Source organism: Gossypium raimondii, chromosome 13 (genome assembly GCF_025698545.1).
Source record: "Gossypium raimondii isolate GPD5lz chromosome 13, ASM2569854v1, whole genome shotgun sequence".
Lineage (NCBI taxonomy): Eukaryota > Viridiplantae > Streptophyta > Magnoliopsida > Malvales > Malvaceae > Gossypium > Gossypium raimondii.
The window spans coordinates 35,400,227-35,472,315 of NC_068577.1; the positions used below are offsets into that span (position 1 = coordinate 35,400,227).

Genomic DNA, 72,089 nt, shown 5'->3' on the forward strand with positions numbered 1-72,089 from the left:
ATTAAATGTAAATGAAAGTCTAAAAAATCAACTAAAACAGAATAAAAATTCTTGTATATAGGCTCCTCAAATGTGAAAACTAATATAATCTGCTACACCAAATTACGATAGATTATTTGCACTTCGGTGTCTCTTCTTACACTTCGGTGCCTCTTCTTACACTTCGGTGTCTCTGTTAAAACTTTGATGCCTTTATTTGCACTTCAGTGCATTTGCTTACACTTTGGTGTCTTTGATTTCACTTTGGTGCCTTTATTTACACTTCGGTGCATCTGCTTACACTTTGGTGTCTCTGATTTCACTTCGGTGCCTCTATTTGCACTAAGGTGCCTCCGTATAGCATTTTGATGCTCTCTAGTATGGTATAGTTACTCGAGTATCCGATTTATGTTACTATAGTTCATCAGTCTAGTAGAACTTGTGAATGATCTTCAAAGAATTTGTTAAAATATGTGATTTATTAGCAAAAAGATTTATCAACCCAAAAGAATTTACATGAGCTATGTTGATTGAAGATTCATAAATGTTTTTCGATGGAATATATGTATGAATGATATTGATTTAGTTGTTGATGAATATGAAATATTTGATGATTTAATTTTGTGCAAATCTTACCTATTCTTGCAAATGGATTGTTAGGTTAATATAAACTAAGTTGTTTTAATTTCAATTGCTAGAATGAGGTAAGTTGGTTTAGATTTAACTACGAACTTACTAAGCTATATAAGCTTACTCCATTTATTTTCCTATTTTCTGTAGTAAACATTTTGCGGAATTAGATAGACGGATCAACCTCAAGGCTCACATTATCAAGCTTTTATCTTGGTAGATTTTGACTCACTTAATTCAATTTTGTGGCATGTTTTTTAAAGTTTAAGTTGTAATGTATTGTAAATAGTTCGATTGTAATGATTATTATGGTATACATAAATGGTATATGATGAGAGCATGTTGGAAATAACATGTTTGATCTTAGATTATGAAATGGTTGTGAATGGTTAAACTTGGATGTAATGTTTGGTTTATGTGTTAGTTGATAAGTCTAGTTCATGCATTGTGATGTAAAGATATACATGGATATGGTAAGTTTTGTTAGGTACCAAAAAATGGTATAAATGAGATGTGTGTAAGTTTTACTTTAGTAAAAGCTAAGCATGCTTTAGTTGATAAAAGATATGGTTTGGTTAGCATTTGAGTTAGATGTGATGGTGCAGTATGGCATATTAGTTAGAACTAGGCGAATGACATATTTTAGCATACCTTTAATGTGTTTTGAGTTGATTTAATGAATGATTATTGGTATAATTTGGACTTAAGTAGAGCATTGATATATATATATATTGTATTTCAAGGTACCATATGGAACACACGACCTATCATATGGTTTGAGACATGACTGTGTGCTTGATTCGATTTTGGTGACTTTAGGTACACACAGCTACAGTCTGTTACACGGCCTAGCGACACAGTCGTGTAACCCTTTTATACACGACATTAGTTTGTTACATAGTTTAGGGACACAACTATGTGTTGTTGCACCACACGGCCTCAACCCTATCATACGACCTGGTCACATGGCCGTGTGTTCCCTATTTTCTATTTTTACCCTACTTTTATGTTATGTTTTGAATTAGTCCCTGCTTATTACTGAATTGATTTTAGAGCTTCGTAGACTCAATTTAAGTCTCATTTTTGTGTGAATAATATGTTTATTGAATGAAAATCTATTAATGATTGTTTCAAAGAAAACTTTGGATTGAAATAGCCTATCCTTGTTATGTTAATTGTTGTAGCATCCTGTAACCCTAATTCGGTGATAGAGACGGGTGAGGGGTGTTACATTTTGCATAAAAATTAGCTGGTTTTAAATTACGTATGCTTAAACCCTAGGAGTAACGACCCTAGGAGTAACGACCCTAGGAAGTAATTTGGGTTAAACAAGGTCAGAAGATAAGCGAGTATCTATCAATTAGTTAATTAGTAGAGGCTGAGAGGTAATACTAGTTAATTCCATCTAAACCTGAATTCCAAAGTTAATTACAACCACTGAAATGAGTTAATCTTCTTCTTGTTATTTCGATTTAGTTGTTTGTTCACTTTCTGCTATTTAGTTTAGTTTAATTTAATTTATGATTTTTTATATCTATTATTATTTGTCGTAATATAGTTTTAACTGTTACTATTTATACTTGTTATTGTAGAAGTAGATTTCTAATTTAATTCATCCTCTTTTGGGTACGATACTCAAAATACTTCCTTGTGTTCTGTTGTACATATCTATATTACAATTTGACTCGTATACTTACAGACACCGCTGATTTAAGTTAATATATTTTGGTGTGGTATTTTTTAGTCAAACATTCGCATGTTTGGAGGCGGTCAGTTACCTTCATAGGATATCTTTAATCTCTTTGGGATAAATTCGTTCTCTCAAAATGATCCTATTTTATCTCATGGTAACCATTACATATTTCTCCATAAAAAGTCAATTACTATCAAATAGTAATCATGTCATTCATCACAAAGACGAACGACTCGTAACCATGTTTACTTTTCACCAAGCATGTAATTCCAATGAGAGGATATTATTTACCCATATCTCGGGCTATGAATTTCACTATTGTGAATGATGCTACATACCGCAGAAGTCATATACCTAACACACTAGCTTTTGGTTCCTTTTCTATTTGAACTTAAGCTTTTACTTCTATCAAAGTATATGAGTTACGCATACATAGTCTGTCATCCACTAAGGATTAATGTATGCCACACTTTGAACGTCACAAGTGAATAAATCCATAAACGGATTCATGTTCTATTCTTCTTGGTTCCAATCCGATGTACTGTCAATCCAATCAGTCACATGTATGTCTCTATCTTCTGGAAGTAATTTGCTCCAATGCCCAAGATAAGGCATCTCCTCAATTGGACTTGATAGATGACATATTAGTCTTTCAATCGGTTTGTTCATTTCTGATTTGACTAAGGACATGTTTAGGGTCGTCTTGTAATATCCTTAAAACCACATTGGTAGTAAATAATATGAGATAAAATCTTAGCGAAATAAGGTATAACATCAAAGAAAATGAAACCTGCAAGATATCAAAAGAAAGTTAAATCAAGAAGCAATACATAATGTATTAAATTAAGGAAGGGACTAAATTGTAAATATGTGAAAAGTTTTGTGGCAAAGTATAAATATGGAAAAGATGAAGTGAAAGGCCAATAGTGAAAATATCTTAAAGGTAGGAGGATCTAGAAATTAAGGAAAATGGATGAATAAGGACCAAATTAAATAAGCGGAAAAAAGTATAAGGGACTAAATTATAATTTTACAAATTTAAGTGATGATTCAATGATAGAATTTTGAAAGATCATAAAGGACAAAATGGTCAATTAGAAAGAGAGAGAACTCTAGAAAGCAATGATGATGTTAGAGATATTTTGATGATATTTTATAATTATTTAATTAAATAAATATTACTTTATTAATATTTTAATGAGATATTTTATTAATATTTTATTATAAATAGCTAGTATAAAAGGAGAGAAAGATGAAGAAAGAAAAGAAGAAGAAAGATGATTCTCCCATCTTTCCAAGTGAGTGAAGGGGAGAGAAGAAGAAAACTTTACTTTCTTTACAATTTGGTCATTCCATAAAAAATCTACCATTTTCACTTAGAATTTCAAGGAATCAAGAAAATACAAGTTGGAGGAGAGAGAAAATCAAGTTAAAGTTTGAAATCAATAGGACAAGGTAAGAACATCAAGATTTCAATATATTTTTAAGTTTGATATTATTGAAAAGCATGAAAATGATGTTAAAGTAGAGTTTTCTTATATAAAGTTTTATGTTCTTAATATGTTAGTGAAGGAAATAAGAGGAAGTGATGAGAAATATTGTAGATAAAGGAAATGAGGGTGTTATAAACTTGGTTACCAACATTTTGCACTAAAACAATTTTGGTCAAGAGTAGTAGTCGACTTTGAAAATTCACCAAAATTGTATAAATCTAATTAGAGGTTAATTAAAGTATGAAATTAAATCTATTGAGTCTAGTTCTACATAGAAGAAACAATGTAAGCAAAAGAATTTTATACTATGAGATATATGATTTTTGTGGGACAAGGTTAGATTGATTTGGGTTCCCTATTTTGACTTTGAAAAATCATTATAGATTTTAAAAATATGTTTAAGTGATGAATTATATATTCCTAAAATTATAAAGATTATTTTCAAGGAAACAAACGGTAACATAATACAAAATTTGTACTAAAAGAAATTTAATTTTTAATGAAGAAGGGTCAGAGTTGCTTAGCAGCAAAATAGGGAAGAATTCAAAGAATTTACTGTATTAATTGGACTAAGTAAAAATTATGAAATTTTTATGGTAAAAATCTCACTAGTTTCAAGAATAAAAAGCAGATCCTAATTTTGAATCCTGTAGGCCGAGATATAAATAATTTAGTAACTGACAGTCAAATGGACAGCCTTGATAATAGTATTGTATAATTAGAAAAAAAAACCCTTAATTAATGTCACACATAGGCATGATATGTTAAGATACAAAGATTTATGTATATATAAAAATATATGAAGGATGTGGAATAGAGAGGTGGATGAGGCAAAATAATAGAAGAGTGATAATACTAAAGAATTGTTGCAAATAATGGACTTAAAAATACATAAAATAAATTCAAATGCTTTGTTGAGGTACTAGGTAAGTGATTCTCATAAAATGATTTGATGAAGTCATATTTAATAAATTAATAAATATATATATCGACATTAATCATGGTATGTAGAAAAAATAAATTGTATTTGTAAGTTTGAATCCTCTAATGGACTTATTTGTAAAACTTTGATAATTGTGTCAATTTTATAAGCCTTGCTATTTCGATTGAATATCATGTTATATTATGTGGACTTGAAACTATAAATACTTAAATGTGAATGATTTGCTATGTGAGATGAGTTGAATTGATTGAATTTTAAACTTTGAAAAGGGACTTGGATGTTAAAAACTTAAAATATGGTGATGTTAAAAACTTAATGCATTCATATGTGAATGAATATGTGATAGCTCAATGAGCATAGTTGTGACACTTGAAGTGCAATTAAACGTAAATCTGATAAGTATGCTTTGTGTACGAATTGTGATGTGAATTGATGTTCTTGAACAGATATTAAGTACATAAGAACAGTAATTAAATGTGTGTATTTGTGGATACTTTGGCCTTGTGATCTCATGAAACCGTTGGATATAGTTAGCATGCTATAAGATTATGAGTACTCACCTTTGTGTTTTAGGCAATGAGGCCCTAAGATAGATCGGAGAGATAAGGGAATGTCAAGCTAAGCTCTATTTATTGGGATATGTTGGTGTGTTGGAGAGTGTTTAACTTTATGCTACAGTTTTGGGATATGTTAGACTCTTTGAGTAATTGATGTGATGGAGATTCGCGTATCCAATGTATGGTGATAGAGCCCACTTTTACGTTTCATAGTCTCAAGTTGCCAAATTATCATAAAGTGATTAACATATAAAAATGTTGTGTGTAAAAATATGTGAACATATAAGCTAGACTTGTGAGTTATTAAAGCATGAATATGTTGTTTTGTCTTGATTAATTATCATAAAATGAATTATTTATATGAGTTGAGTGTAATTGCATGTGAGAGTATATGCTAGTTTTATGATTTAATGAAGTGTGAAAATGTTAATTTGACTTGATTAGAATATAGTTGTAAATGTGTTGTAGTATGCTCTTATTTAACCTTTGATGTTGTGTATACTTTGTGGTTATTCCGACATTCACTGAGCTTGTTTAAGCTCACACACTCCCCACTAGACCTTTATAGACAAGTAGTGTTTTTGGTGTGAGCGATGCGGCCAAGAAAGTGATCCTGGCAAGGCAATAAGTTTAAGTAGGTGGTGTTATAAACTTTGGGTATTTTGAATAAAGCCAATATGGGTTTAAAATTTCATTTGATTATTATTATTTTCTTATTATGATTTTGGAGTTTAGAGTTTTAGTATTTTTTGGAACTATATTTATGAATGTTTGATGATTGGTAATGTGTCTAATGATGCGTGTTGAAAGGAATAATTGTTGAGCATGATTGTGTCCTCTGTTTTACTGTGTTCTTGTTGACTTGTATAGAGGTATCGATGCTCGAGGCTTAATTATTTGATACCTCGATGTTAAAATGTATGTGCAAGAAAATAGTAGCTTAATTTAGTATTGATACCTTTCACGAGTATTGGTACTCGGGGTAAAAATATCGATTCTTTTGTTTATGTATCGATAAAACATTTTTGGTTTGAAAGTTGGTAAAACAAAATGTTGGAATGGTATCAATTTTCTTATTAGTATTAATACCTGTTTTACTAAATATCGATACATTCTGTTGTGTTTAGTACCTACGTTATTTTTCTTTGAAATTTTGCTAAATGATCTCTAAGCATGTATTTAAATTGTTTTGAATGTCGTATAATGTTTGTCTAGTAGTGACCACTTCTGAAAATGCTTAAACTGATAAAAATTGTTATTACTTGAAGTTATGTGTGCATGTGTAATTGTTACGATGTTGTAGCGTCTTGTAACTCGGGTCCAGCAACCGGGCCAGATGTGGGGTGTTATATTACCTATCCAAAATATAATTTGCTTATTATATATAGTAACTTCCATACAATATAAATTAGAATTTAACAAAGATAATTATGAATTGCAACATATACAAAAAAAAATTATAATATTTTATTGATGTCATTTATATTTACATTACAAAAAGTAAGAGAAAATACGTTATCGGCATCCTTGGGCCGAATGTGTGCCACAGGGTGGTAGTTGATGGTTGCGTGTAGGATTTCTACGTACAAGCGGTAGTGCTAGCTCCACCTTTTCATCGTGATCATCGTCCTAATCTTCTTCTTCTTCACCTTGACCCTTGCACTCATCTTCATCTCCATTGCCATCTTCATCTTCATCTCCACCATTGGCTTTATCTTCGCCTCTATCACCTTCCTCCGTGCTAGAGTGTGAAGTTGTCCTAGCCTCCTATTGTATGTCCTCCACTCCACGAGAATGTGGTTGCACCAATGACCCACCTCGATAAAACAACGACGTAGTGGGTGTTTGTGAAACAATCAACGAATAATTGTACGATGTAGCAAAATCCAGATACGTTGGGATTGACTCGAGTATCGATACTGGCATTGATGGCGGCATCGATGTCGCCATCAGTGTCGGTACATGTGTTAACATTTGTGTCAAAATTTGCATCGGCATAGGGCATAGAATGATAGGGATGGAGGTGCCCCGAAAAACATACTTGCTAGAGGTGTAGATGTAGGGTGCTGTGGAGGTGTATAGTGTGGTGCTTGTGAAAAAACACAGGGTTAGTAAAATGAACAGGAATAAGTGGAATGAATTAACTGCAATGTGGCATAGATATCGATGGCGCTTGTTGGGTCGGAGCCGGGGATAAACCTGTTGGGCACTTCCTCCGAGCCTACGCTACTGAAGCGATTGTCGTGGCCTCTTTTGATGAAGTTGTCTACTCCTTGCCTCCACCAATAGTAGATATGGCTTACCCGTGACTCTGAACTAGGGCATGTACTCCAAACAGGTTGCTATGTCCGACGAGAAAAAGGGTTCGCGGATGGGTAAGAATTCCATCCTACGATCCCAAAAGTCGATGTATTCCTTGTGGTAATCTTGCCAATTCTCGTCAGTCTTCCTCCATAGATCCAGCTTGTGCAATACTTCCATACCTCGTAGTGATGGCGAAATATTTTACCTCCACCCAAACTTTCATATCACTCAATCTGATTCATGCATCTCCACTGTCGTGTACACTATGAATGGCACTTGGCATCCGACATACCCCAAATGGCCAAAAATTCCAACAAAATGCATTCTATGATATCCAAATCGACGTATGACTTCCATTCAAACTGCAATGCACAATTGTAAATTATGTTATATACGGAATTTTAAATTACAAATTATTGCGTAATTGTTATAGGTTTGAAAAAATCAGTAACTAACCTCGGCTTTCAAGCGTTGGTCTAACAGCAACCGGATATCTTCGACGTGCTCTGGTAGTCCTACGTAACTTGGCCCATGGTTCCACCTATTCAAGCGAATTATTAATTAAAACATAGAATAAATAAACAACATTTATTATACTAACTATATATTATTATCAAATGATTTTTACCTTGTCACCAACGGGAATATATATGAGTCGTTCACCCGAAGATGTAGAAATGGTAGCCGTCACCACGCCGGTGACTGCAACAACAGCAAACAACCACCGATTGACATCTTATTCGGTTATTTCGCCCAACACAACTCCCAATACAACCTGGCCAACACGATCGATCCCCAACTCAGTCGTCCGCATTCTTTGAAGTCAACTAGGTGTAGTAATACCTTATGTGTATCAAATTTTGAGATTTATCAAGCATTAGAATGCCCCCGATTAACCCCGAGATGAATGCTCTGACATATTGTTCTTTGACAATATCAGACGCATTCGGAGGAAGTTCTTTGAAATTAGTTTCCAACCACTTCATATCTATCCGGCCACCTTGAAACTTGTTCGACACCTTTTCCAAAATTGTCTCGCAAAGGTCCTTTTTACCGAGGACAATCCCTCGCCCCGTAACGACTGACCCATCCATCGGCAAACCGAGTTGTAAAGCTACGTCCTTAAGAGTGATGTACGTTTGCCGCATGGAAGGGGGAACATGTGTGTCTCGGGTCTCCATCTTTCCACCAATGCGTTGATGAGTGTAGGACCAAATTGCAGCCCCTGAGCATACGAGACACACATGGAAGAATATCGCATCTTGTAGATAACCACGAATTTTGGTGGCTGGGCCCTTTGACAAATTATGTATAAACTCCTCCAAAAAAATGATCATCCGTCTATTTATATCAACAAAATAAAATATTTTAAAAATTAAAGAACTTTAAATTTAACTTAATTGAAAATAACGATATTTAAAATTTCTTCCTACTATTATCGCTTGAGCGACAAAAATGTGTTTTCCGTTGAAACGAATCAAAGAGCTTGTCATTCGTAAAAATTTAATCGAATTTAATATACAAAATAATTAAATAAAACTATAGTATTTTTAAACAAAGTGTATAGGAAAATTTCTAACAAAAATTGAGAGAAATAAAAGTTTAGAGAGAATAGAGAGTTGAATTTGAGCGAAAAAATAAAAAAAAAATAGACTGGTATTTATAAAAAATATTTACCGTTGCCTTTTAAAATTTTTTACCGTTCGACAACTTTTAAAGAGCTGTTAGGAAAATGACCGTTAGAGAAAAGCATGTCTAGTTGGACGAGCTTTCTGTATAAGTGGTAAAAAAGCGTATCCAACTAACCCTCTTTTACACACTAGCAAAAAAAAAACTATTTCTCTAAATTAAAAAAAATGACCTAAAACGCGAATTAAAATTTTCAGCATACTTAGACAATTTAGCGCCAGTGGGCCTGAAAGGCATATAAATTGACTTGACAAAATGGATTTCAGCTGCGTCAGTATGCAGTAATTTGCCTATGGCCTGGAAATAGCTTTGTGTAGCCCGATTTTGGCCTGCAAAAGTCGGCCCGAAATGACCTCCTTGTAGACTGATTTTGACTCGCCTGAGTTGATGTGACTGGTCTCCGGTCACCAGTTTTTGAGTCAATAATCAGGTTATTATTAAAAATAATTTTTCCCTCCTTTTCAACTCGGCTGACACAATTTTGTTTTTTTCAGGTGTAAATCGGGTTGGGGAATAAAAATTTGTTTTATTTTGGCAAATATGCCCTGAGTTGTTTTTACTTCGATATATATATTTTAAATATTATAGGGGTCTTTCGACTTCAATAACATATAAAAATAAAAGAAACGTACAGTTGCCAAGCATCTGCTGTACGCTTTCTCTCTGTTCTCCCTTTTGAAGAGATTGAATTTTCAAGTGGTTTCCCCATGTATGTCTTTTTGTTGCAGTTTCTCCCTACATCCTTGCAGTCCTCTTTTGCCTGTTACACTTGCCTTACCCTCTCAACGTCTGTCATTTCCCTTCTGCCAGTCCGTGATTCCAAGTGACAGCCCTCGATTGGTTGAGAGTATGACCGGCAAGGGAACCGAGCTTCGGGAGGCGTTTGAAGCTTGACCTCTTATCCGAGGCATACATGATGAGCCTCTACTTTTGTCTTTTAGGCCCCCTTATTATGTTTGTGTTCTTTTTGTTTTCGCATGGCTTTCGGTTGTTGATATACTTAAGGGAAGCCTGACTTGCTCTAGTTTGAGTTCCGAATCCCTATGGTTCAAGGAGCTTGGTTGGCTCAACTTTCAGGGATTCCTGAGCCTCCCTTTTTGTTTGGCATCCTCAACTGCTGTAATCTCGAGTTCTCACTGAACAGATATGTATATAGTAACAGAGAAACAATGCATTTTAGAGGTATTTTATTAAGGTAGATACTTTTTCCTTCTATCCCCTACTTCATATCATATGTCATGGCAGCAACACAAAATTGATAAAAGTTGCGTCATCATGATGGTGCGCAGTACAGCTAATAATCCATAATGGAAAAGGAAGAAAAAATTGTCATGCATGTTGCTATAACACTCAGTCACCTCCTCAATCTCGCTCAGAATGAGGATAGACAAGCATTTCGACTGATACTACGAAAAAATCTCCTGTACTACATCTACAAGCCTTTCTTTCTACAAAGGGAATGGTTCTATAGCTTTCCTAAACTCCTCAGGTATTTTATTATACACAATAACTACATAACTAAATGAAATCACCGCTTTGAAAACACCACCAAGATCAGCATTGACATGGAGACTACAATCTTGAAACCCGATGTTTCCCAGAAATTCTGTTTCTCAGCACCAACGCCTCCGCTTTGTTGTTTTGCTGCCAGCTGATCTCTAAGTTCTTTCAGAGCTTTGTCCCTTCGCTCTCCCATCTGCCAAAATTAGTAGCATGAGCTCACTGAATGATATCCAACTCACACTGAAAGTAAAACAGTGTGTTCAAAGGGAAAAATATGGCCCTCAACCATTATTTATACAATAAAAAGTGTTTCAGGAGACTGGATCAGCACAATGAAAAGTTCAAACAAGGATCTAAACAGATTAGCAATCCAAGCATTTTCAGTTCTGATGCAACCAAACTTCTAAGAAACAGCACATTAGCAGCATACGATCACTAAAATCATTCTTTAAGAATGTAGCATTATACTAATATTACCCTTTGGAGTTTTCGTGTCTGAGAACGAGCTTCCTGGAGACAAAATTCCAACTTCAACACCCTCTTTTTCAGTTCTTGATCAGCTCGCCGCTGTTTCTCTAACTGCCCCATAAAATAGATAAATAATCGTTAAAAAATATATTATAAATATATCTATATAAAAGGGTGAAACGATAATAAAATTCAAAGGCAGCTTATGCATACACATAAAAATACCTGTGATTCCAGTTCTTTGGTTTTAAGCTTCCAGTGCGCTGACATAATCCTGATTTCATCTTTCAGTTTGGTTATTTCTTCATCCTTGACGGTTAAAAGCTTATTAATCTTTTCAAAATTCTTGGGAGAAACCTCATCCAAAAGTTTCCTGAGCTCACAGTCCTTATTTGCTCCAGCCTTAGCAACAGCTTGCATGATATCATGCTCAATTCTCAAGACCTCATCTTTCAGCAGCTTTTGCGAACATTCCCTAGCCTGGAGATCCTTCTGCAAATTATCTAGTTGCTCTCCTAACCTAGTTACACGATCCTCATGCTCCTTCAATGAACTATTCTTCTCATCCAACTCCTTTAACAACGTTACACACTGCAGTTGCGCTGACTGAGCTGATGCTGCACTAGCATCAGCAGTTGCTTGTGTCACAGAAAGCTGTGATCTAAGATCATCCAATTCCCTAAGGTACTGAGAGGCAAATTACAAAGTCATATCAGAATCATGCAACTGGATTTGGCAAACGGAAAAGGAAAATCATTGAAGCAGCAACACCAAAGGACATACTTTACATGAAAGGTAAAATAGATGATGAACTGGAAGCAAGATTATAAATAGAGGCCTAAGGTAGCTTCATAACCATCCACACTATTGCATTTCACATAAGATCATATACTTTTCAATGCGGAAAGACATATTTGAGCTTCTTTAAGAATGATTAAGTCAAAAAACAATTATGATCTAACAGCCACTGGTATCCAAAGTTGGAAATTTTGAAGCCGTATTTCCTATCTAACCGGTGCCTTCTATAAAGCAACAATAAACATGTCAGCAATTAGTACAGGGAATACCAGCAAAGGTCGAAATTGGTGCAATATTTAGTAAGACTCAAAACATGAGGTTTAAAGATTTAACATATTTATTGAAATATATAAAATTTAACAATTATGTAAGAACATTACCATAACCTAATGCTTCATGATTAAATCATAAACATTCCTCCTAGTACACTTAAAAAAGGTGAAAGCTGTTTCCATGTGGCTTCGAATTACTTAGACAGAGAAGAAATTAGAAGTAAATTTATAACTTAGCAAAATATGGAGGGTGTTGCATGGCTGCATAAAGTCTAATTTAGTGACCACCCTAATCTTATGTGTAAAGACAACAATTTCCCGAATTATACAAATTTCAATAAAGAGGAAATATTAAAATAAGATCAAAAACACTTGGTCACCTTTCCTTTGATGGGCTCCCCAAACACATAACTAAAGAGGAAAAGCCAAAAAGGCTTGATAAAAGATGCGTGGATCATCATCAAAAACTTCAAAAGATCAAGATAAAATAAAAGCTCCATTTAAGGACAGATCAACCACCATAGCAGATAATACAATCATTAGGACATGATGGGTCCTTTCCAAATCATGAATAAATGAAATATAACCACGGCATTATTAGGCTAATTAATCAGCAAAAGAAATGAAAAAAGTTTCAAGAACCAGAATTTATGTGGGGGACCTTCTCAGCAGCAGAGGCTGAAGCTTGAAGCTGCCCATTTCTTTCCTCTAACCTCGTCTGCAATTTAAATATTTCCTCTTCCATGTGCCTTGCCTTTGTCTCCGCTTCCTGATTTAAAAAATAATAATAAAAAAAGAAGCGAAATCAGGTTTACCAGTAAACAAGTTCTTGACCCCACAAAGAAAGACCCAAAAAGAGATATTCAAATGAGAACTGAAAGTTTAACACAAAAAGACACGGAAAAGGAGGCACCATCAGCAATCACATGCCTGTCTTGTTAGGGTTTCTTGAGCAAATGACTGCTCCTGCGACGCCAAACGGCTTCTTACCTCCTTCAACTCCGCCGCCAGCGACACCACGTTACGCCGGAAACTCTGCTTCTTCTCATTCAAATCCTTCAATAAAGGATCAAAATCCATAGAAGATGATGAAGACGACAGGGATGATTGATTAGACACTGACATCAGGGATAGCACGTTCTTGATCCAAGGGTGAGTTGAAGATCTGATCGTGAATGCATGCACAGACACTTGAAGGGGGCAAAAAAAAAAAACCAAAAAAGAACAAATGACTTAGGGAAAGAGTCCTAGTCTTTGGTTGTAGCAATCTGTGCTGCCATATCTGCATGTGAACACGGTGGTTGTGCATTTAATTCAAGTGGGACAGCAAGCAACAAGTTTGAAAAATATAAAGATATAATGCAATAATAATACTCACAAGATTTAAGAGAAGAACAAATATTTGGAAGCAATGAAATGGATGGAATAAACCTGGTCCAAGCGAAGAGAAAAAAAAAGAAAAAAGAGAGAAAGCTAAATAGATACGTAATGGAAGGAGAGCGATAGAGGTGTTATAAACCACAACCATAACCATCTGTATAATAAAGTCTTGTAATTATTTATCAAGACATAGAGAGAGAATAAGAAAGAGACTGGCAGAGAGAGAGAGAGAACAGCTTTTTGAATTTGAAATATGGGGAAAAAATAAAATAAAATAAAATTCAAATTTGAAATAGTTTGAAAATGGAAAAAAAGAAAAAATTTTCTTGGGAAAGCGGAAAGAAAGATGAAACAGAAACAACGCTGTACTCGGAACGAGAGAAAAGGCAGAGAAAAAAAATCCAGAAAATAATTTTGGCTTTTACAGAAAAACAAACAAAATAAAAAAGAGCGAGGAAAAGAATCACCGACCTATGGTAGCAGCTTCACTTTTCTTCTCTTCACTGTATCTGCCTCAAAGCAAAGCAGAAATGAAGTTTTGAACATGGGATTTGCGAATAAGCTTGTGTTTTGGGTTGTGCTCTGCTCTGTGAATTTTTCCCCCTAAGATGAGATCGGATCCGAGGATGTTTTAATTTTGTAATGGAATCAGAGGAAGGATTAGATTAGAGGGGATACTAATTGATTGATTAGTCCTTTTAATTAATTCATGGTCTTGAGTTATTTAGGTAATTAATATTTAATTATGTTTGGTTCCGATTCCGAACCTGGGGTAATGTGATAATGCCAAAATCCTAAGCTGTGTTTTGTGCTGTGGTGGGTTCTGTTTGGCAGATTTGACATTTCACAATCCTTTTTTCTTTTTTTTGGTTTCCCACTGACTCCAGCCATGAGGCGAGAGTAGCGCGGCAAATCCAAATTTTTGGTTTGCTGCTCGCTAACCCTAAGGGGATTCTTGCCGCGTGGACTTCTTTCGCTCTCATCCGTTCGATCTGTTTCTGTTACCTACCTACTAGTCTCGCTGTCACCTGCTCGGGCTTGGGCTCGGCCTCGGCCTCGGCCTCGGGCTCCAATCCCTTTTTTGCTTAAATAATTATTTAGGCTGTTCCATTTCACTTCTTCATTCCTCTTTCATTTCTTGAAATATATGGTAATTTAGGCTGTTTCACATATTTTTTTACATCATAAATATTAAAATTTTGATTTTAATTCAATTTTATATATTTAAAAAATAAATATATTAATTTATTTTTATATTGAATAAATATAATTATTTATATATCTAATATGTAAACGTAAAATAATGTTATATTAATAATTATATTAGTTTATAAAAATCAAATCAAAATATAATGAATAAAATTATATAGAATTAAAGTTCATATAAAACATTACACATTAAACTATATTAAATTACTTGTGCAACACGATTTACACTATCATTAAGGCATAGTTGTCAATTTTGGGCTTTTTTAATAATCTGATCCTATAAATTTTAAAAAAATGACCCAATTTCAAGATTAATAATGTGAATTACCTGATTTCTACAGTAGAGTTGGGTGTCGTCACTTTTCAAAGCAGCATCACCCTAAAAATAAAATAAATAAAAAATAATTTTTTGGTGCTGCCTAACAAATTAGCGGATCGGACTAAAGCGTGCAAGGTTAAAATGTTCAGGGGCTTGATGAAATAATTATCCTTTTTAGATTGGTTGGAAAAAATGTATAATGTATTTCGGCACCTAATTAAACTTTTGATCTATTTGCATGTTAAGTCTGTCTTCTTTTAAAATTAAATTTAAATAGCCTTAAAAGATATAAGAATAACAAAATAAATCCTTCTCAATTTTTTTATTTTTTTAAAAACAATAAAATTTTAAAATATATAATTATTATTTAAATTACCGAATATGCCCTCAAAAATTTCCTCAAGTTTATCTAAATTCAAATATGCTAGGGATTGAATTGAAATTTTTAAATTCTAATAAATTTTGAAGTACATATTAGGTAATTTAAATAAGAATTTTATATAGTTTTAAGTTTATTGTTTTAAAAAATAAAAATAATAGAAGGTTTTATTTTATTATTCTTATATTTTTTAAGCGATATTTAAATTTAATTTTAAAAGGGGATAGAACTAACATGCAAATAGAAGGTTTAATTAGATGCCATATACTCGCACTCTTTTTTTAGCCAATCTAAAAAAGGTAATTACTACATCAGGTCCCCTGAATGTTTTGTCCTTGCACGCTTTAGTTCGGTGCTATCAATTTGTTACGCGGTATCAAAAATTTATTTTTATTTTTTTAGATTTTTAAGGTGGTACTGCTTGGAAATAGAGGCACCCAACTCCAATACAAAAATCAAATCATTCTCATGTTTAATCTTGAAATTAGGTCATTATCATAATTTTAAACTTATAAGATCAAATTCCTAAAATACCCACAATTTTGCATCCCTGTCGGTCAACCCTTGGTTCCAAAATGTTGGATTAGATTGAATTTTATTGATGTGCTTCATATCAGCGAAAATAATGTAAACTTATTGCTACAAAACTAATAAATTCAATAAGGCTAAAAGAATAGTTTATTTTAATTGAATTTGAGATCACTTCGTTTAATTCAACTACAATTATTATTTTAATGTTAATATAGAAAAACCAAATTACCTATGGGAATCTTTTTCTCTATTTTATTTCAATTATATTGTTGCTTAGAGCCCAACAACCAAGACACCCTATTATGTCTTCTTCCAACCAAATTCCAAATATGAAACACTAAATGAGGAGCAACAAACTAATTACCGTTTCGCAAGAAGAGATCTATTCCGTTCCAACTCATGTTCATGTTGTTAGAATTAAGTGACCCAGATCCTTATTTAAATAAAATACAGTGGTAAAATAAAATAAAAGTAAAATTCATAAAGAATTACACTTCTTTTATTTTATTTTATTTTATTTTAGAATAAGGTTTTTTAAACCATATTAAACTCCATCTATTTGATATTGGTTAGAATAAGGTGTTTCAATCTTACTACACTCCTATTAGAATATGGTTTTACACAAGCCTATAAATAGACATAGCCTACTCTTCTTAAAATCATTCAAATTCGACATAGTGAATTTTCTTCTCTTCTACCCGTGGTTTTTTTCCCGAAAGGGTTTCCACGTAAAAACCTGTGTGTTCTTTATTTTTATTTTTTTATTTGCGATATATTGCCATTACCGACATTCTATTTTTTACAAATTGGTATCAGAGCTTCCGGGTTGTTCATATTGATCACGGTAATGGCGTCTTTAAAGTATGAAATTCCACTGTTGGATCGCAACACTAGATTTGCGTTGTGGCAGATTAAGATGCAAGCAGTTCTTGCGCAGATGGACTTGGAGGATGCCCTACTAGGGATAGATAAGATGTCTTTGACATTAACGGATGAAGAGAAGAAGCGTAAGGATCAAAATGTGTTAACACAATTACATCTGCATTTGTCTAACGAAATTTTACAAGATATGATGAAGGAGAAGACCGCTGCTGCATTATGGAAGAGGCTGGAACAAATATGTATGTCGAAAACTCTAACCAGCAAGTTTCATATGAAGCGGCGTCTTTATTCTCATCGTTTGGAGGAAGGTTCGTCTGTGCACGAACACTTAACAGTGTTTAAAGAATTTCTCTCAAACTTTGAGGCCATGAAGGTTCAGTATGATAAGGAAGATCTAGGGTTTATTCTACTTTGTTCGTTGCCCCCGTCTTATTCAACCTTTAGAGATACGATTTTATATAGCCGCGAGTCTCTCACAGTTGATGAGGTTTATAATTCTTTGACCTCGTATGATAAGATGAATCATCTTGTAGTTAAACCTGACTCTCAAGGAGAGGGTCTCATTGTTCATGGGAGACAAGATAGAAATGCTTATGACGATCGTGGAAGGACACAGGAACGAAATCCTTGCGTAAATCTAAAGGTAAATCAAAGTCTTCAAACAGGGGTAAAACTTGTAACTTCTGCAAGAAAAAAAAAGGGTACATTAAATCTTAGTGCTATAAGCTGCAGAACAAGATGTAACACCTTTTAACCCTTATCCGTCGTCGGAACAGGGTTACAGAGCATTACTTGACTTTTCAGATTAAATACAGACATTATATATGTAATACCCCCTACCCATATTCGTCGCCGGAATAGGGTATGAGGCATTACCAGATTTTACCGAATTAATTTTCCATTATTACGAGTTAAATACTATTCATTTATCGAAACATGTCATGACATCCCTTGGTTGGGCCTTCAAAGCCCAAAACATACATCAGGACCAAATCGGGAATAAATCGAAACCATAAGAAATTTTTCGCAAAATCCCAAAGTTTTTTTTTTTATAAACTCAATATAACCCCTGTATAAATATCTAATATTCCCTGCAATTTTTAAACCGAGACCAATCCAACACAACCAATCCATTTCAACATATTTTCAAGATAGATTTAACATATTCATAAGATAACTTCATCACATGCTAAAACCAAAATTTGTTAGCCATACCAATGGCTAACCATACATTCATTTCACATTAACATTTACTTCACTAGCTTATACATGCCATTGATTTTCAAAATAAATTTTCTTTATATATCAAGATTTGAGGTTGATAGTGTGATGAGTCTCCGACCAAATCCAACCTCCGAGCTCTTAACACTACAACACAAGGGAAAAGGAAACAGGTAAGCACTTTGTGCTTAGTAAGCTCATGTAATAAGAATTATACTTACCTAATATTTTCAATACAATGCAATAAACATTCATACATCCATTCAATGCATTATTCCCTTAACATGTACAAACTCAACATTCAAGTTAGTTCAATAATTTTCATGTATCAATAATATATATACCATGATTGATGAGCTCATCAATACCATGATTTCCATTTCCTTGTTATTTTTCCATATTTATCCCGTTGAATTTCTCAGAATTTTGATGGATTTTCAGGTGTACACTTTAGTGTACAAATCCAGGTCTGTCAATTCATATTCATGTGCGCATATTTCCATTTTAGAGAGCACACTCCCGCGAACATCATCCTTATAGCGGGATTACAAGTCCAGGCTAAATCCCCTGTAATATAAACTCATAGAGTATTGTCGGGATTACCAGTCCAGGCTAAATCCCCTGCAACGACAATTACTCTAATGAGCTTGGATCTGAATTACCAGTCCAGGCTAAATTCAAACCCTAATTCAGATTACCCGTCCGGGCTAAATCCATTCTCCACATATTCTTCGGGAAGGCTATATCAGAATAGGATCACCCTTCGGGCTAGATCCTTTTTACCGTCAATTCCTTTTCAAAGATCCATCGAATTTTCCTTCCATTCAAATGGGATTTCTTCTCCTTTTTATCAAATATATTAATTTTTCATCAATTTTCATATAATGAACATTCAAATCATATTCACATCAATAACAAACATTTTAGGCATTTAAGAATACAATTCAAGTTACACGAACTTACCTCGATACTTGTTCGTAAACAAAAATCTACTAATCCTGAACTTTTTCTTTTCCTCGATCTAGCTTCGTATTTGAATTTTCTGGATCTAAATAAATAAATTTAATCATTAATCTAACACATTTCATGTTCATATGTAACATTCTCTATAATTTCATTATTATTTATAGTTCATTCAAAGCTGTCTCATTGAATTATAGTCACTAAATTATTTATATCTTGAGCTACGGAACTCCAAATTAAGATCCGATAATTTTTCCCGAAACTAGACTCACATATCTTCTTACCATAAAATTTTCAGAATTTTTGGTTTAGCCAATAAGTACAGTTTATTCTTTAAAGTTTCCCCTGTTTCACTATTCGACAGTTCCGACCCCTCTTCACTAAAAATTAATTATCTTATTGTACAGAATTCAGATGATGTTCTCGATTATTTCTTTTAAAAATAGACTCATTAATAATTTTAAACATATAAATTTAAGCCCATAATTATTTTTATCCAATTTTTTATGATTTTCCAAATTCAGAACAGGGGAACCCGAATTCATTCTGACATTGTCTCACAAAATCTATTATATCTCATGATTTACAATTTCATTGCTTACATTGTTTATTTTATAAGAAACTAGACTCAATAAGCTTTAATTTAATATTTTATTCATTCTCTAATTCGATCTCTACAATTTTTGGTGATTTTTCAAAGTTAAACTACTACTGCTGTCCGAACTATTTTAGTGCATGATGTTAATTACCATTTTCCCCCTATGCTTTCAATAAATGATAATTTCATCCCTGCTCAATTTAACCTCTCAATTGGGCTTATTCTTCTCAATTAACACTTTAACCCATCACTTTAAACTACTTTATAACCTTTGGAAATCAGAATTTTAGCACTAGACTTTAATTCCAAACATTTTCACAATTAGGTCCTACAAATCAATTTCTATTGAAATTACCTAATAAAATCATCTCATAAACAAATTAAAGCTTCAATTTCATGCTATTTCATCATAAAATTCCAGTACATATTCATAGCAACTTTCAATTTCATTCATAAAATCAAAAACTAATGAATTTAGTAATAGGACTTAGTTGTAAAAGTCTTAGAAACACAAAAATTACAAGAAAAAGGCAAGGATTAACTCACTTGGTGCAAAAATTATGAAAAAAACAGCTTAAATAAACCCTTAGGACGTTTTTGGCTGATGAGAATGCAGAAAAATAAAGAGAATTCTAGATATTCCAATTTGGTCCCATTTTTATGTTAGTAAAATTTGTTATTTTCCCATTTTACCCTTATTTCACCAATTCTCCTGATTTTTCTCAGCTTATGCCGCCCAAAATATCTTCTTTTGGGCTTATTTTCAATTTATGTCCCTCCTCATTTAACAATTGAGCTATTTAATCCTTCTAGTAACTTTTATACCTTTTTCAATTCAGTCCTTTTCACTTAATTGACTACCCAGACATTAAAATTTTGTAACAAAAATTTAATACCATATTACTAACACTTCATAAATATTTATAAGAATATTTCAGACTCAATTTTACTAGATCGAGGTCTTGATACCTTATTTTACCCAATTTCTTCAATAATTTCTTTTTCTAACTAATCACTAAATCGGTAAAATTCTTCTATCTATATTTTCATACGATTTTCCTATCATATCAATATTCATGCAAAAATATTAAAATATATTTATCTTTAAATCGGATTTGTGACTATGAAACCACTGTTCAGATAACCTTGAATTTAGGGCATTACAATATATATATCATTTAACATACATATCATAAATTAATCATATTGTCTCTTTAATGAGCCTTCGAGGCCCAAAATATGTGTTAAAAACAAATTGGGACTAAACCGGGTACTTGGAAAATTTTTCCAAAAACTCAAAATTTTTCAAAGGAATAGCGCATGCCCGTGTGGCCAGGCCGTGTGGCTCACACAGTCAAGAGACACACCCATGTCTTAGGCTGTGTCCAAAATTGGGTGCTCACTGACTTATGTCACACAGCCAAGCCACATGCCCGTGTGTTAGGTCGTGTGAGCATACTAACTTACAATGTTAAAGTGCAGGGTTCACACGGCCAAGTCACACACCCGTGTTCTAGGCCGTGTGTGGCACACGGCTGAGACACACACCCGTGTCTTTGCCCGTGTGAAAATACCTAAGTATTTTGTTTTGAAATTTTTAAGTTGCAGGGGACACACGGCCAAACCACACGTCCATGTATTAGTTGTGTGCCTCACACGGTCCAGTTACACGCCCGTGTGTCTAGCCGTGTGGACTTAAAATGAACCTTAGACATCAAGTTTACTAATTCCCTGCAATCTTAAACACCAAGCAACTTTAAAATCATTAATTCAACCAATCCAAAATACGATCAAATACCTTCAAAACATGTCAAATTAATCAACCTAGATGTCTAACCAATGTACCCTCATAGGTACCACAATTATATTATCAAAACATATTAATTTAAACATCATTCAAATCAAAATTGTAAAGATACCAAATTCATTCCAATTTGCCTATATCATATTCATTTATGCACTAATTTAAAACATGCCATATTATAGCCTTAACATAACACATACTCATATCTATATAACCAACCAATATTAACTTATAATCTTATTTACAATCAATCCACAAAATATTTAACATTTAGACGCCCTGAGTACATGTCGACACAAAAAGAGATATACATCACCACGTTTTGAGTTCAGGATCGTTGATGGATGCTGAATCGGCAATCAAACTTAAGCACCTAACTTGCGCACAGAACATAAAACTTTACACTGAGTATAAACTCAGTGGTATTTCTATAATCCAAATAATTTAAAGGCAAGATATTACAATATATACATTTAATCACACCATAACATTAATCATTCAATTAATCAATTTCATAAACACATCATTCATAACATATTCAATTTTCATCACTTGCCATTTCAAATCTCATATTTGCTATTCAAATAGCTTTTCATAATATAATACACAATTCATGTGTCTCATTTTCATTTCACATTCAATGTTTTCCAATACCAATCATAGTATCATTTCATTTAATTACCCCTATTAACACGACTCGAACTCGACGGTACGGATCCAACCAAAACACACCGGTTTGGTACCCAGTGACTGTCCATGGGTAAACTGACCCGACAAACAACCACCAAATATGGGAGGGTTCGGGTAAAAATATAGGTCCAAATATTGGCTTGGGTAAAAAATGAGGCTGTTTAAAAAATGGGCAGGCTCGGCTCAACTTTTTGGCCGAGCTACATTGCCCTACCGAACATAAAAATATATTTTTATTTTTATTTTTAATTTTAAAATACTTTAAAAATATTTTTATTTTTTATTTTTAAAATTTTTTTGTGTTTATTAAAAATCGGGTAGGTAGGGTTAGACTTATTATTTTTTCCTGACCGGACTGGGTAAAATTTTAGGCCTATATTTCGGGCCGGGCCGGGTCTGGGCCTAAGAGTTGGGCCAAAATTTTTTTCTAGGCCCGGCCTGAACCCGGCCCGGCCCATGGACAGGTCTAGTACCCAGTAGAGGTGCTCATGGGCTGGGCGGCCCGGTACAGCCCGATGACCTGCCTAAAATATGGGAGGGTTCGGATAAAAATATAGGCCCGAAATATGGGTTTGGGCAAAAAAAAGAGGCCCGTTTAGAAAACGAGTCGGGCCTCGGGCACCACTTTTTTGGCCAGGGCCCGGCCCGAATATATAATAAATAAATATATTTTTATTTTTAAAATATTTTTAAAATATTTTTTTTATTTTTATTTTTAAAATAAAATTTTGGTGTTTATTAAAAAATAGGCCAGGCTGGGCTCGGGCTTAAGAATTTTTTCCCTTGCCGGGCCTGGATAAAATTCCATTCCCATATTTAGGGTCGAGCCGGGACCGGGCCTAGGACGCGGGCTGAAATTTTTTCTGGGCCCGGTCCGGCCCATGAACACCTTTAGTACCTAGTACCTCATCGGATAATTCGAAGAAATAAATTGACACCCAATGTCTCATCGGCTAAACTGAAGTAAATTAGCACTTAGTGCATTATCGAATTAATCCGAGGTAGTAAATTGACACCCAGTGTCTCATCGACTCGAAGTCGAAGAAATCCCTAAACTCTTCCAATCCTATGGCATGCCATCTATATCCGACTCAGCCCGATATAGTTAATAGGGTTTAATTTCGCATTTCAGATATAATCAATATCCAATACTGATTTTTCATATAATCACATAATTACACATATAATCATTTCAATTCAAAAATAATCCATTCAATATATATATCTACCAATTCAATTCATTCAATCAATTATCAAAATATCAATTACTTAACTCAACACTTACCATATACATTAAATAAAAATTACAACAATTAATAACTAGTTTCGGATTATAGAAATACAAACTAGAATTTCCGAGCTATTCCTCGTTGACTTTATCTTTTCCTTTCTTAGTCGAGGTTTCCGGCACAACGTTAGCTACAGAATTAAAACAATTAAAATTCATTAATACAATTCAATTTCACATTGAATATTTTCAATTTTTATTCAACATTTGCCTAAATTCCAATTTAGTCCCTAAACCGAGACTAACTTTATTTTTTCACAATTAATTCTATATTTTCATTTAATTTCCACTTTAAACTAGATTTAACTCTCTAATTTCACTTAAATCTATAAATTTTAAATTATCACAATTTAGTCCCTAATACTCAAAACTTATAATTTATTCTAAAATTTAATCCCTTTTCATTTCTAACTTAAAAGTCTATCAATTTAATCCCTAATACTCAAATTATTCAATATAGACAACATTTAAAAACTCAATAATTTCTAAATTTTTGACATAGGTTGGGTAGCATTTAATATTGGGATTCTAAAAACATAAAAATTACAAGAAAATGGACTAAATTGACTAACCAATTGAGATTTGAGCCCTTGAAACCCTAGCTTTTTCTCATTTCTTTCTCTTTTTCTTTTCTTCCTTTCCTTCCCTGTGTCGTTTCAATTTTGTTTCTTTCTATTCTTTTTCTATTTCTTTATTTGTTTTTTTTTAATTACTTATTTATTTTGTTTTATTATTATTTCATTTACTTTGTTATTATTATAACAATATAATATCTATACTTAAATATTAATTAATACATATTTTATTATTATATACATATGTATATTATTTTTACAAATGTATTCACCAACACCATCCACTTGTTGGAATAGATTTAACTGCTTATTTAGTCCCTTTACCTTTTCTTTAATCTATAATTCAACTTTCACCCTATATGCAATTTAGTCCCTATACCTAATTACTCTTAATTTATACAAATTCACCTAACCAAAACCTAATTAACCACACAACTAACTTCGTAAATATTTTTAATAAATATTTACAAATACATTTTATGAAATGGAGACCCAAAAATGTAATTTTCGATACCCGTGACTATCGTGTCGTTACACAAGATCAAAAGGGAGGCTACGAATCAAAAGGGAAAACAACTAGAAAAATCTGGTGAAGCTAATGTTGTAGAAGACTACAGTGATGGTGAACTTCTAGTTACTTCTATCAACAATTCTAAAGTGAGTAAAGAGTGGATCATTGATTCGGGCTACACCTTCCACATGAGTCCCAATCAGGATTGGTTTACAACTTATGAAACAGTGTCTGAAGGTGTTGTTTTGATGGGAAATAATGTTACGTGTAAAATTGCAGGTGTTGGAACGATTAAAGTTAAGATGTTTAACAGAGTTGTTAGAACACTTAGTGACATATGACATGTTCCAGAATTGAAGAGAAATTCAATTTCGTTGAGTACTATTGATTCAAAAGGGTACAAATACACAGCTGAAAGTGGGGTTTTGGAGATTTCCAAAGGTTCCCTTGTTGTGATGAAAGAGCAGAGAAAGACTATCAAGTTATATTTTTGCAGGGTTCTACTGTTACTAGTGATGCAGCTGTCGCTTCCTCTTCCTTGTCAGATAATGATATTATTAAACTTTGGCATATGCGCCTAGGGCATATGAATGAGAATGGCATGGCAGAATTGAGCAAAGACTTCTTGATGGGTAAGGAATTTGCAAACTAAAGTTTTGTGAGCACTATGTTTTTGGGAAGCAAAAGAGAGTTCGATTCACTAGAGGCATCTATAACACGAAAGAAACGTTAGAGTATATTCATTATGATCTTTGGGGGTCATCCAAAGTGTCTTCAAGAGGTGGAGCTAATTATATGCTAACTTTTATTGATGATTTTTCCAGAAAAGTTTGGGCGTTCTTCTTGAAGCAGAAAAGCGATGTGTTTTCTGCATTTAAGTCTTGGAAAACTATGACTGAAAAATAGACAGGAAAATAAATAAAACACCTCCGTACAGACAATGGCTTAGAGTTCTGTTCCGACGAGTTTAATGAAATATTCAAGTCAGAAGGGATCGTGAGACACTTGACAGTTCGTCATACTCCACAACAAAATGGCGTTGCAGAATGAATGAATAGAACGATCATGGAGAAAGTTTGATGTATGTTGTCGAATGCTAACTTACCGAAGTTGTTTTAGGCCGAAGCAGCTTTTACTGCATTTTTTTGATCAATCGATCTCCATCCATTGCCATTGAGAAAAAGACTCCACAAGAGGTTTGGTCTGGTAATCCTGCTGACTATTCTGATTTAAAGATCTTTAGGTGTCTTGTGTATGCTCATGTTGATAATGGAAAATTAGAACTGAGATCCATTAAATGTGTTTTTATTGGTTATAAAGCTGGTGTAAAAGGGTATAAGTTATGGTGTCCCGAAAATAGAAAAGTTGTGATTAGTAGAGATGTTGTTTTTGATGAAACTACTATGCTACCTAACTTATCTCTTAAAGACTTTTCCAATAAATAAAATAAAAAGCAGGTGGAGCATTAGATTAATCCAGAATCTACAACAGAGTCGACTCCTCAAGCTAGTACAAAAATTCAGAATAGAGTTGCTTCTTCACTACAATACTTTATCGCCAAAAATAAAACTAGAAGAGAAATTGAACCTCCAAAGAAGTATGTCGAGGCTAATCTAGTTGCTTATGCTTTAAATGTAGTTGAAATATAGATGCAAACCAAGAGCTATCTAATTATTCTGAGGCGGTTAGCTGTGAAGACTCAGAAAAGTGGATGTTTCTATGCAAGATGAGATGGAATCACTCAAAAAAACAGAACATGGGATCTTGTGAAACTTCCTAAAGGTAAAAAGTTTGTTCGTTGTAAATGGGTGTTTAAAAAAAAGAAGGGACTTCAGGAGTTAAAGAACCCAGATATAAAGCAAAGCTTGTTGCAAAGGGTTACAGTCAAATTCTAGGAGTGGACTTCACAGATGTGTTCTCCTCAATTGTGAAGCATAGTTCGATTCGAGCTTTGCTTGGTATTGTGGCCATGTATGATTTGGAGCTTGAGCAGTTAGATGTAAAAACTGCATTTTTGCATAGAGAACTTGAGGAGGATATTTACATGCAACAACCAGAGGGTTTTACAGTCTCATAAAAAGAAGACTATGTTTACTTGCTAAAAAAGTCCCTTTACGACTTGAAACAATCACCAAGACAGTGGTACAAAAAGTTTGATTCCTTTATGACTTCTCATGATTTCAAAAGAAGTAGATTTGAAAATTGTGTTTACTTTAAGAAAAACAGTAATGGTTCTTTTATGTATTTACTCCTTTATGTTGATAACATGTTGATAGCAACGAAATATAAAGAAGAGATAAAAAAAGGGTAAAACTCAACTAAGTAAAGAATTTGATATGAAAGATTTAGGACCAGCAAAGAAGATACTTGGTATGAAGATTCTCAGAGATAGAAAAGTAAGTGAATTATACCTAAGTCAGAAGGGGTACATTGAGAAAGTTATTTGCAGGTTCAATATGCAGGGTGCTAAGCCTGTTAGTACTCATTTAATATCTCATTTCAGACTTTCATCGGCTTTATCTCCACAATCAGATGATGAGATTGAGTACATGTCACATGTTCCATACTCTAGTGCAGTGAGATCTCTCATATATGCTATGGTTTGTTCACGTCTAGATTTATCATATGCAGTCAATGCAGTTAGCAGATACATGGCGAATCTCGGTAAAGAACATTGAAAAGCAGTTCAATAGATTTTAAGATACTTACGAGGTACTACTGATATTTGCTTACAGTTTGGAAGAACTAGAGATGGAGTCATTGGGTATGTTGATGCTGATTTTGCTGGAGACCTTGATAGAAGAAGATCTCTAACAAGTTATGTCTTTACAATCGGAGGTTGTGCAATCAGTTGGAAAGCCACTTTATAAACTACAGTCGCTTTATCTACTACTGAAGCTGAGTACATGGCGATTACTGAGGTTTGTAAAGAAATTATTTGGTTGAAGGGACTTTTTAGTGAACTCAATGAAGACCTTCAAATCAATACAGTATTTTGTGACAGTCAGAGTGTCATCTTTCTTACAAAAGATCAAATATTTCATGAGAGTTGTTGTGAGTAAAATTAGTGCTAATGAAAATCCTGCAGATATGATGGCTAAGTCACTTCCTATAACCAAGTTTGAGCATTGCTTAGACTTGGTTGGTGTTCATGGTTGAAGTTTAACCCTTAAGGGGTTTTATGGAAGAGGTGGAGAACTTGTTCATTAAGAGTTCGCGATAAAGAACTTGTTCTTTGAGAATTCGTGTCAAGGTGGAGATAGTTAGAATTAAGTGACCCAAATCCTTATTAAAATAAAATACAGTGGTAAAATAAAATAAAAGTAAAATCCATATAAAACTACACTTCTTTTATTTTATTTTAGAATAAGATTTTTTAAACCTTATTAAACTCTATCTATTTGATATTGATTAGAATAAGGTGTCTCAATCTTACTACACTCATATTAGAATATGGTTTTACAAGCCTATAAATAGACATAGTCTACCCCTCTTGTAATCATTTGAATTCAACATAGTGAATTTTCTTCTCCTCTGCCCGTGGATTTTTCCCGAAAGGATTTCCACGTAAAAATCTGTGTGTTCTTTATTTTTATTTCTCTTTTCTTTGCGATATATTTTCATTAGCGACATTTTATTTTTTTTACACATATATCAAACCTAACACCAGCACCCCATCCATAAACCAACTTAAATTCAATAAATAAGCTTCACAACTTATAATACCCCAATATAGTCCTCCAAATTTTAATTATCCCCATCTTCTTAAGTAAATATATATATATTCTTCCTTGTATTGTATCTAACCCACTACACTATTTTTCTCTTGCAAGAAGCCTTTATCAAAGCAAAGACACCCATTTTTAAGAGGTTCAACACCTACGTCATAAGTTTAATAATTTCACATTTTATATAAAATTCAGCAAGATATATAATATATGATCCCACAAACCAAGGCATGGGCAGTGAAGTACTCGCTTCAACAGACGAAATGACCAATACCTTATCTTCTAAATCATTCTTTTCTATTACTTTTAAATAGTTGAATGGTTTAGCATCTATATATACCAAACACAAGATGTAAGGTACAATGTTCAAGTGTTATAGAGCTAAAACTTAAGTCTTGCAAATCGTGGGGTCTTAGATGATTTCTTTGTTTCAAATTAGCCTAAGTCAGCCTAACTCTCGAAAGATAAGAATTCTCGATGAAAATTCTCTAAGACACCTGAATAAAGCAGAAGCAAACTCAAAAGATAAATGAGCTTAAATCAAACAAAAAAGCTATAAAAAATAGCACACCAATTGTTTAAGTAAATGCTTTCAAAGTATTTTATAACTCTAAATAGGCTGATTACAAATTAGGGGAAAAACCTCTATGTATAGTTGAACTCTCTCACATCTAATGATACCGTTTAATTTACATCGACGATCAAGATCAAAGCCAATCTACAATTGAGATTCTTAAGGGATTTACATGATCCTCTAAGATTACAAAATCAAATCTTCTAAGATAACTTTTCATATTTACCATGCTAGCCCTAGTTTTCTTTAAGCATTTCATTGGCCACCAATGATTCAAGTAGATCGACTTCTCCATATGTTCCATGAATCAGACCAATTCAAGTGGGTCGAATGAACCCTATTTAATCAATTGACCTCCATGAGACGCTTTGTGTGCATTCACTATGGACTTTGATTCGCGATCCGTGACATTCTCCCCCACTCATTCTCGCGACATACTCATCACATCCTCGGGATAACACAGGTTTGACTCATTTCAAAAATGCCTCAATGTCTCGATCGATTCTCGACTAGGTTCTCTATTAGGTAGTCTCGCCCTTAGGAATATTTGCCTCAACTTATGTATTTGTCGTCACCTAACTTGAACTGTTTCTCCCTTTTCTACATCTAGTTTGCAAGAGCCCACTGCTCTTGCTTGCCCCCATTGTAACTTGCCTCGATCTGGATCCCTTTGATCCTCAAAAATAGGTTTTGACATGCCTACATTGAACACTAAGTTAACCTTGAGTATTATCGCTAACTTTGTGTTTGAGATGTACCTTGCTTATTGCATTTACTAGTTTTGACTGCCTAGTTTGCATCACCATTTTTTCCACAAAGTTTGATGCTTTGTTGGCTAACCAAGAAACCAATTTTACCCACAAGTTTCTCCTATATGAACAAGTCTGATGCCTCCGTATTAACAAGAGTACTCATTCTTTGACCTGGGATGTTGATGTCTACAAACACTAACCTTTTTTACTTGTGATATTTCTTCACTTTTGCATAATTGAGTACCAATGATCCCAGCCTCAATACCTTTTCCTCATCAGGCTCTGTTTCATCTTCTTTAGTGGTCGCAAACAACATGGATTATTGTGGCAATCCCACATCCTATGTGTGTTGGATCTGGTGTCCTAAGTATAGTATTTTTCATTTATGTACACTTGTATTTTTCAAATAAATTGGTTTAATAAAAATATTTATAAAATACATTAATACCCTTGTATATTTTCCTCAATTATTTTTGCATACATAGCAAAATTAAAGCAAATATTGACTCACTAGTTATCTAATGTTTAACTAATACTAAGCAGTATTACATGGTCAAATCGTAATACGGAAAGACAACTTGTATTAGTAGATAGACCTAAAGATGTCCTTACTCTAATAAAAAAATTTAAATTGATTGAAAGACTAATATGTCGTCTATCAAGTCCAATTGAGGAGATGTTTTGTATTGAGCACCGAAGTGGATGACTCCTAGAAATAGAGACATAGATGTGACTGACTGGACTGACAGTATATCGGACAAAACCCAAGTAGAATAGATCCTAAATTCATTTATGAATTTATTCATTTGTGATGTTCATAATGTGACAAACCTTAATCATGAGTGGATGGTGGACTATGCATGTGTGACTCGTATACTTTGATATAAGTAAAAGCTTGAGTTCAAAGAGATAAGGAACTGAAAGCTAGTGTGTTGGGTGTACGACTTTTGTAATATGTCGCATAATTCACAATAGTGGAATTCAAAGCCCAAGAAATGGGTAAATGATATCCTCTCATTGGCATTACATAATAGATGAAAAGTAAAAGTGGTTGTAGTTCGTTTGTCTTGGTGATAAATGACTTGATTACTATTTGATAGTAATTGAATTTTCATGAAAGAAGATGTAATGGTTACCATGAGATAAAATAAGACCATATTGGGAGAACAAATTTATCCCAAAGAGATTAAGGATACCCTATGCGGGTAGCACGCTTATGACAAGGTCATTGAACAAGTACTAATTGAGTAACTTTTGTAATGGTATGTAATTAGGGATAGCTCAGTCACGGTATTATAGTGGAATGACTTCATGGCTAAATGAGTTTATAATTTATAGGCAAAAAGTTAGAACTTGATTATAAATCATTTGAGTCCTAATTATATATGTCTAACCATCCCTGTGTTAGCTTGTTGAAACCAGAAATAAATGGCGTATAGAATCAAATTAACATAAATGGATGAAAATGATAAAGTTAGAGCAATGAGTCACACTCGGAATGAATATATTTTCTCGTTGAGTATAGAAATGACTTGAGAATTAATTAAAGGCTTTCAAATTATTATTTAATTAAACAATTGAAGTTCAAAATGGAATTAAATTAATTGGTTATTGTGAACACGTTGAATATGAAAATTAAATATATTTTTCATATATTCTTTTACGCTAAAGTTGTTATGACTTTAACGAAATTAGAATTGGGTTGAAAAATTTATTTAATTGGAAATTTAATTTATCTAATTACATTAATTTAACATTTTTTAAGTTGAATTAAATTATAAAGTGATGGGTTAAAAATTTAGGAAGCACATAAAATTGGATCCAATATATGAGATGCTCCAAACCCCCTCATAATACATATAAAAGGCGACAACCCTAGTATATTTAATTAGGGTGTGTCGCTCCCCTCTCGTAGTTAAACTAAGGGACTAGTTTTTCTATCAAATAAGAAATATTTTTGCTATACTAATTCAACCTAGATTCTCATATCTTTCCCTATAAATAGATGCATTTGTAGCGCTAAAAATACACAACTTTGAGATGTTTTTATTCTACCCGGATTGATTATCGAGATAAATGATTAAATTGAATAAAATGAAAATAGTATAACTTGGTCAAATTGTGAATTGGCTTGGAATTGAGATTATTCATGCTATGCTATGTATGAAATAATATCTCGATTGACGAATTGATAAAATTGATATCGATAGAATGAGAATTGAACTTATAATATGTAACAACCCATTTTTCAGTGGTACCAGAAACGGTGGTTTCGAAACCCCGTATTCTGATGATCGAGTTAAAAAATATTATTTATAATATTTACGAGCCTAATATGGAATTATATTGATTTTTGGTCTGGAAAGTTTTATCGAACGATTAGTAATTAAGGTACAATGATTAAATCATAAAAGTTATATGCTATGAAATTTTATTTGGTTAAAAGGCCAAATAAACTATTAGACCTATTATTTTATATATCTAGTGGGAAATTATGTCAATTTCCATTATATTAATTTAATTATGATTATTGATAATTAAACAGAGTTTAATTAGCTTAATCTTTAATGAATTAGTGTTAATTATGGTATATAAGTAAAATAAAAAGAAAAGATGACATTATCATCATCTTTTCATCTGTTCCTCTCCTCTTTGACCATCCATAGCTAAGGGAAGTTAGGGTTGAGTTTTCAAGCTTTGTTATTCAAATTGGTAAGTGATTTCTAGCTCGTTTCTTATAATTTTTATGTTTTTGAGATCCCGAGAGCTTGATTTAGCTAGCCCAGGGACTATTTCACAAGATATTTAAGGTTGATAAAAGTTACCATAGATGAGTTTTGGAGCTTTTAGCGCTAATATGCTAGTTTATAAGCTTAGAGATGAAATAGGGACTAATTTGTAAAGTGATATTTGTTAGTTTTGAGTTTAAGGGCTAAAATTGAACTTGGCTTGAAATTTTTGTAATTATTGAAATTAGAGGGTTGTATAAGGGTGTAATTTAAAACGATTTGAAAAATGAGGCTTAAATGTGAAGGATATGTTTGTTTCGGTTTTAGGGACTAAATTGATTAAAAAGTAAAAATTTAAGGGTTTTGTAAAAACAAAAGAAAATAGGTCCATGCATATCATATTATGTTATTAAATTACTAGAATTGATAAATTGAATTAAAATTATTATATAGATCAAGAATTAAATCAATAGGAAGATAAACACAAAAAGGAAAAATTATAGATTAGTCCCCAAAATTGTACTTGTTGCTATTTTGTTTTGCTAAGTTCGCATGCGATTTAATTTGTTAATATATGTTACTATTCTGTTAATTATTACTTGTGAGTTGAGTTGCTTTAAAATGATAATTATTCATATTGAAAGGACTAAATTGTAAAGTACGGTATATGTGCCTAAAGTGAATAATTAGATGATATGGAATGAATATGGATTGTTAATCGGATTATGTTCATGTATATGGAAATTTTATAATGATGGAAAGGATACGAGAACTGATTTAAGGCCCGTGTGAACTTAGTAAGCCATTAGGATATGAATGACGTGTCATTAGGGTCTAAAGGGTAATAGGAACTGGTTTGGAGGTCTTTACCGATGGTTGAGATCCTGTATGTGTTGTAGATACTCCACAACTCATGTGAGCAATATCATGTAAAGTACAAAGTTTTGATTCACAGCTTATGTGAGCAATTTAAGTCTTGTGTATCCGAGGTTACTATACTATAGTTCTTAGAGCAAGAACAGTAACCAAATGAAATTAGATCAAATTGTAAGATCGAATGTGAAATCAATGGCTATATTATGAAATTCTAAGGTTATATGTATGCTTGAATGATATTTTTTGTAATGAACTAACCAAGTTAGTTGTGGTGCCAAATTGTGTAAAGTTGACAGGTTTTAAATTATGCTTATGTTATGTGATTTCAATTACATATATTGCTTAATGTCGAGGTACGTTAAATTGGTTTCTGTGCGAACTTGCTAAGCATCCAAAAATGCTTACCATTGTTCTTATTTTCTCTTTTTGTAGATCTTTCTCCGAAACCCAATTTTCTGCATTTTGGGAACACACCTGGTTCATTTAAGATGCTACAGCAATCTCGAGCCCTCTGAAACCTAAGAAACAGTATTCCATTCACCAATTAGCAATCAATTTACGAATCGACGCATAACCCGAAAAAACGTACAGAACTTACCGACAACACGAACTGTCACTAGCACAATTTAGGCTGTCAGAGTAAAAATTCACTGCTCACAACCTTCGCCTACACCACAAATTTGCAGAAAACAAACCATTAACTACTCACCAATTCGCCCAAAATAAAAGGTAAAGCTCTAACCAGCATTTTGTAAATCAAAGGTTACAGAAACCAAAATCTCACTTACCAGAATCGTACGAAGAACATTGAAATATCGACAAATAAAGATACGACGACAAATAAAAAGAAACAAAATCGCAGGAAAGGAGAGGAAGAAGAAAATAGCAGGGAACAGAGAAATTAACGTTAGATTGTTTTTGGAAAGAGAGAGAAATTAATTAAAAAAATTGAAAAAGAAATAAAATAAAAGATATGACAACATATCCCCTATTTTTCTCCCACTAACCCACTAACTCACAACCACTTCAAAATTTTAGCTCTACCGAAACTCTATTAGACAACCAAGCAAAAATTAATACCCTTGTTCACGCAGGAATTCGAACATAGGACCCCCAACACACCAACTTCTTACCACTCAAACCAGCAGACTCATTTCAATATGAGTTTGCTAAAGATGGAGTATAACCTAATCTACCAAGGATAAAGCTAGGATTGAAAAATAACAAAATTTGCAAATATCAGACTTGAACCGAAGACCTCACACACATGCTCAGAACACTTAGCCACTGAAGCAAACACTCATTTATGTCAGGTATTTACAGAAACAGAAATAAATTAAGTGGGGCGTTACAAGTGGATTCATGTTAAGTTGAATGATTTGGGTGCCATTTGAGGCATATTGGTATAATGATTGAATGTGATTAAAATTTGGTAAATTGACATGTTTTTTTTTAGCTTATACCGGTTTTAAGTAAGCTTAATTGTGCATTGGGAAATCAATTAGGCTATTGATTTAGTTTGGCATGAAGTAGGCACCAAATGACATACTTTTGTACCACATAGCTGTGTGTCATACATAGGCTAGTGACACTGCCATGTGTTTACTGGATAATAGGAAGAATTAGAAGCACACGGTTCTCGATTGTCACACGAGCTGTTACACCCTCGTGTAAGTACTGTAGATTTGGTCATTTAGCTTTTCACACGGTCTCAGTTTGTTACACAGCCTAGCCACACGATCGTGTGATTTTTTATGAAGTTTTGCAATTTGGCTTATACAACTTCAATGAGTTATATGGTCTAAACACACGGTGGTGTGACTCCATTTCTACATGGTTACAGCTTGTTACACGGCTTGGGCACATGGCTGTGTGCCTTCTATTTTGAAAAATTGCCATACTTTTTGAAAAGTTTTCAATTTAGTCTTTATTTGTGCTTGAGTCAACTTAAGAGCTTTCGTAAGCTAGATTTAAACTCAGATTAGTTTGTAAATCATATTATGCATGGATTATGAAATGTTTTTATTGTTTATTTGAATTATAAACCCGGAATTGTATGTGATTTACTCCGTTAGCTGTTGAAACAGCCTATAGCTCAGGTTTGGCGACTTGATCGGGTGAGGGGTATTACATAATGAAATTGGATAATTGGTTACCCTATTAACTGTCCGGACAGAGTCGAATATAGTTGGACTATCATAATATAACATGATATATTATATATATACAAAATTGACTCAAGACCTAGGTACATGTTATATATTAAACAAAAAGGGAGCTACTGACACTGCCGAGTCAAGGATCACAAAATTGATGTTAAAACCATCTCCCAGAACTTCGAGTTCCACTTATACATGCGCACAAAATAAATAAATTGTACGCTGAGTAAGAACATTTATAACTCAAGTATTAATCAAATACATATAACCAATACAATTACAATCTTTAGTTATATAAAAAAACATATACATGCCAAAATCTTCCAATATCATATGAAATATTCATATAACCATTTGATGTACATCAATTTAATTGATTTTATAATTTAACTTAATTTATCAACCATTCAACATTATAAAAATTTACCAAATTCTACCTTTTGCCAAGTGCCAATCTCTATACCTTTAAACATTCAAAATCATTTATGAATCAAACATGTATACCTTTAACATTAAACTATTTAATGTTCATGTTCAATCAATACCATTTAAGCTACCATGTCATAAAATTCAACATTAGGATACCAAATTGAAACATATTACCATTGATAATTCATATGATTATGTCATACCATACTTTTAATACTTACCTTACTATTTTCCATTCATTTCATATCCTACTTATTCAATTTATACCATTATTTACAAGTATATTCATATACATAGTTATTCACTTAATTGAATGCTCAATCTCATTATTAATCTATAAGATTATACCATTTTCATATTATTCATTTCAATGTCACATTCCATTTTCAATCTATAATTTTATACCGATTTCATATAATTCATTGCAATGTCATATGAAATAGGTTTATTGAATCCATTTTCTTTACATTTCCAAGTTTCCAATTTCAATTACCAAGTTTCGTCCTATAGAGTCCTAGTAAAACATACTCGGATATACGAGTAAACTACACCACACCAGGTTGCTCATCCAAGCTAAAATTTCATAAGGTTGCTAGTCTAGGCTAAAAGTATACAAGGTTGCTTGTCCAAGCTAAAATTACACTAGGTTAGGTTACTAATCCTTGCTAAACCTATACCAATTTCTTCGTAGATACAAATCCCGTACAAACGCGCATATGACCCTATTGACATGTCAATCGTATCCTAACATTTTACTAAGTTTACATAGGCATCAATTTTTACATATAAGCATTATCAATTCCTATAAACAATCCTGTTCATAGGATTATACCCTGTAACAATCAATATTTCTATATCCATACCCTGTAATCATTTACATTTACCTATCGTACCCTATAATTAGTCACGTTTACATTTTCATATCCTGTATACGGTATTATCACATAACAATCACTTATCTCATTCCAATTCAATCCAATTCATATATATAATATCACATTCAATTTCAAAATTCATTACAATTCATTATCAAAACATAATTAAATCCTATCATATAACCTGTTCAATTCATTCTCATATTATATATCATATTTCTAATAAACCATAATACATTCCTTTTCATTCAATTCAATCCACTATCTCGGCAATCAATATCAATCACAACAAATCAATTCATACGATCATTATTAACTTACTTTGATATTCAATAATGTAATATGACATGTATGCAAAGAAATGAATTGACCTCGAATCATAAAAGTATAAATTGATATCTTGCGTCACTCGTCGACAACTCTCGTTATTTCTTTCCCTCTCGACGGCTCGACATCGTTATTCGCTACGATCAATAATTCAATAATAAGACAATATCAAAATTCATTCAATCCAAATCCAAATACAAAGCCACACATATTTTGCATTTTATTTAGTTCAGTCTCTAAATTCGGGATAGACATAACTTTCAATTCCTAGCTTCAGATTAAACTCTGAGTTCATATATTCTCATTAGGGACCTTATATTTGCTATTTCTAACATGATTTCATGACATGTTTTACATTTATACAATTTGGCCCCTAATGTAATAAAGTTAACAATCAAGCTTGTTAAGCTTTACATCCTAGTCCTTTCCATAATCTAAGCTCAAAATGTATCAATTTCAAGCCTAATTCATTAATTTATGAACAATGGCAACTTGATAAAACTTTAAAAATGGATTACATTGATACATGCGCTCGCTAAATCAAGCTCTCATAATCATAAATCTATAAAAATTTAAAAAAAAAGTTTTAAATTTGTCACCTAATTGCATAGCCGAATGTGATTAACCAAAGCTTGAATTTTCTTTCTTTTTTCTTTATTGGCTACGGTGGAAAAAGATGAGAATTAGTTTTCTCTTTCTTTCCACTTGATTTAGCCTATATATATTAATTAACCTTTACTAATTAGGTTAATTAAAGTTTTATTATATTATTTTAATTATTAATTCAACTAAGTGGCATAATTATTGTCATCCATCAACCTAATGAAAAGCAATGGTTTATTAACCATTTAGGCCCTTTGAACAATTGTCATCTAGGTTCTCAAGCCTTTTCTTAATTAAAACTTTATAGCATTTGGATCTTTAATTTAGTCCTTAAGCCTTAATTAACCACTTTTTCGGCTAAATTACTAATCGAACTTCAATATATTTTCATAATAACTTTGTAAATATTTTTATTTAATATTTACCTATCCGGTTTACAAAAAATGGGGTTTCAAAATCACATTTTCTGGCATCAATGACTTTCGGGTCGTTACAAGTGGAATTAAAGATATCAATTCAATAAACTATTAAGTTCTCTAATTAAATATTCTACTATGAATTTGGAACATCATAAATTTATAAATTGATTACTTGAATTTAGTAACTCATGATTAATTAATTTAATTTGATAACTCATTGATTAATTGAACTTGTTAGGTTTATGAACTTTATAATTAATAATGTGAACAAATGTAAAATAAAAGATGCATAGAAGTATTAATACATGCACTTGTGCCTTTTAATTTCGTTGATTTGATTCCCACTTTCTTTTTTTTTTTATGGAAATTCACTATATAAATTTTATGGTAACCTTACAACGATTATTTCTCTATAAGAGCATGAGCGTATAGCAGTCACCTCTTTATAACAAACAAAACTTGAATAGACAAATGAAACTGATATAAAAAAGGTTGATTGTATCATGCAATGCTACCAAACTTAACCATCAAGCAAACTTGACAATCAAGCAAGCATTTGCTCATGAACACACTTACATTTAGACAATCTTTTTAATATATACAATCTTCTATAAGTTCAAATTAACCAACATGCCAAAAAGGACTCATACTATGACTTGTTAACTTAGGTACTCTTTAAGATATTTAAACTAGACATTACAAACTTATATTTAAAAAAATTTTAAAAATCCTTAAAATTACTAAAAGGTTATTAAGCAATACATGTCTATAATGAATTTGGACAAATGATTTAATTTTTCAAGTTCATTTTGGAGGAGATTTAGAATATTATATTTTTTTAAATTGTAAAAAATATAAAAAATACTTACAATGGTTAAAAATAATAAAATATTTAAAAATTCTAAATTTATTAAAAATTGAAAATCATAAAAGGATTCTAATAATATTATAAAATTATAAAAAAGGATAGAAAAATAAAAGTATATTTCAAAATAGTTAATTACACATATAATAAGATCATGTTATTGAGAAAATTTGGGGCATATATGCACGTGCACACACATTGTAACACCCCTAACTCGTCTCCGTCGTCAGATTAGGGTTACGGAGCATTACTGTACACTATAGAACCTTTAACTTCAAAACAAATCAATAATACAATTTAATATTAATTTCCAATAACTCATTACAATCATAGCAAACATACCCATTTGGGCCTTAAATTGAACCTTCGGGGCTCTAAAAACAATTTGAAAACAATCAGGAATAATTTTGAATCAGATCAAAAATTTTTGGAAAAAACATGAAAAATTGAAAAATAAGGGTCACACAGCTGTGTGAAATAACCTAGACCGTGTGAACATTCGAAGTAGGTACAGACGGCCATGTCCTAGCCAGCATGTTTGCCCATGTAACTTACTGACTTAGATCACACAGTCGTGTCACCATTCAAATTAAAGGTAATTAGAGTTCCCATCCCTCCTCCCCCATCTACATTTGTGCAAGCTCACGTATACAACACCTCCCACCCACTCAAAATTTTGAACACTTGTTATTAAACTTTTATTCTTGAATATTTTACTTAATCTCTTCTTTTTTTAAAATCCTAATTAATCCTTGAAAATTTTAATTAAACTTCTACTTCTCAAAGTTTTTAATTAAACCTTCAAAAACTTAATGTTACGTTTTGCATTCGTACATTTGTGCTAATGCATTACTTTGTTACAGGGTCTCTATCGTACCTGGTTTTTGTGATGCTTTGCTTCTGGCTCCAGTCCAATGTAGCAGTATACATTTTTTATTTTAATCGAATTAACTGATCGGACTAATTTAGATAAGTGATCGATTGTCAAATTTAATGCGATTGAGATCGATTAAATATTTTCAAAAATTTCAATTATATGTTAATTTAATTTGAAATTTGATAATTAATCAAAATTAATATTATAAACTATAGGTCGAACGCCCGATATATAGAATTTAATGTTAATGAGCTTAAAAATAAAATATGAAAGCTAAAAATATTTGAAAATAAGTCAACAAGTAAAAATTAAAAAAGTATTAATTTTAGTGAAATATTTGTTGTTATGTTTTTAATTTAGTATTGTTATTATGTTATTTGTTGTTCTTTTATTTCTTTTAAACTTCTTTGAATTAAAAGTTATTTCATTAGCAAATTACAAAAATTTATTTCCAAGAGGTTAGAAGGAATTAGCAAAGGAAGGCGCAGTTGATTTTCTTAGTTCTTGCACCATTACCAACAGGGGAAGGTGCATACTGCATGCCAACTTGCCAATGACTTAATTCTCAGCTGAGGAATAAGTACAGGCAAAGACCCAAGAAATGGGGTGGTAAACTCCCTCCCAACCATTGCTTTTCTGGAGTCGAGCAAGCAACGGACCACATCACATGGGATGGGATGGCAAGTCTAATCCCTGAATCCATTTCCTTTCATCTAATTCATACACTTGTCCTCAATTATTTTCGATTCCTTTCCTCACAACGGCCGGCTCCTGCATATAAAATGAGCCTCAATCAAACAAGAGTGTAGCAGTGCAAACTCATTCTAACTTGCACTGTGCTAGTGTGTTATTACATATCTGGCTATGGCTGGGAACAAACAGAAGAAGAAGCCCTCCTTTTTCAGTTTCTTCTTAGCCATGGCTAAGAAGGGTCGTATTCATAAAGATGAGGAGCATTCATATTCAACAGGGGAAGATGTTTGGAGCACAAGAAAGGTGTATGATGACGACTATACTCTCTGGGACGTTGCTGAGCCTGGTATTGACAGGAGAGCTTCTGCTTTCATTGCCAATTTCCATGCAACTTGTGTCTCAGATGCAGACCACAAGCATTTCATCATCCCCAGGCACGCTGAAAACGAAGCCGCCCAGATATGAACCCACTTCTCCTCTACACCGCTCTAACAAGCACTAAATCAATTTCTCCTTTATTATATTTATCATCAGTTGTTTGTAGTTTGTGAATGAAAATAAAAATAAAGCATATGTCATCTCTTATGTTATATAGTTCGATCAAATTTCTGTAAAGAATTGTTTCCTTCTTTGATCTTTCGCACAAAATGCAGTCATGTATGTACTTGTTACGCTAATATTAATTCTACGCTATATCATACAAAAGCGAAGACTTATGCCAGCTAGCAGCTTCCTACTCCTAGCTGACGAAACAGTAATGAATAGTGGAGTTGACTTGAGTTCCATTTCTTGCAAACTTAAAGCAATATATTATATTTGAATGAAAGAAATTATTATATATGGAACTTATTGTGGGTTTAGGTGAAAATTTTGATTGTTTTGGGATTTTAGCAATCTCCGTTTGATGAGACGGATTCTTGCTACGTTTATGCGGTGAAATTATGTGTGTTGCTCTTTCGCGAAGGGGACTCCTCCCTAGTGGTTTGGATGGCTGGTGGAAGGGAGGTGGCTATGGGGTCTATGTGGTGGTTTCAAGCCAGCAACCATCACACCGCTTTTGTCTATAGGTCGGTGACACCGAAGCCGCCGTTGAGGTGGGCAATACTGATGTTGCAATGATTATTTTTTTTTATGGTTTTGTAGTGAAGGCTGGCTACTCCCTAGCGTAAGGGTAGCAGATGGTGATTCTTCTGAGTGTCGTACACTGTTGTATGGGCTACTAATGGGTTGTACTCGGTCGACGGTGCCGACCTGACTGTGATGGTTCCTGAGTAAGGTAATGGAGGATTTGGTAGGGACTCTTATGCTCCATGGCATTTTTTATTGGCATGGGTAAGTTTCTTACGGTACAGGCGAGAGTCTCCCTTTCATCCCTGGTGAAAAACAAAACTGACGTGGTTAGTAGTGTTGGAAGCCTAATCACCTTCGAGTCTTTGTTTTGCATAGATTACTGCCTTGTTTTAGGTATATCTCTTGTACGAGGCCTGATATGCTTGTAATTTCTCTGTTAATGAAATGAATGTTAATTTCTTTTTGTTTTAGAGAATATTATTGAGAGTGCACCACAAACGATAGTAAAAAAGAAAAATCTTAAATTATTTTAAAGAGTATTATAATGAATACAAAAATATAATAGTAAAGAGTTTAATAAGTAAAAATTATGTTAAATTTTGAGTTAACTACAAAATTAATCCTGTATATTATATCATTTTCTCATTTAAATATTTAAAGTTTTTTTAGGTTAAAAGTGGTATCTAAATTATCAATTTTCTCATTTTACTATCAAAGTGTAGGATGCTCGACAAAAACATGTCATGCTCTTAATAAATGATATTGTGTTTTGGAGTAAAATAACATAAAATTGATAGTTTGATTACCACTTTTAACAGAAAAAGTGATAATTTTGCATTCAAGTCTTAAAATTTTATTTTTATAACAAATAATTATCCTATAATAAAATAAAAATAAATATTATATTTTAGAAGCATAGGGTTAAAGAATATGGAATTGTAGTTTAGTATGAAAACTAAAGGGTATAATGTAGTATTGATAATAAAAAAAATAAAGAAACCAGAATGTTATTGTTTCGAAATTCTAATAAAAGAAATGGTTTTATTAAGAGAATGCACATTTGACCTCCATCCATGACCAAAATATTTCTTGGTTATGCACTTTGCCTAAATTGATGGATGATTCCATGTCTTCCACTAAGGAATCTTCTTTACTCTATATGTAAAAACATGCATAATGTTAACATATGCTTTTGTTTACTTGGACCTTGTACAGCTGTGTGGAAGGGCGACCATCAAAATTAGTAAAAAAGGTGCTCTATTTTAGTGAAGAATTAAGATCCCTCGGAAACCCTTCAACATTTATTGATGGTTCATTCATGTGCCGATTTAAAGTGGAATCCTATGGATCACAACATATATTTTAGCACAAGCTTATGAGCCCCTCTTAAAATACAGAAGGCTTCAGATTCTTTCTTGTCTTTCACTGATTTCAACTAGTCTGCCTCTATATGCTAATCCATCTAAAGTGGAGAATGAATTAGTATCTAAGAGGCTTGCAAGCTAAGGGTTCATCCAATTATCACTCATTCACTTCACCTCTACATTATTTCTTTTACCACCTCCCCAACCTAGGACCTGTAAGTTAAATGCTGAAGCAGTTTAACTTTAAAGACGAGATGTGGTATCAATGTTTTTTGAATCAGATTGATAGTTGAATTGGTTAGATTACTAATTTGTTGCTCCAACCGGTTCGATATCCAACTAGTTTGATTTAGAAAAATTCTTAAAAAGTTTTTAAAAAAATTATAAAAATTAAAAATAAAAAACCAATTTAACCAATCCGTACTAGTTCGTAGGTCAACCGATCTAATACCATTCTTCAGGCCAATATCTCAATCGATTTCTAATTCAACCGGACCAGCCAAACATTATTGGTTGTAACCATAATGGTCAAATGAAATTACTTGCTATTGTTAGAATATTTATTTTTTAAATAGTATTATGTATTTAGGTAATTATCATTAGGCAAAAGTTTTGACTTAGGTAGTTGCCATATTTAAGTGGGAGATTAAATAGGGTGGGCGAGAGTTTGATGTTGACCTACTCTTCACTATCACTTTCGTTCTCTTTAAAAATTTTGCATCATTTTTCAAAGAGGTTTTTAGAGGTCTTCAATATACAAAATCCTTCAACCTATTTCATCATTACGGTAGTTGTGATTTATAGCGTGCAAATTCTACATCAATCGAGTGCTATGGCTAGAGGTTAGATCATTGCTATTTTATTGTTTTGGCATATGATTTTGATCATGGGACTATAGTTGAAATATTGGTGTTTCATTTTCAACTTTAATATATTTATCTCGTCTTTAGATTTATAATTGTTAGTTTATTTGAATCTAATTGACAATTCTTGCAAATTTCGAGTTCTTTTTAGTAATTTTTTTTGAAATTTTATTACAAAATATCTAATTTGGACAAGTTAAAGACAAAATTCTATTTTCAACCATTTGTATGCAAAACTTATAAAATTCTACCAATTTTAAGTAGTTTTATGCAACGGAAGAAAAATTAGTCTTGGAGTCTCCTTGGGAAGATCAAATTGCTGAAGCATGTTTCAAAGCATTGTTCATACAAGAGATTGCTGAATATTATAAAGCCATGGATGCCCCAAATTATCATTCTTGGACTCTCTAAAAAATTCATTTGATCCAATTAAAAATTGGGTTTGTCGAAACCGTTTTTTGAAAACAAAAAACAATTAGTTGTCGACTTAAAAACGAAAATGGGAGTCGCCACCGTTCTTTTATTGAGGTGTAATCGGATCACCTTGAAAACAATTTTAGGTCTACGAATTTTGAGAAAATAGGTTCGGAAGTCGGTTACGCACGAGTAAGGGTTAGCACCCTCGTAAAGCCCTAAATTGGTACCGAACTAATTGTTTAATGTCTTAATGTCGAAATTTTGAAAAGATTTTAAAATACGATCCTTTAAACTTTGAATAAATTGAATTAAAAGATAAGACACTCTTATTTCAAAGAAATAAAATGTCACACCTAGTGAGTTAGGGCGCAACATTCTTAATCTTCAAAAATTAAGTTTATCTTTTAACTTTTTTAAAACCTATGCATTTTGAGAAGGATATCTGGTTATTTGGGTCAAATGAAAAATCAAAACCCAGTAAGTTAGAGTTCAGTTTCCCAAAATTCCTAAATACCAAATATTGCCTTTATTTTTATTTATTATTTTTTTTAAAAATATCCTCAGCTCGAGAAAACAACATGTCATATCCAATGCGTTAGGACACAACGTATCAAATTCTCGAGAATGAGCTTTTTATTTATGTTTTTCTTAAAGCATATCCTCGATTATTTAGATTCAACGAGGAAAATTGGAACCCAATATGTTAGGACTCAATCTTTTCGAAAATCCCAAATGCCGAGTATTGCATCATTTTTGAAAACTTTTTGAATAAAAATGCTCTCGATACTTGAATGATATTAAACGTAACTTTTTAAGTGAATAAAGTATGATGGAGTGATAATTTCATATCCCACATTATGCTAATACTAACACCAATATTAGAGAGCAAAATGAATTGAAAATGAATTACGAAACACTAAACAAAATAAAAATAAGCGTGAAAGATAAAACATTTAAACTCATCAATGTATAAATAATAAGTTATATGTATATGAAAAATTAAAATAAATAATATAAATGAAATCTTGAAATATCAATAATAGAATAAAAAAAAGATAATATACATAGATTTTATCAAAATGTTACATGAAAGGAAAATCAAACAAGTAGTATATATAATAATACATATTGACTTAAACAAGTAAAACATGTGAAATGAAAGACCTAATAATAATAATAATAATAATAATAATAATAATAATAATAATAATAATGAAAATATTAAACTAATTAAAAAGAAACAAATAACACAAAAAGATGATTAAATTGCAAGTAAAACGAAATTAATCTGGAAATAACATAAATAAACAAAATAAAGGCCAATGTGCAATGCGCGAATAACATGGAGGGTTAATTTGGAAATATTCCCAGCCCTCCAAAACGCTGTGTTGCAGCATGGACTAAAATAAAATGAAAAGTAAATTAAAGGGCGAAATTTAAAAAAAGGAAAAGAATCGATTTGAACCCGGCACAAAAGGGAGAGGACCATTTGCGCAAATCGCCCAATGGTCGCAAAACGCGCGTGGATCCTTCCCCGGGTCGGGTCACCGCGCGGGTTGCTGAGATTAAGTGGCCAATACGGCACCGTTTTAGAGACACTGAAGCAGGCCCTAAACGGTTTCATTTTATGCACTATATAAGAGCCACTTTTAACCCTAAAATCAAAACCCTATGTCAGTTTACAAACCATCTGAAATCAGTCCCCAAGGCTACCCCTCTTACGCCGTTTCAAAAACAAAACCCCCCACCCATCCAACTTCGAACGGAATGGACGAGGGGTTCGACGACGCCAACCTAGGTACGAACTCTAATCTTTTGTCCTCTTTTATTTACTTTTTCACAAAAAAAGAGAGGAAAACTGATGCAAAAACAGAGAAAGAAAAAGAAAAAGAAAACAGAACAAACAAGAATGAGAAAAGTAAAATCACCTTTCCAAAAATTTTTCTCTTTGTATTTCAGTATGTGTAAAAAAAATACAAAGGCTTTCTCTCTGATTTTATAGTCGAATATGCGAAATAAAAATAAAAATAAAAAATACAAAAATTTTCTCTTTGCTGCGTTGTTTGCTTGTGTTTGTTGTAGGTACTGGTGTACGGAGGAAAGGGCGTATGCGTACGGAGGCTTGTTATGCGCGGAGGGCTTGGCTGCTGCGGCGCTGGGAGCTGGGTGCTGCCACTGCTCTATGGGCTAGGGTTTTTTGTGTTTTGGGCCATCGAGCTGGGGTCGGCTGATGGGCATTAGGCTTAGTGGGTTTGGGTTTTAGTTGGGTCTTTTGGGTTAGTCTAGTTTAGGTTAAAATGATTTGGGCTATGTATTTGGGTATGTGTTTTAGATGTAAATGGACATTAATTGGACTTATTATTTTGGTTTTATTTTAAATTTGTTTCTTATTTGATTTAGGCCCCGGGCAATAATTGGGTATTACAGGGTTGATGAAATTTTACAGCTTAATGCAAAAGAAGAGGTCTGAATTGTCCAATTGAAGAGTAAAGAATCACAAGCCCAAGAGCAGCTCAAACCGTCCATTCACTTGCCCAAATCAGCATCCAAAGCTGATTAAAAATATTTATAAAACAGTCCTTAGACTTCTCCACAAAGTCGTTCCAACTCCTCCACTTTTCAAGCCTTCCCTTTTTATGCACCAAGCTAAATTTAGCAAACCATTCAACCCCTTTTTCCTTTAATCATGGTCGGCCACTTGAGGGAGAGAATTAAGGCTTCTAAATACTATTTTTAGCCATCCCCATCTAGTATTAATAAGGCCCCTCTTTGCCTTTCAAGAACCATCCAATTCATTCATCCATGCTTCATTTTTTCCTCTCTATTTGTTATCTCTTTTCTCTCCTTTACATTCCATATTTCTTCCCTCATGAGAAAGTGTTTTGCATAGCATTGAGAGCATCCCTATTCGGCTATATTAAGAGCATCTTGGCTTAGTTGTGATGGCAAGAAAGAAGAAAAAATGAATGAGCAAGCAGTTTATGCCTCAGGGATCTTCCAAAATCGGCTAGAGTTTCTTCTTCCTTTTTGATCTTTTTTTTTGTTCAATTCATAAACATGATTGCAACTGAGTGCTTGATTTTCAATATAATCATGATCGTTTAAATTCGTTGGTGTTAGAATGATTTGATTTTTGTAGTTTGTTTTATTCGATTTTGTTAAAAGGTGTTATGTGCTTTCAATCGCTTTACTCATGCTAGTAAAATCATGATTAAGTTTCTTATACATGTTTAATGTGAAGAAATGTATGAATAATTAATGAATCTAAACAAGGTTTTAATTAATTGAGAAAATACCTGTATGGTGTACGTTTAATCAATTAGGGATTAAATTTGTAATAATATCAAAATTGTTATTACCTTACATAACCTTGTCAAATGTTTTGTTTATGAAATTATAAATTTATCAACCACGAAATATGCTAGGTAAAGTTAGTAATTAAAATAAATTTAACATCTTTACCCAATTAAATGAAGGTTAGTAAATGATTAACTTGTTACAGAATCTCCGTAACATCTTTTAATGATGTTTAAATAAATCTAAGCTAGGAAAGAAGATTTTTCTAACACAAGCGTGCTCTTGTGATTACTCTTAAAACTTTCATATTTTCGTGTTTATTTTATTTTGCATTCTTAGGTAATTTTAGTTAATTAAATTAGTTAGTTAATCCACTCTTAATTGCTTGCATCATATTTTAATCTATATTATTTTTCACCACCAATTTGTTTAAGTTTTAAAATTTCACAAAGAATTGCTTATACGGTCCCTATGGAGACGATATTCTATACTTATTACTTTATTAGTTGTCAACAATTGTGTACACTTGCACATTCCGTCATTCCAACTACATACTACATAAGTCATATACCCAATGCACTAGCTTTCGATTCCTTAACTATTTAAACTCAGGTTTTTACTTACATTAAAGTATACGAGTCATGCATACATAGTTCATCATCCACACAGGATTAGGTATGTCACACTTTTAACGTCACAAGTGAATAAATCTATAAATGGATTCAGGATCTATTCTTCTTGGGTCCAGCCCAATGTAGTGTCAGTCCAGTCAGACACATCTTTGTCTTTATCTTTTGGGAGTCATCCACTCTGATGCCTAAGAAAAAACATTTCCCTAATTAGACTTGATAGATGACATATTAGTCTTTCAATTGGTTTGCTCATTTCCAATTAGAATAAAGACATGTTGAAGTTCATCTACTAATATAAGTTGTCTTTTCGTATTACGATCCGACCATATAATATCGTTTAGTATTAGTTTAAACATTAGACAACCAATAAGCTAATATTTGTTTCTATTTTGATTTGAATGCAAAAACCACATAAGAATAATTATATAAAGTTTATTAATGTAATCCTTGAATTTTTTTTATTAATCAATCTATTGAAATGATTACAAGTATACAAACAAATATATTATACTCAGAGCATAAGATCCAACAAGGCCTAGCTAGAAAAGAAGATTACTCTCTTATCTTTTGTGTGTTATGGATCCAATATGGTTGTAGTTTCACATAACGATTGGTGGATTAATTATGGTTCTACAATCCATGTTTCAAACATTATGCAAGGTTTTCTCAATCTAAAGAAACCAATGGGGATTGAGTGCAACATTTATTTAGGAGATAAGATGTGGAAGGCATTGAAACATATAAATTATTATTAAGTACTAGTTTTATTTTAAATTTAGAATGGACGTTTTATATTCCTATTTTTCAAGAAATTTAATCTCAATTTCAAGACTTGTACCATTTGGGTATACTTTCAACTTTCTAGATGGTTCTTTTAATTTAATAAATGATAATATTATTGTTGGTTATGGTGCAATGCTTGATGGTTTGTTCAAAAGTCTTTTAACTGATGATATTCTATAAAGTTTAATAACTTCACATACTGGTGTTCGTAATAAAAATGTCATTATGGATTAAAACTCTCATATTTTTTGGCATAAAAGATTAGGACACATCTCCATTGAGGGAATCAAATGTTTGGTAAATGAATGGGTCCTTAAAATCCTTTACTTTACTGATTTTAATACTTGTGTCGATTGCATTATGGAAAAACATACTAACAAGAATAAGAAAGATGCTGGAAGGAGTTATAAAATTTTATAAATTATACAAATGAACATTTGTTTCCCCAATATGGATGTCAATGACTAGAAGTATCTTATTAACTTTATTGGTGATCATTCACAATAAATGTGTCCCTATGTGCTTCCTTATAAAAGTGAGACATTAAATGTTTTTTAGATATACAAAGTAAAAGTAGAGAAACAATACATAAAACAAATTAAGATTGTGAGATCGGATAGAGGTGGTAAATATTTTGGTAGGTACACTAGTATAGGAGAAGCATGAGACAATTTCCTTCCGTTCTTGAAAAGAAAAGTATTGTGGTTCAATACACATTGCTTGGCATACCATTATAGAACGGTGTTTTTGAACAAATAAATAGAAAGCTAATATATATGATAAAGAGTATGCTTAATAACACTAAGTTATCCCATTACCTGTAGTTTGAAGCTCTTAAAACATCAATGTATATATTAAAATGAGTTCTAACTATGGTGGTTCTTAAAACACCACTTGGGATATGGAAAAGTTGAAAATCGAGTTTAAGACATTTACATGTATAGGTTATCCATATGAAGTAAGAGCTTATAATTTAGAAGAGAAAAAAATAGATACTAGGACATAAGTTTGTATTTCATTGGATATATGGAAACTTCAAAGGATACAAATTTTATTATCCCAACCATTCTAGTAGGATTGTGGAATCAAGAAATGACGAATTTCTTGAAAATGGCTTGGTTAGCTAGAGTGATTCCACTAGAGACCAAAGTGGGAGAAATTGGTCTATAAGATTAATGATAATGCTTCTACATCAACAATTGTTTGTTTTTCCTAATAGGATAAACATTAAGGAATTGATTGTTCAAAACACACGTCTTGTTGAGATTACTTTAGAGTATCATAATGAACAACAATTAGTTAAACTTTCGCAAGAGTAACAACCATTAGTGCAACAATCTCTATAAGAGATCATTGATGTTGGTTTGAAAATATCTTCTAAAGTGAAAAAGCTAGCAATTCCTACTAGTTATGGTTTACCTACACAATTCTAATTGTGAAATTTATGTTAAAAATGATAGGATACATTTTCACAAGCTATGGAAAGTAGTAAATCTAAATTGTGGTATGATGTTATGAATGATGAGATGTAATCCATGTAGGGTAATTAAGTTTGGAATCTTGTTGAGTTGTCTCAAAGAAAGAAAACCATTTGATGTAAATGGATATTTAAAATCAAGAGGGATTCATCAAACAACATTGGGAGATATAAGGCTAGGCTTGTTGCTAAATGATTCACTCAAAAAGAAGTGAGTGATTATAAGGAAACGTTTTCTTTTTTTTTTCAAAAAGGATTCCTTTCGTATTATCATGGCATTAGTTACCCATTTTGACTTAGATTTGCATCAAATGGATATGAAAATGACATTCCTCAATGGGGATTTAAAGGAAGAGGTTTCTATGAAACAACCTAATGGGTTCATCTCAAGTGTTGATGAGTATTTACTTTGCAAGATTAAGAGGTCTATTTACTTACTCAAGCATGCTTCCAGTCAAAGGGTGAGGCCTTTTTCGGCCATCTTAGCTATATTTCCTCTTCCTTTGTTAGATAGTAGATGGCTCTATTGGTTTTGTTGTTGTAGTTGGGTTGACTATTACATGGTAGAGTGCTACGACATTTGCTCTTTGAGGGATAGGCACCAATCTAATGCAACCTCTGTAACATCCCTAAAAGCCCCTTGATCGTAAGTAGTGTTATTTTGGGAAAATATGTGTTAATTTTTTAGAGTAAATAAAATGCAATTTAATAGTGTTAGAAGAGAAGGCAATTGGATATTGGAGAAAGTTGAAAAGGCTGATATGTTAAGAGATATTAATCTGGGATATTGACTAAATTGTAAATAAGTAAAAAGTGAAGGGATCGAATTGTAAATATTCAAAAGTTAAGGGGTTAAATGGAATATATGAAAAAATTGGACCAAATTTGCAATTTTTCCAATAGTGTGAATGGTGAACTTGTAAATATTAAAAAGTATCAAGGGAAAAATAGTTATTTGGCAAAAGAATATTTTGAAAAATTACCAAAATACCCTTGGATATGTGTATTTAATTGGAGTCCTTGGATTTACTTGATGGAGATGGAATTAGTAGAGGTCATTGGATCAAAGATATTATATTTATTCATGAAGTTGTTGGAAAAATAATGACCCTTAGATCTTGATGAAAATAGTGAAGAAATAATGGCTATTGGATTAAAATCATGAAAGTTAAGATTTTTATTAATATTTTAAATATATTATAATAGATATTTAATATGAAAACATGAAGAAATATCTTCATATTCCATGCCATCACCGTGTAAGAGAAAAAGAAAGAAAGAAAGAAATTTTGCATTTTATTCATTTTAATCCTTTGTCATTAAATTCCACTATTTCACCCTAAAACCTTGGGAAATTTCATAGCTACCAATAAAAAAAAAAGTGAAGTAAAGACTTTAGGGAGGGGTTTTCTTTTTTATCATCTTGAAAGCAAAGATATTAGAAGTTGAAAGCGAAAAAAGTTGAAAGGAAAGTGAAAGGAAGTGATAAAAGGTGTGAAAGGAAGAAAGAGAAGTAAATAAGTGATGCTTTTGTCAAAAAGAAGTAATTACTCTTATGAAATTTTCTTATCATGTTAGATTTTGGTGAAAATAAAGACATGAACTAATGAAATATTGATGAATATGATAAAAGAGTTGAAAGTTTAAATTATATAGAAATAATATGAATTAATTGTAAATTACAAAGATAAAATGTTGTAAATATCACTAAAATAGATTCTAGACAACTAAAAGTATTGAAACATGAAATTTTATTAAAAAATTGTAAAATTTGAGTTAAATGTTGAACTGAAATTGAAACTTAGGGTTCTGTTTGATTGCCGGTAAAATATTTTCCGTAAAATGATTTCGGAAAATGTTTTACTTTTCTCGTAAAATGATTTCTTGGAAAATATTTTACGGTGTTTGATTGAATCTGTGTAAAATATTTTCGTTGCTTGGCAAATTTTTGAAAATATTTTTCGGAAAAGTTGTTTTTACATATATTAATATATATTAATAAATTTTATATTTTAAATTATTTTTACATATATTGCAATGATTTATTTATAATAATACTCAATTATTAAGCTACAATATTAATCGTTATAAATTAAAAAAAACTAATATCAAATAAATTATTTGTAATTGTGTTAAAAAAACAAGTTACTGGAAAATCGATAAACAGAAGCAGTTTTCTACCGAAAATGAAGGAAGGAATGAAGGAGGCGATAGAGAGGAGAGCACGGAAAATGTCTTACGGAAATTGAAAGAGTAAGACATTTTCCCTAAAATGTAACCCATTTTCCCTTATTTTGGAGTTCATTTTCCAAATGGAAAATGTTTTCCGCCAATCAAATGCTGGAAAAGTTGGAAATGATTTTCCGGAAAATCAATTCCGTCAATCAAACAGACCCTTAATGAATCTAATTTTACATAGGAGAAAAAATGTCTGCAATTGGATTGTAGTTAATGGGAATATTTAGTTTCGGTGAGATAGGGTCAAAATCAGTTCGGGATCTCCTATTTCAACTTTAAAAAATGGTTAAAATTTATATATATATATATTTAGAGATTTTAGGGTTTTAGTAGTGGATAGAGATGAATTTATTTTTATATAAATGAATTTGTTTTATAAAATAACTCATTTCCAAAAATCTTGTGAGTTATTTAGGGGTGAGCAAAACTCGATTCGACTCGAAAAAATCGAAAAAAAATTTGAATTTCGAGTTAAACGAATCGAGTTATTCGAGTTATTCGAATCAACTCGAATTTTTTTTTCGAATTTCGAGTTCGAATCGAGTTGAGTTTTCGAATTCGAATAACTCGAATATTCGAATAATTCGAATATCAAACTATAATATTTTACATTTTTACCCCAAACTCCCAAACCTTTTTACTTTTCCCTCAAAACTTTTACTCCTTCCCACTTTCCCCCCAAAACTTTTACTCCTCCTCCCAACCCCAATCTACCCAAAATCCATTTCCCACCAAAATTTTACTCTCCCATTTATTTTTTCTCAAAATTTTACTTCCAAAAACCCTCAAAATCTTTTATTTTCCCCCAAAATTTTTACTCCCTCCCACTTTTCCCCTAAAATTTTTATTCCCTTCCCATCCCACCTCCCATTTATCCCAAACCCTCCCCATCCAATTTTTTTTAATATTTTTCCTCCAAAATTTTACCCCCCTATTTACTTTCCCTCAAACTTTTATTCCCAAAAACTTTTTATTTTTCTCCTAAACTTTTATTTCTCACCCTTTACTCTCAAATAAAAAATTAAAATTATCCATAAAAAATCACTAAACATAAATAGTAATAATTTTATTTATATCTACTATTTATATTATTAAATTAAATTTCACATTTTATATTATTTATATTATTGAATTGTTTAGTCATATTGAATATTTATATTAAAATTGAATTATTAATTATGCCATAAAATATTCGTGTTAAAATTTTATATTGGTATTAATTTCACATTTTATTTTTAAAATAACTTTTATTAAAAATCATATTTTACATTTAATATATTTTTAATTTTAAAATGCATAGTGACAAGAATCGAAGATAATTGAAACAACTAAGCAAGCAAAGAAGCTAACCAATATATAAAAAATTAATAAATAAATTATGAAGTGATGAAAGTTAATAAAAAATTTGATTAATGTGGAAAAATTTTATTACGATGGGTGACAATGGTTACAAGGACCCAAAATTATTTTTTAAAATTTAACTCGAACAAATATATTTGATTCGATTCGATTCGAATTCCATCTCACTCGACTCGATTCGAGAAAACTTCAAATAAAATTAGGATGATAAAATGAGATTCGAAAACTCGATTAACTCGAAAATTTTCGATTCGATTCGATTCAATCGAATGCTCACCCCTAGAGTTATTTTCAATTTTTTTTGTGAGGATTATTTTCAAATTTTTTTTGAGATAAATTCACCAATTATATTATGTATTTTTTTTTTACTTTTTCTTTGTGGGGTCAATTGATACGCACAATCTTACATTTAGGGTATGTTTGGTTCACTGTAACAGAATAGAGCTGTAATGGAATAAAGCTGTAATTAGTAATTCAAATGTTTAGTTGAATGGAATGGAATAGAACTGTAATAGTATTCTTGTGTTTGGTTGAATGAAATAATGTTGTAATAACATAAGGAAAAAAACTAAAATGACTAGAATACACTTAGCATAATTTTTTAGGTAGATGATTATTGTTATTGTTATTAAATTTTAATAAGATTATTATTAAAATAATTTAATAAAATAATAAATAATTTAACCATATTTTAACATAATTATTATTAAATATAATTTAATAAAATAATTTATAATTTAATAAAATTCTTAATATAATTATTATTATATGAATTTACTAAAATCATAATGTATAATACTATAAAAATAATATATAATCTACTTTATTATTTTTAAATTACAATACATATTTAATGTGCTAAAATATCATTAGTGAAACAAATAATTTAATTATTCTACAATAAAAACAAAATATTAGAAGTAATAAATAACTTGAGAATTATATTTCACATCCAAACATAATATTCATATATTAACAAAAAAGTTACATGATTTCATTAGTTTATATGTCATAATCCATATGTTATAAAATTTTACATCAAAAAGTTACAACATTGTAATGACATTCTATCATGTCATTATACCATCCAAAGATTACAAACACAAAAAGTTACCAAAATATCATCAACACAACCATGGTTTTTAATGGTCAGCAAAAAATCTTCTGACTCATTCCAATCGCACAGAAGAAAGTAAACTAAAGAAAATGAGCATTTGCATTGGATGATCTGGAATTTTTCTCAATGCGCGATAGCGCTCATCCTCAGTTAAACCTTTTACTTCACATAATGTTGGATATAAATTTAGAGCTCTTTCTTGAATGGTCATTTCTGAATTTTGTTGAATTAGCACTTCGGAGGCAATGCTCCTACTGATTTCGACGCCAACAGTTCGTATGTTTTCTACCAATAAAGTGACAGCGTCATGAAATGAAGTAGAAGAAATATGATCACTTGCATCAGAAATCTTTTTTTTCTTCTTTGGAAATGTTGAATCACCTTGGTTTCTAGCTGGTTGCGGTTGCGTAGCTGAAACATCAATGTCATCCAAAGAAACATCAGCTTCGCATCCATAGAAATCGTTTCTTTCTTCATGAATATTTGTAATAGTTACATCCTCAACATCTATTTCTTCAATAATATCAGCGGTTGTTTGAGCATCTTTCCCAGTGGCTCAATCTTTTGCATAGATGGCAGTAAGTTGGTCATAATAAGGGAAACTACGATGTTTTAATTGACCGGCTTCTTTACGACTCTATAAAAATGAGGAATTCATATTAGATATAAATTTGGTCAAAATAAGATAATAAAGACTTGAAATAATTCTTACATTTATATATGAGTTCCACACCGCATCTTCAGCAACAACAAGCTGCCTATGTTCATCCCAACCAAAACCGCTATTGTTTTTTCCATTAAGCATGTCATAAACGATTGACCAATCCCATTTCAATGTCCTAATCCTCGATTCAAGATTAGGTTTAGCCTTCATCATGACATTGGAGAAAACTTTTTCTAACTTTTTTCCAACTCATTTAAATAACCGGCTTTGAATCCCGTATCAGCATTAAAGGTTCCAACATTGTGCAAGTCGACCATACAGGAAACCAACACAACATCTTCTTCTGGAACCCATTTCCTTTTGGTTCCTCGAGAATTTTGGGAAGAAACACTTGATTGTGAAAAACTTGACATAACTATCTTAAGAAAAAAAAAAACAAATTAAACTTAAATTCAATATTATGAATCAAAAGGTCAACACTTTATAAAATTATAACACATAATGAATCAAAAGAAAATAAATTATAATTCAACAAGTCTAGTACAATACAAAAAACAATTCAAACACCACCAAAGTTTCATAAACTAGATACATGAAAAAACATAAACAAATTAACGTTTACTATTTTTACCCTAAACCTAACTAATTTCTAGATGCTTGCCATTCATCGAACATTTGGTTGGCTAGTTCCATCTTCCAAGTAGCCCATGTATCCGATGGATGAATATTTACGATATTCGGTTCTTCGTCATCTATCACATTACTAGGTAATCCTTCTCCCAACTCCGCTTCAATAGGATCAAGACTCATATAGGTTCGAATAAAATTATGGAGCAAACAACATGCAATAGTGATTCTATTGTGCACCCTCACAAGATAGAATGATGGACTCCTAAGTATTCCCCATCTAAGTTTTAATAACCCAAAGCATCTTTCAATAACATTACGTGCTGAAGCATATTTCATATTGAAAAATTCTTCCGGAGTACTTGGCTGGTAACCCTGACGCCACTCATTCAAATGATATCTTTGTCCTCTAAAAGGTGCAAGAAATCCCTCACAATTTGTGTATCCAGCATAAACTAAATAATAACCTATAAAAAAAATTGTCATGGTTAATTTCCCCAAAAAGTATGAACTTAAAGATTAATTCAAAGTCCTCTGCTTTTGTACTTTACCATGAGGAACGTTTAGTCCATGTCTCCTACTAATGGCATCTCGAAGAACCCATCCATCAGCAACAGAACCTTCCCAACCAAGAAGAACATAAACAAAATGCATATCAGGTGTACAAACACCTAACATATTTGTTGCTATGTCACATTTTCACGTTCGATATCTAGGTTTATCAACTGTTGGAACCATAATCTTGATGTGGATTCCATCTAAAGCACCTAAGCAATTCTATATCACATGTATAAAACCTTGAGTTAGGATACTATATTTAAATCTAAATCAACTAAATTATGTACAAGCTATATATAGAACTCACTCCAATACCTTGAACCATTTCCACCTTGGGTCTGTAGAATTAGCTGTAATTGGCTCTGCCTTTTTAAATAACACATATTGTTAGCGTATGACATCATTGAAAACATTGTGAATGATCTGCTAACAGTTTCCCCGGACCTATTAAAGTGATGCTTGATAACTCAATTTTTAAGGTGATGGGAAATGATATATAAAAACATTGCCACTTGCTCATCAAAATGCATGTTCCTTGACGACTTCAATCCCCCTAAAGTTTGTAACATCTCACATAGTTTAAAAAAGGCAATTCTATTCATCCTAACTTGTTCAATACAGGTCTCGTCACTAGTATATACAAGTCTTTTCACATAATCTCGTTTTGCATAAAAATCTAAAATATAGGATCTAATCCTTGGTCTATAAGTATGTAGGCTATGGATGGCACCCAATGTAAGTAAGAACCAACTCACAACTGTACACATTTGCAACCATATTGTCAATGCAACACCAATTCTTTTACGCCTCACACTTTGTACTATTAAAGGCAGATGAGCCATTACTGCAAGATATTAAAGTGTTACATGTCTTCAAATCGTAGTAAAAGAGTCACATTTCTCCAATACTAATTTCAATAACAGTAAAATAAAATAAAAGAATTTAATTACCAAAAAACTTACAGTGATTCAGTGAATACAAGACGCTCAACTGTAGGTGGAGGAAACAATCAAACAAGTCAAAGAAGAAGAGGAAGCAATAACACACTATCAAAGAAAATGAACAATACATATTAAGAATCTTTACAAAGCACAAAATAGAATTTGCAACTATCTTTGCAAGTAAAAAACTTGAAATTCATTTCTTTATCAATCACCCAAAAAAGAAAAGAAAAAACTCATTTAACACATCCACATCCAAATAACATAGTTTCCAGTTCTCTGAAATATACATATATTATATGAAAATTTTAAAATATTCGATCTTTAATTTACCTTCTAAAACGTTTGTATTCATCCTCACATTGTAATTAACTAATGTTTTATTTGAATTAATAATTGTGAATAGAAAATATATATTATTTTGTTTGAATAGTTAAAATTAGTAAAAGGCAAAAATAATATGAATTTAATAGTTTTTATGAGGAAAGAAAATAAGGTCTTAATTTCTTTTATTTTGTATTAACTCAATTCGATTATAGGTATATAGTGTGTTAAATATCTTAAAATTATTTATTTTAAAATATTCGATTATTATTTGTATTTAAATAAAATCTAAAACTCCATATACATTATATTCTTACCATAACTTGATTTGTTTGTAGCATTTTATGTTCTTTCTTTTTTGTTTCGTTTGTTGAGAGAATTTTGTAATACTAATTATAATTTTAATCAAACAATATAAGTAATATAAAACATAGTTTGAAGACCAAAATTAAATATAAAATAAATTAAAGATATCGAAAATAAAAATAGTTTAAAATATATTAAAAGATTAAAATAGTTTTAAATGAAACATATCAAAAATAAAAACATATCAAAAATTAAATATAACCAAAATGTTCTTGTTTAAAGTAAAAAGATCAAATCCGATTTGTAAATGTAGTTTAATATGTATATATTGTCTTGTTGCTACCTTAGCACACCCTTGAGTGATATTTTTCCCTTTCTTGTTGCTACCTTCAACCACTTCTTTAGCTAAAACACAAACCATTCCATTATTTCAAGAGGATACACATTTAACACATAATGGTTCCAACTAAAAAATCCAAATAAAAATAAACTTAACAAAAAACCAAAGGCAAAATGAATGGAAAACATGAAAATGTCCTTAGCAACCATGTAAATGCCAGATAAAATCTGCAACTTTTGAATCAATCAAAATAGATGAAAACCTTTGGAAAAAGATAAAATTCAAATGTCATTTTCAACTGATAATTTAACTACAAAAATGTACAATAACATAAAAATACATAGAGAAATATTGGGATTTAAGGAACAAGTATGTGACTGGTTACACAGTACAATGAACCAGCCAACCTAAATCCAGGCTATCATGATACTCTTAATGAGGATCATAACTGTATTGAGAAGAAGAAACTCAACTCAACTCAACAAAACTTATATATTATTTAGTAAAAACTGAAGTATTTTCACAAGTCTTGGATATCATGATCAAATTACAGGTAGTAGAAGTTGATCAAAATGAATACAATAAAGATCCAAAATGACAATTTGTAAATTCTAAAAGTAGTGCATGAAGTCTCGAGGTAACAAACTTGTTATGGAATTCATAAGCACTGTCACGAAGCAAGTCAAGGTCAAAATAATGATGCTGGTAAAACTTTATCTAAAACCCGATGCAGTAGCTAAATCTCTTTAATTTAACTTCAATGGTTTTCTCAACTGAAATGCTTTGTTCAACTTACACTGTAAGTAGCCCGACATTTCAGAATCAAATTTGAAAAAAAAAGTAAAGCAATGGCAAATTTACTAGTAAAACGATTTCCTCATCTCCCCCGCCTCTGTTTTCTTTTTCTTTTTCTTGCTCAAAAACTCTGTAACTGATTCAAAGCTCAAAATCCAAAACCCCATCAACCCATTTACCACAAACAACAAATTCCAACCTGAAATTGAAATCTTACTATTGAGACAAGCAACCTAAAATCCCTTACAATAAACAGAAATGCCCAACAATTCGAAAAAAAAAAACAAGAATAGCTTTCTAACCCTAAATTGCCCTAAAATAATCGAATCAACCAATCGACCAATTTTTTTTCGAAAACTCATTTTTTGCACAGCTCCATACTGTAATGCTATTCTTATTTGATGGGAGGTTATGTTTTTTTTCTTATTCGGTGGAGGCTCTATAAATGATCAAGTGGGGAATGACTATTACGGGAGGAGGTGAATGAGAGATGAATGAAATTCTGTCGAATGGATGATTCAGTGAACCAAACTAATGAATTGCTGCTTATCACCAAATCATCTGTCGAATGGAGGCTCTGTAATTTGCTTTTCTGGTTTTACAATTTGCTTTGCTAGTTTATATCCAAATACGAAAGGGGAAAAGAAAAGTTGAAAGAAATGAAAGAACTTTAACTAAAAAAATCAGAGAAAAAAAAAGGAATCAAAGGCACTTACTGTAAATAAATTTGGTTCAGTGAGAAGGAAGATGACGAAAGGATGCTTGATTTGTCGTCGATTAAGGAGCTAATTTTCTAGGGTTCACTTTGGGGATGAAGAAGAAATCTGAGAAGAAGTGAAAACGATGAAGAAGAGAGGCAGGCTATTTTGGTCCAAAAAAGGAAAAATGTTTATTACGGGTGGTTTTGAATAGCAATTCAGACCTCCAACCCCTGAATTGCTGCCCTTAATAGGCTATTAATTTAAACCAAACAATAGTTAAAGTGGGCCCATTGAATAGAGTTGGAATGCATAGGCTATTCCATCCAACCAAACAAGTTGTTAGCTCTGTCCATGACCATAACCATAGTTTGATTCTAAAATAATTTAAACACAACCATTGGTGATTTGCTTTTATAAAAGGTTTAGTGATTTTAAAAAAAGTGTTTTAAATATTTTTTTAATTAATAAAAAATAAGTTCAGCTATTATAATTATTTTAATAAATACATTTGAAATTTTAATAAATATTATAATATAATTAAAATTATATAAAAATAAATCCTATTAAATTTTTTTTACCAAATTCTAGTAAAATTTAAAGTTGGAGTTTTAGGCGAGATACTATAATCTATGTATACATTTTTCTAAGAAAAAAAAAAAAGCTAGGGGTGCATATGATCCATGTCTAGTTAATTTTCATAAGTAAAAAGAAATTCAACGGAAGACATTCTAGTGGACTGTTTCTGTTTTGGTAGTAACAGAGTACAATTGAAAGACAGACATTCCGACAAAGATCATTTGGATACGTTTTTTTTTTCTTTTTTTCTTTTTTGTCTATAACACATAAAAGAGTTATGAAAATCAACCCCATACCAGTAAGTGTTAATTATGCGTGAAAAGTGTGGTAAGAAAGTGCTGGGAAATAATAAAGTTGAAATTTTAGTATTTTTCATTATTACAAAAATTTATTTTTGAAGGTTAATATGTAATCTTTAAACATGATATAGAAAAGTTAAAAATTATTTAAATTATATAGTATTTAAATAATTTAATATAATGATACATGAAATATAAATTTTAAATATCTTTTAATTAATTAATATAAATTATTTATAAAATTTATCATACTTAAAATATGTTAAAAACTTAAATATAATATTTTCTTGTTTGTGAAAATGAGAAGAAACAACAGCTACACAATAACCATATGCTACCTCCTTATGCCATCCAAATCCTCATGTACAACAAACAACACCTCAGTCGGCAGTTGCTACAACCCCCAATATCCAATCAACCGGTGGAGAGCCTGTGCAGCCAAAGCATCGATTTCCCTTTCGGTAAACATGTTGCACCTTCACCTCCCATTGTCGTCGTAGCAGCTGTAACACTGCCCGAACAATTGCTCATCCTGGTTTTGTTTGTCGGTGATCCCCCCAATACCTGTATGACAGCTTTGCTGTTTAGTTCAAGGGTAACTCTCCAAGCCCCCATCTCCCATGCATGTACCAACCCATCATGCACCCCCCACACCTCTGCTTCAAGGATTGAGCACAAAACAATATTACGCATAAACCTAGCTAGCTAATGACCCTGGTGATCTCCAACAACACCCCCGGCTGCCGCACTATCTGAATGCAAACTTTGAGCACCATCTGTATTCATCTTTACCCAGTTTGCACTCGACTTGGACTAAGCAGTGACTTGAGGTTCCTTCAGCACCAGTCATTGTTCAATAGCACAAAGCTCCAAAATTGAGCTACCATTTCCAGCACTAAGTTTGCGTGCTTGCTCGACTATACATCCCCTAACATCGGAGCTCGAATTGAAAACTGCGATGTTACGTCGCTTCCATAAACACTAGCATAGTGTTCCAAAAAACTGTCCCACCTGATCGAATTTGTCACAAATCGGCCTAGCTCAGTGAGATTAGCGTGCATCCATTCACCAAATGGCAAACTTAGGCTATGTTTGGTTCAATATAATGGCATAACCATAAACAACAATTTGGTTCAATGGAATGCCCTATTACGGTCTTATTCCATTACGGGTCTATGCAGTGAAATGGTTTGATTTCTATTCCGTTTCCTCACTACCAACTATTGATTCGATGCTTAATGAGGCCATCACCATAAAAATTCTCCCTACTTTACCCTCACGCACTTTCTCACCTCCAAAAAGCTCTCACGTAGCCAGACAGTCAGTCTTTTACTTCTTTCGACTCTGGCCATAACACTCCCCATCTTCATCGCAACGTCCTTTAGGTAAACATTTTCTCCTCTCTGTTCCTTTCATTTTCCTTTCTTCCAATTTTTTTGCCCTCTTTTTGCTTTCTTTTTTCTTTCTCTCAAATTTTGTTTTCCTCTCTTCCGTTTCTTTTTCTTAATCTATAAAGTTCCATCGATTGTTGGAAAGAGTAAGAGAGGAAAATTAATCAAAGTTTTAATTCCTAATTTTATTTGAAAAATCATTTAAATATTGGTTTCATTTTCTTATCTACTAATTATTTTGATCTATTTCTGTTTTAGATAAAAACGATTATTAGCAATAAAGGGCAACAATGAAGAACTGTGAAAGACTCACCAATTTAGCTTTAGCAGGTTTACTTTTCTTTTTTTATTGATTATTGGTTCATTTTAGTTTATCATTTAAACTTGTTTTGTTTTCATCAATTTTTTGGATAATTTATGTTCAATTTCGTTATTCAGTTGTTGAATTTAGTTGAATAGGAGAATAAAGCACTCGGTTAGCTACTTAGCTATAGTGGCTGGGTTTTGCCGAAACCAACTTTTATTTTGAGAAACAAAAATTAGTTGTCGATGAAAATTGGAGTCGCCACCAATCTTTTATTAAGGTGTGATTGGATCACCTAAAAGTGACCTTGGTCTACGAGTTTTAGAAAAACGGGTTCGGGAGTCAGTTACGTACGAGGAAGGATTAGCACCCTCGTAACGCCCAAAAATTGGTACTAAATTGATTAATTAGTGTCCTGATGTCGAGAGTTGAAAATTACGATCCTTAGTTAAATTAAGTTGTTTATTAAGACTCTCTCATTTTGGAGAAGAAAATGTCACACCCAATGCATTAGGGCACTATATTTTATTTCTTCAAAAATGAGTTTGTCCAAGAAACTTATGTAATAAAATTTAAAAGAATATTCAATTGTTTAAGATTTAAGAAGAAATCGCGGCCCAATACATTAGGGCACAATTTCTCAAAATCCTAAACATTGAATATTTCCTTTATTAATTTTTAGAAAGAAAAAAAATCTTTATCTCGAGAAATCAACACGTCACATCCAATGCATTAGAACACAACATATTGAATTCCCGACGACAAGCTTTTTATTTTGTTTGTTTTAAAAACATTCTCGATAATTAAATTCAACGAAGAAAATTGGAACCCAATACGTTAGGGCTCAATCTTTTCGAAGAGTCTAAATTCGAGTATTGCCTTTTTTTTCAAAGTTTTCCATTTTTTACGAATTTGAGTAAAACGATATAATGCTTCATTAAATGTAAATAACAACAATAAATACAACAATGACATAGAAATAATATAAACAAACAAATAAATGAAATTAATATTCATAAGGAAAAAAACAATAATCAATGACATGAAAAATATCAAATGAATGAGCAAAATAAGAAAATATAAATGTAAACACCATTAAATAACGAATGAAGAAAGCAAACAAAATAAATAAAGAATAGAAGATATATAATATATACATTGAAATTATGAAGAATAAAAGACATACATATGATTTACATATAAAATTTTGGATTATAAAATTTATATAAACAAAAACATAATACAATAAAGAAAAATATATAAAAATATATATATAATATAAAATATCGTTAAAAATATAAGTATGTATTTAAACATTTTGAAAATAAAAAACATAGATATATATGTATATATATATAAATATAAAAATATTCATTAGAAAAATATATAAATATATACATATACATATATAAAAATAATAATTATATACATATATATAGATTATAAAAGATAATTACATATATATAAAAATAATAATTACATATATTGAAATTAATTAATTTAAAATATATATATAAAAAAGTTATGAAGAATAATATAAGAAAACATACGTATATACATATTTACCAAAGTAAAAAAATTGAAACCTAAATATAAAAGTGTATATATATGTATATAAAAGTTAGGAAATAAAATAAAAATAAAAAGTATGTATATGTATATGTATATAAAATGTAAATGTATATATATGTATAAAAGTTATGCAAATAGAATAATATATATATATATATATATATATATATAATAGGTGCACGTGTTTATAAAAGTTTTTAAACAAATGTATGTATATATATTATTGTAAAAAATATGTATGTATATATATAGTAGTAGTAATAATAATAATAATAATAATAATAATAATAATAACTTAATAACAAATGGGGACTAGATCGAAGCTAAACAAAATTTTAGGGTCAAAATTAAAAATAAAAAAAACTGAATCACAATGAGCGAGAAAGGATGAGGACAAAAAGGGAAATATTCCCACGCTGGTCAAACGGCACCGTTCCAGTGGGCGCATGCACATGGTCTATGGACCAAATTAAAACAAAAAGAAAAGAAAATGGCTAAACTGAAAGTACATGAAATAACTGCATTAAAATCAAATAGAAAAAACGGGAGACCAAACGCGCAAATTCCCTATTTAGGGCCAGAACGCGCGGACCTTGCTTGCGGGTCGGGTCGACTCGCGGATCTGGTCCCTTCAAAACGGCACCGTTTCGCTTCTGTTTTAAGTTTTTTTTTAAAAAAAGAAAAATTTAGGGAAAATATTTTGTTTCCCTTTCCACGAAAGTAACTTGACTTCCTCGGGTTTTATTAACCCTTCAACATGCAGTTTTCAAGAACTCCCCATGGCTTCAATCGCCGTCCTAGCCTCCGATCATGACGGAAAATGGAGCAGAACGCGATAAGACCGAGTAAGTCTCCCTTATCCCCTTTTATTCTTGTTACAAAATAAAATAATAAAAAAAGAATAGAAAAAAATTAAAAAAATAGATGCGATTCACCTTCGAAAAATTTCTTTTGTATTCTCAGTATTTTTCTCTCTCTATTTTCGTATTTCTTTTCACTGAATCCCCCTTTTTTTTACAATATTTCAATGGATTTTATAGCCGAATCAAAATAGAAAAAAATAGGTATAAAAGGAAATTAATTCTTTGCTTCCATTTTGCTATTAGTCCCTTTCTTTTCGCTGCTTGTTTCCTTGTCTATTGCATTGCAGGTTCATGGCTAGCTTGGAGATGCGCGGTGGTGTAGCACGCGCAGGGAAGAGGCGCGCCTGGGCTACTGTTGCGGCACGATGGCTGGAGCTTGCTAGGGTTTTTGATTTTGTTTCAGTTTTGGGCCAATGTTGTATTGGGTCTCTATTTAGTGGGGATTTGGGTATGTAATTTTGGGCTTTTAAATTGGGTCAATGTAATGGACATTTGGACATTTATTTTATTTATTTTTTTGTTGGTTTTATTCGTTTTTGGTGTTTACTAGACCGAACAATAATTGGGTATTACAGCTGCCCTCTTTACTCAGTGTCATGTAACGGGGACGGAGCAAAGACTTTAAAAATGCCTAATTTTGCCCGGTCGTGCTGGACCTTGGTACTCTTCTTCTTCAAGTAGCCTCAATCCTTCCTAGTGCTTCAATTTACTACAATGCCAGAGAGATAGGATTTGTACATTGTAGTTTCTCAAGAGAACAAAATTTGCTATCTTTAATCTGCTCCACTGCAACTTCAGAGAGATAAGATTTATAGCTTCAACTTGATCTGCTGCAACTTAAAAATAATTTTGATGCGATCTGCTCTACTATAAGATCCATCATTCTAATCCACTCCACTACAACTTTAGGATTTGTTTATTCAGTCTGCCCCACTGCAATTTCAGGGGATAAGACTTGCTTTGTTGAGTCTGCTCCATTGCAACTTCAAGGAGATAAGACCCGATGTGATCTACTCTACTACAACTTTAGAGAGATAAGATATGTGGTTTTAATCTGCTCCACTGCAACTTCAGGGAGATAGGATTATTGACTTTATCTACTCCACTGCAACTTTAGGGAGATAAGATTTGCCATATTCAGTCTTTTAAATTGCAATGTTGGGGAAACAAGATTCACCGTCGTAGCTTCAATCTGTTCCACTACATCGCCAAGGAAGTAAGATTCGCCGTTGCGGCTTCAATCTTTTTAATTGCAATGTGGGGAAACGAGATTCACTGTCGTAGCTTCAATCTGTTCCACTACACCGCCAGGGGAGTAAGAATCGCTGTTGCGGCTTTAATCTGTTCCACTGTAATGCAAAAGAGATAGGATTCACTGCCCACAGTTTTAATCCACTCCACTTCAGCTAATCCAAGTCTTAATGCCAGTGAGATAAGATTCGCTACCCTCAGCTTTAATCTGTTCCACTACAACATCAAGGCGACATGACTGATGTCTTTGATCTGCTTCACTGCCAGTACAGGAAGGCAAGATCTGCTATTTTTAACCTACTCCACTGCTACTCACGGAGATATGATTAATCTTCAACCTATTCCACTGCTGACCAGAGAGATAGGACTCACAATCTTCAACCTATTCCACTGCTGACCAGGGAGATAGGATTCACAATCTTCAACCTATTCCACTGCTGACCAGGGAGATAGGATTCACAATCTTCAACCTATTCCACTACTGACCAGGGAGATATGATTCACAATCTTCAGCCTATTCCACTGTTGTCTAGGGAGATAGGGCTGGGGTCATCGATCTACTTTGCTGTTGGTGCAGGAAGGTAAGATCTGCTATTTTTAACCTGCTCTGCTGCAACCTAGGGAGGCCAAGCTGGTATCTTCGATCTGCTTCGCTGTCGGTGCAGGAATGCAAGATCTGTTATCTTCACTGATCTGTTCTCTGGGAAACATGACCTGTATAATGAACCTAATTATGCCTAATGATTAGGATGGCATAAAATGAATCAAATGCTCCTAACTAGAAATGTGTGAATGGTGTTTGCACGAATGCATAATTTTTTTTCGAGAATGATCCTACTTAGGTTGTCATTGCTCGAAGTTTATTAAGGCTTTAAGACTGACGTGCTACAACACCTTCTTGTTTGGGTGGCTTTTCTGAAGAAACATTTAAACAGGTTGCCCCCCACTGTAAACCTCAAAGTTCAATCTATTGGGGCGCAAAATTTGTACCATCATTCTCCCACTGTAACCCAAAGGTAGGAATATATGACTTTTTCTTGATCCTCTCCTATCACAATTCAAGGATACAAGATCTAAATCTCTTTGGTCCCTCACACTATTCCCAGGGTATCGTACCAAAGGTTTATGCATAAATGAAGGCTTTCTTCTCCGAGGAAACCTCTTCCTATTGTCTGGTGATCATTGCTTGCTTGTTTATTTAAGCTTTTTTCATCAACACGACATCTTCTCATTTTGTTCAATCAATGTTTTTGACAACAAAATCCAAAGAGAAAGTCCTAATTTAGACTCTTCCTTTTTAGATTTCCAACCTTCAAACATGGTGCGTTCCAAACAATAGTCCTGTTTCAGGTTCCTGTATTATTTAGAAACTTCTAGAGTAATATGCAAAACTTTCATTGTGAAAGTTTTATTAGTCCATTAATCATTATTCCAATGCGACATACTTGCAAAAAGGTCATAACAATGGATAAGAATAAAGTTAGTTCTGAGCATAGCTCGAAAGGAATAAATAATCAAAAATAGTAAAGAAGGATAACAAAGAAATTGATTGGAAATGTGTATCTTGGAAAAGAATGAAGTATTCCAAGAACAACAAATTCAATATAAATAGTATAATAATTGGGTGCCCCAGATATCACAACTTGAGCTTCTCTGTACAAATTTTCTGAAGACCATTCTGAGTTTGACATGTGTTTAGAAGATCTACAGTGCTTTGTCGATGCCCCAAGATGTCGCCTACCCTTTTCTGTTAATTCAAGTATAGCAAGATCATCATATGCCCCAATCTAACCAAAATTTGAACTACTCTGATCACCTCATGCCCCATTCTGATCAAATATTTGAGCCGTCCTTTTTGGGTTTTCAGCTCAAATCCTCTTTGGTCTTAAGGCGCCTTTTACGGGTTTTCACCTTGGCCTCTCCTTTTCTTTTCTTTTTTTTTGACATATTTTTTGATTGAATCTGAACTCATAGGATTAGGCATGTCCTTGTTATCCCTTCTGATCAAAATCGACGCTTTTTCAGATAATGCTTTCCACATAAGGTCCTTCCCAGCTTGGGATGAAGTTCTTTTTGTATGGGAAGGATCTTCTTCAATAACAGGCCCCTCTCAAGGAATTCTTTAGGGCGGACCTTTTTTACGAACACACATCATTTGCTTTTAGCGCATTTGACCATGATGGATAACTTTGAACATTCCTCTTCAATCAGAATTGGATCCAAAAACTCTGAGAGAAAGAATCTTGTCTTCAATAGGCAAAACCGCGATGGGCCCAAGAGAAAGGCATTGCCCCAGCAGAGTTTTTTTTTGCGCCATCTTTTTTTTGGGCGATATGGCATTAATCATGAACAGATTGCAAAATTTTGATATTATGCTATTGTTCAAATTTAGTACATTGTCAGATATGATCCTTTTTGCGTTCCATACTGACATATGATTCTTCACGAATTTGCTAACTGTCGACTTTATGACATTGGCATATGAAGCAGCTTCCACCCATTTAGTAAAGTAATTGACGACCACAAAGATGAATCGATGACCATTAGACTCTTTTGCTGAGATCGACCAAATGACCTTCATGCCCCACATAAGGAGAAGTCATGTATTCTAATGATTCTTTGTAGGGTAAGATCCGTTTCTCGACTTGTTCTACCATCCTTAACAAGTCCGGAAATATGCTACAATCTATGTCGTTTTCAAAGACATGAGATCCTTCTGAACACATGTCTCGCTCAAAAGGAGATTCGGAGTCTGTAGCAACGTCACTCATGTCATTGATATCTAGGGTCCCATAGTAAGTACCAAAGAATATACAAAAGAATGTGTAAATTTATGAATAATTATTTGTACAATATAATTATGAATGAAAGAATGACGTGGAAGAAAATCCAAAAGAATGAAAGAATAATTATTCAAAAAGAATGAAAAAATATTGGCTAAAAAATGAATGCAAAGATGTATTTTATTAGAATAATGACGTTCAGAAATGAGCCTATTTCACAAATGAATTTCTATCATTTTTAGGCTAAAAACAAAAAAAATTTCTGAACATTACTCTAAATAAGCTCTAAAAACTACAGGGATTTCTTCCACAGTTCAATTACTTAGAACACTCCCAGATTTATAAGGGCAGATATCTAGCAAGGTCCCCCTTTCATTTGTGTCTCCCTATATGTCATTGATGTGAACACTTCGTGTCTTCCTATATGTCATTGATGTGAACACTTCCCAACATCTCTTCATATATTGCATTCACCCCATTGTCAATCATGATTGGGTAGTGAATTTTCTGCATTAAATGAGCCATCCAACTTGACAATACACATGTTGATGAATTTTTCAACTAGCTTTTTGAAGGTAATGCAATTCTCTATTGAGTGCCCCGTAATTCCCGTATGGTAGTAACATTGTGCGTTCGCATCATACCACTTGGGATACAGAGGTTGTGGGGGTTTTAAGTAGGAAGGGGAAACAACGTGTGCATCGAATAAACTTTGGTACAGCTCCTTATACGACATCAGGATTGGCGTGAACTGGAGCTTCTCAGTACCTGGTTTCATTCTAGATTTTTGTCTCAATGAACCTTGTTGACTAGCAACCCCCTTTCTTGGATGACTTACAGTAACTGATTTAGAGTAACCTGCGTTGTTCACCTCATTTTCTCTTCTCCTTGAGGATGACCTCTTGTTACTCTCTTCTGCATCAATTTTCTCGCTCCTTATAGCATTCTCAATCATTTCGCCATTCATAACTATGTCAGAAAAGCTTTTTGTAGTACTTCCCAACATATGCGGGATGAATGGAGCCTTCAGCGTATCGACAAAGAGCATTGTTGTTTCTCTTTCCAATAACGGTGGCTGAACTTGAACGGCGACTTCCCTTTACCTTTGTGCATATTGCCTAAAACTTTCATTCGGCTTCTTTTCCATATTTTGAAGGGTAATTCTATCAGGTACCATGTCAATTACATGATTGTACTGCTTTAAGAATGCCTGTACTAAATCTCCCCATGAATTAATCTTGGTACGGCTCAATTGATTGTACCACTTGGATGCTGCCCCTGTGAGGCTATCCTGGAAACAATGTATCAGTAGTTGGTGGTTATTAACATACCCAATCATCCGCCTACAAAACATGGTAATAATTGCTTCGGGGCTACAAGTTCCATTGTACTTCTCAAACTCGGACATTTTGAATTTGTAATGGAGTACTAAATCTGGAACTAAACTCAATTCTTTAGCGTCGATCCCACGATAGTTTTCAGTGATCTCCATCACCTTAAACTTTTCTTCGACCCATTTATACTTTTTTTCTAGCTGTTTTGGCAATTCATCCTTCATTTTCTCCTTTTCAGCTATTTTGTCGAAGTCAGGGATAGCAGGATTAACAAGGTTGTCTCCGGGGTTAGAGTCTAATCCAGCTTGAAAATTCATTGGTGTTACAAAGACCGATGCAAAGCGCCGAGGCTTGATGGTGCTAGAAGATTTGCGCGGATATACCTCAACATGCTGAGGGGTAAAGCCTGGGGGATAAACAGGTCCCTCACTGTCTCTTTCTTCAACATTGAGCACAGAGCCCTTTCCTTTGTCAGTTCCTCCGGTCAACAACTGAGTTAATCGAGCCATCATACTCCATTGAGATTCCATCATTTTGTCCATCATTTTTTGCTGAATTTTCTCAAGTTGTTCATTCATTTTTTGTTGAAGCTGATCCTGCATCTCCTTTTGGAACTACTCTAGTTTTTCCATCCTTTGGTCCATGTCCTTAGTTTTTGATCGAGAACCGTAGCGGTGTTTGGTGGGTTGGTTGGTTTCCAGATTAACTGAAATAAATTTACTCAATTAGACTCTTTCAATGCATATGATGTCATGTAATGTAGATGCATGAAATGAATGCCTAAAGAGACATTGATTCTGATTTAATTACATTTAGAAAACTTTTCTAGAAAACAAATCTCTTTACATAAAATGGATATTTATACGACCTTGCCCTCATAGGCGAAGATATTCGATCCTCTTCTTTATTCGAGCGTTAAGATAAATCTCACGAACTCTTCAAAAGGGACGTCTCTTCCATCTCCTCTTTGCTTGATCCGGGCTGCAACTCATTGCTCACTCATCCTCGTGATGCTCGTTGGCTTCTCTTTAAGAAATTTTAGCGGCTCTCGAATAATCTTTGTTATCTTGAATCCTTGGGCAACGGAGCCATAGTCGTGTAGTCCTCCATTAAACTATCATCGTTCTCTTATCACGTTTACTTGGACCATATTCGGACAACCATATTATCATCCACTTTATCAAGAAACTCATTTTCTTATGACAAGCTCTCTATTTAGCAACTGAACGTAAATCAACACCTCTTTTTTAATGATGA

At 32.5% G+C, this 72,089-nt stretch overlaps 2 protein-coding genes across 14 annotated transcripts; both read right to left on the reverse strand.

Annotated features, from left to right (window-relative positions):
• Positions 1–10,543: 10,543 nt before the first annotated feature.
• On the reverse strand, positions 10,544–14,398 carry LOC105783272 (nuclear envelope-associated protein 2). 5 transcript variants are annotated; one of them, XM_012608629.2, is made up of 7 exons: positions 14,181–14,398; positions 13,708–13,760; positions 13,260–13,611; positions 12,991–13,098; positions 11,485–11,946; positions 11,269–11,370; positions 10,544–10,984 (listed from the first exon to the last, which is right to left on the reverse strand). In XM_012608629.2, the coding sequence occupies exons 3-7, from the start codon at positions 13,452–13,454 to the stop codon at positions 10,817–10,819; spliced, it is 1,035 nt and encodes a 344-aa protein (XP_012464083.1). In that variant the 5' UTR covers positions 13,455–13,611; positions 13,708–13,760; positions 14,181–14,398; the 3' UTR covers positions 10,544–10,816. The 5 variants fall into 5 exon arrangements, with proteins under 5 accessions (XP_012464083.1, XP_052482568.1, XP_052482567.1 ...); XM_052626608.1 differs by having other exon boundaries at positions 13,320–13,611; positions 14,181–14,382; XM_052626607.1 differs by having other exon boundaries at positions 12,991–13,094; positions 13,256–13,611; positions 14,181–14,382.
• Positions 14,399–56,369: 41,971 nt separating this feature from the next.
• LOC105783785 (protein ALP1-like) lies at positions 56,370–60,696 on the reverse strand. 9 transcript variants are annotated; one of them, XR_008192773.1, is made up of 6 exons: positions 60,475–60,690; positions 58,967–59,028; positions 58,015–58,098; positions 57,368–57,896; positions 57,046–57,271; positions 56,370–56,961 (listed from the first exon to the last, which is right to left on the reverse strand). XR_008192773.1 is itself a non-coding variant. In XM_052626450.1 (4 exons), exons 3-4 carry the CDS (start codon positions 57,170–57,172, stop codon positions 56,510–56,512), a joined length of 579 nt encoding a protein of 192 aa, XP_052482410.1. In that variant the 5' UTR covers positions 57,173–57,271; positions 57,368–57,896; positions 58,015–58,098; the 3' UTR covers positions 56,370–56,509. The 9 variants fall into 9 exon arrangements, 2 of the variants coding, with proteins under 2 accessions (XP_052482410.1, XP_052482409.1); XR_008192772.1 differs by having other exon boundaries at positions 58,015–58,042; positions 60,475–60,689; XR_008192771.1 differs by having other exon boundaries at positions 58,015–59,028; positions 60,475–60,695.
• Between the last annotated feature and the right edge of the window lie 11,393 nt (positions 60,697–72,089).

Bases quoted from the DNA above. Each gene is read 5' to 3' on its own strand.
- LOC105783272 (XM_012608629.2), bottom strand. From the start codon at position 13,454: ATGTCAGTGTCTAATCAATCATCCCTGTCGTCTTCATCATCTTCTATG. The intron at 13,099-13,259 runs GCATGTGATTGC...TTTTTAAATCAG, and splicing joins AAGAAACCCTAACAAGACAG to GAAGCGGAGACAAAGGCAAG. The intron at 10,985-11,268 runs GTAATATTAGTA...TAATTTTGGCAG, and splicing joins AGACACGAAAACTCCAAAGG to ATGGGAGAGCGAAGGGACAA.
- LOC105783785 (XM_052626450.1), bottom strand. From the start codon at position 57,172: ATGTTAGGTGTTTGTACACCTGATATGCATTTTGTTTATGTTCTTCTT. The intron at 56,962-57,045 runs GTAAAGTACAAA...TTTTTTTTATAG, and splicing joins TGGACTAAACGTTCCTCATG to GTTATTATTTAGTTTATGCT.